The 72,089-nt window shown below is 38.0% G+C and overlaps 1 protein-coding gene across 6 annotated transcripts; it reads right to left on the bottom strand.

Moving 5' to 3' along the window:
* Window positions 1-20,429: 20,429 nt before the first annotated feature.
* On the bottom strand, window positions 20,430-37,880 carry LOC141442344 (uncharacterized). 6 transcript variants are annotated; one of them, XM_074107310.1, is made up of 2 exons: window positions 37,770-37,880; window positions 20,430-25,350 (listed from the first exon to the last, which is right to left on the bottom strand). In XM_074107310.1, exons 1-2 carry the CDS (start codon window positions 37,858-37,860, stop codon window positions 24,488-24,490), a joined length of 954 nt encoding a protein of 317 aa, XP_073963411.1. In that variant the 5' UTR covers window positions 37,861-37,880; the 3' UTR covers window positions 20,430-24,487. The 6 variants fall into 6 exon arrangements, with proteins under 6 accessions (XP_073963411.1, XP_073963447.1, XP_073963416.1 ...); XM_074107346.1 differs by having other exon boundaries at window positions 37,775-37,880; XM_074107315.1 differs by lacking the exon at window positions 37,770-37,880 and adding an exon at window positions 33,353-33,616.
* Window positions 37,881-72,089: the final 34,209 nt, after the last annotated feature.

Raw genomic sequence — 72,089 nt, 5'->3', positions numbered from 1 at the left:
TTCAAGTTTTGTTTCAATATCAACAACGAAGCAATTCTACAAAGCTATGAAGTCCCTAATCTGGGTTCCCTCGAGGACGATGGGGTAAGTAGTTGCTTTTATCATAAAAAAAGGCTTGTACCAGTATTAAATCGTATGTTTCGCATACATAATACTTACCTATACAACGTCTTACGTACTAAAATACTCCAAAATATAAAATCTTCACCAAAACCAATAATAGGGTCAACTCTAGTAGGTCGTCGTGTCAGTCAACGTAAATTAGCAAAGACTATATTTTAACAGACGATTCGAGTTGTAGAGTTGTTTAGTTCTATGATTACTGCCATTGGTCCATCCGGAAATACTTATTTATTAGGTAAGAATGTTACAGCCTTTCTGAATTATTTTCGAAGTCATATAGTCATATTATAGTTCCGCGGTCAGATAACCGAATAGTTAGAGAACCTGACTACAAAGCGTAAGGTCCCGGGTTCGATTACTGGTCAGGGCAGACATTTGTATGAACATTACAAAATGTTTGTTCTCGAGTCGTATGTGATTAAAAATGTATATGTGTGTATATAAGTAGGGTCTGTCTTTGTACATGTCGTTACCCTTTGCCTACTACGCATATTAAGACCCTTGCCTACTTTGGTACTTGGTTACCTCGTGATTTTTTTTTTGTATATATTAAGTTTCATTTGTCAATGGCATATTTATGTAAAAGGTACATTTAACCCCTTTCTGTCTTAGACTAGCGCCCTCTATTATGGTATTAAATCTTAAGTACCTAACTGATAGACATTTTAAACTTAATACACAATTAACGCGTAGGTAATAATTTACACCGATTGATCGAGTCCTAAAGTAAGCAAAGTTTGTGCTATAGATTGAAGACAATGAAAATCCATATCAATACATACATACATTACATATAAAATGAATTTATTTGTATACAAATATCATCTTCAACTATTCGTAGAGGTAATTTATGACATAAAACATTTAAACGTCGAATTTCTATGTCATTTGTGTGAACTAATAAGCTACCCGGGCAGTCAGAATAATAGATACAATTACATTGTACAGGTTGATTAACTATAGCGTGACAGAAGCGTGACGACTTTTTACAATCGGGTCAGTTAATTTAAAGAAAGTGGACTCACCCACAGCACCTTGCGCCGGCGCCGGGACGCGCGCTCGCCGCCACAAAAAAGCGCCAACTGCCGCTCGCCCGCGACCCACAGTTTTTAACCCGCGCGTGCCCTCGCGCTCCCGCCGGCTAAACAACCCTTGCGTATTCATAAACCATCCCTCATACGCGACGCTTGAGATACGCAGAAGTATGACACGATATCACAATTAAAAATTTCTCCAACATTATAGGTAGATGAATTGAAATTAAGTCAAGGAAAAGTTTTTTGTTTCAGTTCTAAAAACGTTAATAAAATTTTAATTGACGCGCTCAGGTATGAAGAAACGTTTTCAAGTAAATTAAGGAATCTTTTCATCTCCAGCAAGTTAAAATTTCGCGAACTGAAAAATTCTAATTAATTACTCAGCAGACCCATTTTAAATTCTTAATTAAGCAATCCGTACTTTCTCCCGCCTATAAATTAGATCGAGCCGTTTCCATAGAGACTACTCATCCTTTAAAGCGGGTCGAGGGGGAAGGGGGGTTCTACAAAAAATATAACTTAGGGTGAGTAAAAAACCGTGGGGTGACTCAGCCGGCCGGTGCACCCCACGACGAGAAATCTACGATCAATATTAACTCTTTTTTTCAACGGGGAATTTGTGAATTTTTAACTCGTTTCGGGCCAGGCTGAGCGGAGTGATGATGCGTTAAAGAAACACGAGAGCGCGCGCCGTGTTCTACACGTTGCTGCATCCTGGCTGCGCCACTCACTTCACTAGCTGGCACCACAGTACTCACTAGACACTTAAGTACTCTTGGCCAACATCGCAAACTATAAATCACATCGGGGATCCGCATTCGCGATTCCGGCCGCGTGCATTTGTCAAGGTCGCCACATATGTAGGTGACGTGAATTGGGTTTGACTTGATGTTAGTTTTGCGTTTGTTGTTTTTCAATGCACCGGGGAGAATCGTGTTATTCGCGTATTGGCATAATGTGAAACGGATGTCTTGGTCTGATTTATTGTTTTATGTAAGAGATTAATAAGTTATTTGATTAAAAAAAGTATTGGTATTGGGTGGCTTTTGCTCATGATAAGTACCTATCTGCCCCAATATGAGTTGAATGAAAGAACTATGTAATCAACATGAATCAAAATAGGTATGGTTTATATCAATCCAATTTATGAAAAGTGTAAACAAAGACGCCATTTACCCGACCATAGACATTTAATGATGTGGAAACCTAGAACCTAGAGCAAAATCATTAATCTGTTCAGTAAATTTATTAGTTGAATAGATCAAAGTAAATATTATTTTATTATTTACAATACTTGATTTAATTCAAAAGACTGTTTATTCAATTAAAAAAGCAGTAACTATTTTTTAATTTTAACGTAAGTAAATCGAAATCGCGATTTTTAAAATGACAAATTTTCCACCATCTCTACGCTAGTCTATTCTACTACAGACTATACCCATGTTTCATTCAAGAAATAACGTCAGATTTTAACGAAGATTTTTCAAATGAAAATTAAATATTGAAATCAAGTCAGTTTTGGTGAAAAAAGTGATTATACGTCTCGTTAAAAGATACAAATTATAGATGAATGTGTTATTGATGCGATTCACGGGGTGTTTATACAAGAATTTTGATAAAATCTGTTTGTTTACACTATATATTAATTGGATTGATACGAGTATAAACCATAGGTACCTACTTAATAGTCACCACGGCTACCATATTGAGTATAGGTCTTAAAATGTCTTATACTCGTAAAATATGTGTACCTATTATGTGTGTGTATGGTATATAATCTACCTGCTATGCAATTTCTATTATATATTATGTTATATTTAAATTTTTAGGATTCTGTTCCCAAAGAGTGAGAACGAGGCCCCATTTAAAAGCTCCGTTGTCCGTTCGTTCATCCATCTGTCTGTCAATGCACTGTATTTGACGATTTGTGGCTGTCATTTTGAACCATAATATAATAGACAGTCACTTGTAGAATATGTAAGATATCAAGTGTACGGCCACTATCTATCTAATCAAAGCTCTCCCCACGCGTCAAAAGGTGACTGGCTCTTTTTATAAACCATTTTTTTTAATATCACAAAGCTAAAAAAGGGATATGCATACATAATTCGAAACAGTGCATTAATAAAAAGCTCAGAGCCCGGTGTACACGCGTGCTCTAAAAACATTCATTAAAAAAAAGCTATTTATGACAGAGGCCATTATCGTCTAATAAATCAGCTGCCCGCTCTTCTGTTTTCGATAATGATTCTATTATTATGGAAAAGCGTTATGTAACTGTAACGTTTTTTTCTTGACTTGGTTGTGAATGTGGAGACGGCTTTCGTAGAGCGCCATAGTTTAAGTATTTTTTATTGTTACATTTGGATTTATTATGTGAACCGGATATAAAGATATTGTGTCATGTATTTTACATCTTTGAGCTGCCATATTCATAGGAACATCAAAAAAGTATAAAATTAATAAAAAAAAGAGAAAACTCGATTGCCCTAAAAAACTTTACATAAAAACTAAAAAGGAAAAACAAGTCTAGTAATCTAGCAACTTTAATAGTCGGCGGATCCATTAGGTACTAGGAAGTTTTGATCTGATCACAGTTTTGGATGTCCGTCTCTCGGTCCGCAGACGCCATTTGAGAATTTTCTGACACCATCCGCCATGAGTCCTACGAGCAATGTACCCCGCCCACTGCCACTTCAGTTTTGGAATTCTTTGGGCTATGTCGGTAACCTGAAACCCCGAGCATAGCCTTCTCCATAGCCCTCTGAGTGACTTTGAGCTTCCTCATGAGGCCCATCGTTAGCGCCCACGTCTCAGACCCGTATGTCATCACTGGCAACGTATGTTGACCAGTGTATACTGGTCAAAAACTTTTGACTTCAAATACTGCGGTAATTTGGACGAAAACACACTGCGAGCTGTTGGTAGGCCTCCAACAAGATGGAGCGACGACCTGGTTAAGATCGCGAGATTGCGGTGGATGCGGAAAGCACAAGACCGGTCTGAGTGGAGAGCCTTGGGGGAGGCCTATGTCCAGCAGTGGACGTCTTTTCGCTGACATGATGATGAATTTTGGATGGGTTCCAACTGATGAAGTTCAAGATACTTAATTATGATCAATATGCACTCGTATGTATGTAAAGTCAAGTGTAAAAATATGTGCTTATTCAAAGTTTCAAAAATATGTACCACAGACTCTTATTACGACGCAATAAGGCCGTAGTAACATCTTTTTGAGTGGTTCGAATAGATACTTATTTTGCACTTGACTACATAAAACTTGAAAAATGTGAATTCAATAGCTGGGACTTATTTAAAATTGTAACCAGTTGGATAATTCCCAGGACGTTAGGTAATGGGCTCCAACTGTTTGAACTTACTATATTCCGCATTAGGATTTATTATTGGTTTTATGTATATATCGATCATGAGAACAATAGTGTATTTACATATTAATTTATTACTTAACAGAGTTCAAGACTGCTAGTCATTGTTTTTTGTCTTTATTATTTTCATGGTTTTCTACACACTTGAGTTTTTGATTATATTTGTATTCAACTGCTTGCCCTTTTTTCCGCTCAACCAAAAATATATCACTTATTTAAATTCAATATACTTACATAATATTATATTAATGTAAAAAAAAAACAAATTCTAATAGTGAAAAAGGTGGAAGCTTTTTCCATAGAAGCGTGCCCTCGGGTGTGTGGGTGCCGGCGAGCGATGCGTGCCGTCCGCGGCGCGGCCCACTGCACGGGTTACAAATTGTGGGGTGAAAGGGGTAGTTTTTTCTAATCGACTTTCCTAACAGTAATAAACGATATTTATCTTTCTTAATTATAGTTTCACTCCACTGTTTGGTAGCTTTGTTCGTGTTTTTGCTACAACTGTTTGTGTTATTATCGAATTACGTGCGTTTGTCGTTAATGTTAAATTTGTCCTTATTATAGCCTCGAGAAATTACTTGAGAAGGTGCGCCCTATTTCTTGTTGCCTTTTATAGCGATTTTCATATAAATGAATATTAATGACGTCTGGTATCCTCGTTGTATTCGAGAATAACAGGGGAAGGAATCGTTTTTTTACTACTTACACTTAATTGTCCGAATACTAGGTATTCAAATCGGCTTTTTACAGGCTTTCCTTATTCTTATTACTGTTTATTTAGGGACTTTAAGTACATATTCGATTGTTTGTTTTGATTGGTCTAGTGGACTTTCATTCCTGCTCAAGTTCGGTTTATCAACAAAATCCTTACTAATGATGCAATGATATACATAATCAGATTACAATTACAAATAATTTAAAGGTAGATTTTGTGACTATGTGGGTATATAAGTGTTAGGTATTTCGGTAATTATTTATGTGAATTGTCTTGATTTGTTACTATTTTTATGACAGCATTCTAAAGTCGTGTTGTCAAACGTCTTCAAATCCTGCTCTAAACACATTCGTCCAAACAAAATCAATATCTCGTTACAAAAACTGCCTATTATTAGTTTAAAATAATTACAAAGCGATCGATTTTAAAAACCCATTGTAAAAAACTGGCTACAAGGGCAGTGATCCTCTGGGACGCATGCGTTATATCAACCCTTTTTCACCCTTTCGCCTCCCCGGGTGTTTTTTGTAAGCGTTTTTAAAGGGTTGCGAGGGGTACCTGCCACGCGATGCAGCGAAAGGGTTGGGTTTTTTCTCTATGGAGCTCGCTTTTTTATACTGATGCATTTTTTATGGGCACGCGCGCTGAGAACAATAAAAAGTGCATTGAACTCTTTAATAAGAGATCAGCTGATCAGGCTCATAATAGTGCACTTGTGGTAGTGTGTGCTATTGATTTTCGTCGTTCAAGGTCGCTCTATCGACTGCAGCATTGGGGGTCATTGCCATTGACAAACTTAGATGTCATTGTGGTGTGAATTGTAAGAGTCAAAAGTACCATTAGAGCTTAGTTAACCACAACCATTTATTTATTTAAAAGAATACAAATTGTTGGAAGGATATAAATTAAAGATTTGTAAGTGTAACTTTCGATTTTATCGAAGCTCTATTGGCTAGTTTTTTAATTAATTAACAACTCCTAAGACAGTAACAGAGATCATTTAGAAAATATTACCATCATAATGTGTTTCCTCGTCAACGTCAACGTACAGTCAGTAACGGCAAATATTTTATGTGATTAAGAATAAAATGAAGTCAAATCCGAGTTAATAAGTTAAAATGCCACATTTCTCACTGTTTTTTTTACTTGTCTTGGAGTTAATAAGCATACCTAAATAGTAACATAGTATGAAGTTACACCACGTACAGTCACCAGCATTAATATCTGCCACAGCGGAGCATGCAAAAATATCTAACACGTCCTTCCGGCCCTAGAAATAGAGTCGTATCAGATATTTATGCACGCTTGTTGTGTCAGATATTGGTGCTGGTGACTGTACATACTTACTAGTGGCGAAGCCTATTCCCACCGGCTTGCCCAATATTTAAAAATAGGACAACGGGACATTCAGTATCTATGAAAAATGTAAGCGATCTTTGCTTCAGCTTTACCACGGAAATATCTGACGCTACGCCACTGATACCTACTACAATACTTCATGAGCTTTGGGCAGCTTTAGATCCTTTTATTTTATTTTATGTTATTATTAGTTTTAGCTGGAAACGAAACAACACTTCTATGTGAGCGCTTGACCTAATTTACTATATTTACTTGTCTTCAGAAAAAAAAACCGCCGAATCTCCTTTTTTGAAGTAGTCTAAAAAATAAACAGCAAGCTCTTAAAAAATGTTTCAAATCTTTGGGTTCTCTAATTTAACTGTTAAAACGTAGCTACGGATGGTGTCGTTTTACACCGACGCAGCCGTTCGTTTTTGGCAAACGGCGTAAAAACCTTTTACTGCCATTTTTTCAGCATATACTTACCGGTGCCTGATTCAACTAGTAACCCACATTGATCAAGGTGTTAAGGGTTATCGGGTTGCAAACCCGTTACGTAGCGTTCTATTTAAGAAATATCCACAAAAACGCGTAAAAAGTGCCTTTATCTGTTCGACAACGGGTGCAAATCGATTATGGTGTGATTGAAGATGCTGTGTAAAATTTCAAAAACCTACTACAATAATTGTAGTACAAATTATTTGTATGGTTAATTCTTTACGATCGTCTTTTATGATCAAAGTTAGTACCTAATTTAAAGTTTTTTCTAGTCAACGCCTACTTATTAAAATGCAAAAATATTTTGGGTTGTACTTATCCAGTTAGAGAATGCTTTTGTCGCCGAGTATCGGTTTTCCAATTTTTTGGCGATGAAACCCTTTATGAAAGCTAAATTATTACCGGAGTCCTAACAGGCGAAATCAATTAAATGAATGGTAGACGGAACCTCCGCAGAAACTTCACAAAGTCCCGAAGCTCCGGAACACACTTTATCACAGTATGGCCCATCTATATAGTGAGAATTAAAAAATTTAAGTATTTACTCAAGTGCGACTTAATGAAAAAAATCGCATTTTTCAATTAATCACAGCGTGGGCCGCTGCAGTGCTGAACGTCATGTTTGTAACCGATGTAGAGGCAGCCATATACTGAACACTTGGCATTTGCGAGTCTAAAATTAGTGGCAGCTGTTAGATCGAACCGCCTCCGCTTACCTACCATACTTTTTACTAAGAACAAGAAAAAACTTGGAGCTTTTTGTACGTGATCCGAGAGTGGGCAGGCCGGGATCTGATTTCGCAAAGATAGAGTTTCATCAGTCGATGTTTCTACGAGTTCTTTTTAATTATATTAGGTTTTATCAAAACAAGCGACGGCTCAAATGGCTTATTTGTTTTCCGAAAGTAAAGCGCTCACAAATGATGAAAATAAAGACCACCAGAGTGATATTCAATTGTATGGTCTGATTTTTTAATCATTATATATTTAGTTACTACATATTTCCCAAGTTTTGTACCGTACGTAACCAATGCTTTTATTTAACATTTAGTACATTTTCATGTTGTCTTTTTAAACGTAGGTAGATACCTGCTCCAAAAATACTCGCTATTATGTTTATATCCAAAAGTAACCATTTCAATAGGAATAAATTTGACTTAATTGAAGACCTTTAGCAAGAAAGCGAACTTTATTTGTATAGATAGTGTGAACAGACGCTTTGTCCGTATTCTGTAAACATGGGAGGAGGACATTACAAACGGATTAAACATAAACACCACACGGCAGCCGCGCCGACTAATGGAGCCGCGTCCACAAACAACTGATGCAAAACGGACACAAACAAACTCTTTTGTGAGGTTTCTTTTCGTAGCGGCGAGTCCAAACACGAAATAAAGGGGATAAGTATACTATTTCAGTGACAATTAAGCATTGTCATAGGCTAAAACGCTGTGCGGCAGAACGGTAGCGATACTTGGAGGATTAAAGGATTATACGTAGTGTAGTAAACAACTTTGCGCGAAACTCCTTTTCTTACCTTTGTATGGATGGAGATTACAGCGACCATCCGACTGAGACGCTTATGCCGCAACTCGCATTCGAGGAATCCCTAAAAAGATCTACAGTGCTAGGAATTTCAAGTAACGAGTTACAAACGACTATCGTCTCCCGTGTTCCATGCTCTCCATAGAGTAAGAACGTTAAAAAATTGCAATGATTCCTAACAAAGCTAGCATGACTTGCTATTCGATAGAACTATTTAGCTGCATAAGTGTTTGCCTAGGTAGGATTTATCCGAAAATAATAATATGTGGCGTCTATATGAATCGCGACAAGTTCCATACATACGGGTTATTAATGACATTGTGCATCATCCTTTTGTATGGCATTAAATACATCAAAAATGTTAAAGGAAATCATAATTTTGCTGAATAGAATTTTAGAAAAAAGAATATTTGGCGTAAAAATCAATAATCAAACGTCGCGGGGACAATAGGTGGCGGGTAACCGAATTCACTATCAAAATAAAGGCTTCTGCGTGACGAAGCGCGGGTGGAGTTTTTATTGCGTTAGTGCAAACTGAAGTGGCGGGCGGAATCGCGGCCGATAACACTCGAGGGACGTCCAATAATGGCCGCCATTAATGAGGCGCACTACAAGCAATCATTACCTGGTGTATGTTGTTCTAAGTAACTGGTTATTGAATAAATTATCGAAGTGGTCATTGAGAACATGGACTAAAAAAGTTGAAGCATAAATACCTACGATGTTTTAAATTGGTGGCAAAAAAAGCAAAACTTATCTTCTCCGTACTGGAACTTTCCAGAGAGCAAAATCTTGACTTTAGCAGTAACAATGTTATAGTTTTTTTAAACGTCTTTAAGACTGTTTTAATGGCACTCTAGGAACGTGCTACAACCCTACCTCATGTAAGGATATGAGTTATCTTTTAGACAGTAATCTATAATATAACCATAGTCACATATTGCTTTCTTAATAGATAATTATAATGTTAGAAATCATCACTTCAATACCTTTTGAACAATCTTAACAAAACAAATAATTTTAACAATATACGCACTGAGCATCCTGCATTGCAAAAAATCTCATGGATATGTCTTAAGAAAGTGATTCTCTAAAAAAATCTATAGGTACGTAGATGATTTGATTCATGGCGACAAAAGTTAACCTTCTGGCCGAGTCGGCCACACGTGCACCGCGGCCGTCACAATGTCACAATGCGCGATGCATTCACTCTCCTCGTATTTGCTTACCTACCCGATCCTCAGCCATTCACTGCTCCGTATCAACCTTTGCGCTATTTACGATCCATCTATAAAGCTTTTGTGCCACTTCTATTATTCAACTGACACAAATATATTTTTTATCAATAACCACGTTAGAAAAATTCGAATTATAATTTCGCACTCGAAGAGATTGCAAATAGCGATCGTAATGACTATCTCTTCGCTTTATGCCAGTAATTTGGCTCAATATAGATCTACGCTTTGCAGACAAAATAATAGCTACCTATCGCAGTTTTACCGGTGTATAATATTGCAATAGAAAAAAGCAAAGAAGAGTTGGTAAATTACAGTCATCTAAAATACTTGGAAAAATTAACAATTTCGAGTAATGGAGAAATGATGATACCGCTCTGGCGGTGGCTGCGGCGGTTGGAGTCGGCAAATGTTGCAGCAGAATGTGGGCAAAAACCGGCGTTTCGACCGTTTTAGATGAATACACTCATTTCCTGGTGCGCCTTCCGGCAAACTGTGTTTTTATACCCGTAAAATATTTAAATGAAAAAGAGTTCTACTTTGTTTTCTAAGACCAAAAATAAAAATTAATTTATATTAGACTTGCAGCGCTGATATGATAAGTCTATTCGTTAGGTATGCAGGTTTATCAAGTTTTACCAAGACTTTACTTTAAACAACAAGAAACCTACTACTAACTTAGCTAGCCGCAAGCTCTATCTCTTGTTTGTATCTGTGACTGCATAGCAGTTGATTGTAGGTTTGAGTTTGACATTAGAAATTTGCGCTTTTGATTTACAAAATCCTATGTTATACTCTAGTAGATTCCTCTATCTAACTTAGAAATTTTATTGTCCGATTTTTGTGTTTATTTTTACACCCCAGTTCTTTTCTGTTTATTTTCAATGTATTCTAGTTATAGAACAATTAAGCTAAATATTTTTAAACGCTTGTTAACACAGGTAGAGGCAATACATATTTCGAAGTAAGAGCGGTTATACCTGTTATTTCACCAATAATTGTGAAATGGCTATCATTACGCGGCAACTGTTCATTCTGCGCGAGCGACTTTAACGTTAATGCAGAAACAAAGCGCGACACCTGTCATTCGAGCCGTAATCAATAGACCCACTTCGCTTCCTTCCGCCGCATATAAAAACAAATGAATGATAACTTACAACAAAAAAACAACAAAGCCGAAAGTGTTCCTCGCAGTAGATTATGAGCACGTTCAGTTATTAATTTATACGAAGCATCGCGGTAAAAAACTCAACCCCCACTTAGATAAAGAAAAAAAACGTAGCGCGCGTCGCGTAAAAGGGAAAGGGTGTCTCGCCCGACTCGCGTGCTGCGTTCTGTTTTTTAACCGTATTCTGCGGTTTGTTTTTTCGGGCGCGTTCCTGTTTTTTAACAACACAATACCGTTGTTAAGAACTGTTTTTTAAGAACGTCATATTGTAGGAGCCGCGAGCACCGCGAGGTGCGATCGCTAGTGTTTTTGTAAAGAATCTTATTTTTAAATCGCGCTTCGGGAGATGGAAGTTTTTAGGTGTTTAGTCACGGATTGGTAAAGGGGGAAGATCGTTGTTTTTTACTTGTGATTCGTGTATATTTATATCTTGGTTGTGCGGGTGAGGCGGAGCACGAGCGGAGGCGACATATGGTTCGTTAGACAAAGACTGGATGTTTTTCAAGGGGCAGGTGTCGGTGATTGCAAGATGCTGAGCATTATGCGTCTGTCAGCGCAAGCAAGTGCACTCCGCCCGACGCAACACATTACCCCGCTTAGATAATTATAATGACCTAATTACTCATTGTTGTTAAAAGATTAACTAAGCTACTTCTTGTTGTTGTAATGTTATAAATAGAAATTATAAACGTTTAAAGTACACTCTTATATACAGAATATCTTTATATTATTCCGGAATATTTCAGCAGGTTACCTATATGATTAATTTGACTGAATACCGATACAAAGGTTATTCGACAAAATTTGATTTAAAATATAGTGACTTCTATGACGCGGTACACTGTACACATCAAACATCAATAAATATACGGAAATATTTCTCAACCACAATAAAAAAACCTGAAAATATTTACAGGGATTTTCAGTAACCAACCATCTGCCGAAATAATCAGGAAAATTTTGAAGACGCCTGGTATACAATGAATTTGGCTTTTACTATGTTATTGTAATACATATACATATTTATATACGCATATCTTTCTAGATCTCAATGATCTCTCTACATTTCGATTAAATTTGCTATAGGTATGTACGGTACAGCTAAGATAGGTTGTTGGGGACAAAAAATCGACCTAGCTAGCCTGGTCCCAACTCTGGGAAAACACTTTTTCAGGTTTTCATGCTTGCTTATGGTCACCCAGGTACTAAAGGATACAAATAAGAAAAGAGAAAGTATACACGTACAAAGGCGAACTTATTTATTTAAAGGATCTCCACCAGTCAACCGTTGAGTGGATGAGAGAAACATTAAGTTAGTAAGTAACGTTAAGTCATCCCGATTCAATAAAATGTCGTACCTAATGCAATCATTTTCAATTAAATTGGTATTAAATCAAGGATTCTTGACTTTCAGTCGAAATATGTAGAGATACATATTTCTAGTATACCCTTTGAATGAAATATATTTGTAACATAGGCTGGCCACAAGCCTCCTATCACAGTGAGAGGGATTCGGCTGTAGTTAGGGCAAGTCACCAGCAGAGGCAGCAGATACAATAAGTGGGAAAATGAGTGCATAAAAACGCATAAAAAATAAACATGAATTGAATGATGAAACTAGTTTAATTCAAGATTGTTCATAAAAGGCAGATAGTGGGCACGGCCGACGTGCAATTACAGAGCAGGCAAACAACGTCGCGATAAAACAACGTCAATAATGTCGGGAATCCGTAAGTGCGCTATAAAATATGCGCCATGAAAACGCCATTAAATATTAAAAGTGGAGAAACGGAGAGCTTAACAAGAATTAAAACATCGTTATAAGAGGCTATGAGAAGCGAGTCGCCCCCGGCCGGGCATTGCAGCTATCGGCGCGTCGGTTAATGCCTACTTATACCTTATTATATAGCGGAGTTTGCGTTGAGGAACAAAATTAATTGGTTAAAACTCCTCTCGGTATCCAGGGCGGCTCCCCGGCTCCCTCTTAATTCCCTCCCCGCCCGCGCCCCGCCAGCTCCTTTGAACGCAACCTACCTAGAGAAAAAACAGAAAGTATAAAGTTCACGCAACAACGGTTGCAGCTTAATTAGTTTGATTTTTATATGTGGTTTATTTTTTATTGTTGCTATCGGTATTACTAGAAAAAGTTAATCAGTATATTGCTTAAAAAAATGTATAACAAAAAATAGAACCGACGACAAAAAACCATGAAAATAATTTTCTGCCAGTCTGAAGTCGGTGCCTTAGCACGAGCCAGCAGGAGTCGACTACTTCACCTACATACGAGTACTTATATTATTAGGCTTCAATCACTCCTGCTGGTTCGTGCTGAGGCACCGTCTTCAGTCTGGTAGAAAATTATTTTCATGGTTTTTGTAGTCGGTTCTATTTCTCGTTATAATAAAAAAACACGCTTTTTAGTGTAAATAATCTAAGACAACAGTTTAATGTCAACTGCTCGATACTTTTTACGAAAGATTGCTTTTTCCGATACAGATACGTTCATTATTGCGGAGTCCTGGTGCTTCACCACCCCTTCCTTTTCACCATATACATTACGACGAGCATAAATTGCTTAAAAACTGTGTTAAAGTAATTGAAATTCAACCCGTGAAGTACTTGTTATTGAGTAGTAGCTTTGTTGGTCAAATATGTGGTCTTCATCATCAGTTCCACTCGACCAAATGATGATTTTCAAGAGCAAATGCACGAGTTACTAATAAATTTATCCAAATTACCATATTTGAAGAGTTCCCTCGATTTTCTTAGGATCCAATCATCAGATCCTGATTTGGTGCTTATGGGACCTAATTAAAGGCATTCCTAGACAAACGGATCAAATCGGTTCGTAAATGACGGAGTTCTGAGGTAACAAACATAAAAAAATACAACCGAATTGATAACCTCCTCCTTTTTTTGAAGTCGGTTAAAAAGGTAAGTTTATGGTGGGAAATAGAGCCAAATTAGGAACTGGCTAGTACAAGAATGTTTCTACTCTGTTGAAGAATATTTTGATTATACCTACACTGAACTTGACATTTTATCATGTAATTAGCTTTATTGGATCTGTATTGTAATCATGACATAAGAATTGGTAATATTATTTTATTGTAATTATGACATGTTAGTTATCACTATTAAACTTAAGTAGGTACTCTAAATGATTGTCAAGGCATGTTTCTTTATATTAAGCATCAACTTTTGTTACGGTCTCTGCTGTGCTCATTTTGCATGCCAGTTTCTGGTGAAATGTGTGAGACCATAAAATGTAATACCAGTTTTTGTACCAAATTTTTACGCAAAATAAAGATATTTGTATTTGTGAAGTCATTTAGAGATGAGACCCTGTGCCCAGCAGTGGGACGTATATAGGTTGGGATAATCATGATGATGATAGTAATAATAATCATTTAGAAGCGATTGGTGTTACAAAAATTGTTACACAAACATGAAAGAACCGCCGCAGAAAAGAGAAAAATCTAAATAACTGGAAAAATAGGATAAAGGTATGACTAAGAGTAAAAGTAAGGATTAGTTATCTCTCAACATTTAATTTCCATACAATTTTAATAACCAATCGAATGTGTGTCGGCCCACGCGTAGTGTAGGGTAGTAGGTAATATGTGGCAAACATTTTAGTTTTCAGCTATTCGTTAACTTTAAAGCCTTGTTTTTTTAAATCAAGTGATTTTTTTCTTTGAATACTTAAAAAAAAATGAGGCAACGATTTAGCTCCTGAGAAGGGGAGGGACACTTGCCTCTAACAAAAATTAACAACACAAAGCGTAATATTTTACAAACGGGCAGGATGAAATCAAAAAATAGTAGCAAACTTAATACTGCTGTTAAAAAAACCTATTCCACGATACCCCACACCACACTATGGCTTTAGTAGAGGAAAAATAATTTATTGATTCTGACGTTACCTACTTTCTGTTTTACTCCGTAACCATTATGTGCAAGGCAGCTACATCTGTGCAATTTACAATAATTATGTGTTTTCCTCTCCTACCTCTAGGTAGGTACATACCTACATTTTAATGAACTATAATATAAACCATAATGACTGCTCACCCGTGAGTTTACGAAAGCTAGGTTTATGCAATAAATGTGTGTTCATGCAGCACCTCCACCTCCGCGTTGTAATAACACACACACAAATCCAGCATTCACCACCACTACATAACACCGATGCGTTTCGAACAGAACCAGAGTTCATCTTCAGAGCAACACAACTATTCGTCATGCTACATGAAAACACATATGTGACACAGACGTTGCTATCTTGGATATATGGCTGTGAAGTAGAATTCACTAACTACCCTTAAAGTTTGAGGTTGTATCAAAAATACACGTTGTATACTTGGTTACAGGATCTCATACACTACAAAAACAAATTACTTTGCTAGTCCGCTATACCACACCACACTATGCGCATTATTTTCTTCAAAAAAAACCTAAACAAAAATTAATCGAATAAATTTCCGAGTTACAACGCAAGGCGAGTCAGCCCGTAACGAAGGGCGAAAGCAAAGGGTAGGCCGGGGGCGGCGCGGGGCGCGGGGACTCTTTGCCACTTCTCCAAATAAATTATAATTCGCCCGCGCTTCCCGCTCGAACCCGGCCTCGCTTGAATTTGCTACTCTTAATCTATTCCACATTTCCACATCTATTTATCTTTCTAGTCTACTGGCTGTTTAATGAATGTTCTCGAATTTTCTAAATTTCCATGTAATGGACCTGTGTCCTAAAAAAATCTAATCAGTTAGATTATTCCGACAATGAGGGTTTTTCGACAAGCCAAATTGCACTAGATGGCGTTAGTATCGTGCGTGAGTTCCGTTTGTCGTTTCAGGCTTGCTTGCGATTGGCTCATTTAGTTATTTAACCAATCAGAACCATGACCCAAATGTCAAACGGACCTCACGACACTAACGCCATCTAGCGATATTTCGCCTGTCGGAAAACCCTCATTGGATACGTATTTTTCATCCCAGCCTATACGTCCCAGTGCTGGGAACAGGCCTCCTCTCAGAACAAGAGGGCTTGGGCCATAGTTCCCACGCGGGCCCAGTGCGGATTGGGAACTTCGCACGCACCATTGAATCGCTTCGCAGGTTTGTGCAGGTTTCCTCACGATGTTTTCCTTCACCGCAAAGCTCGTGGTAAATTTCAAATGTAATTCCGCACATGAATTTCGAAAAACTCAGAGGTGCGAGCCGGGGTTCGAACCCACGACCCTCTGCTTGAGAGGCGATAGGTCAAACCACTAGGCCACCACGGCTTCCGATACGTATTTTTAGTTTTGTCAATTTATCAAAAAATATATAGATAGCCAGTTCAAGCTCCTCGTGGCGTCACGTGCGACACTTTATAGCACGGCGTGACGTCACGGGCCCCCCACTCCCGAAATTTGACGTACGCCATCTTTGCCATTTTTTTATTTGATTGAATAGAAAGAAAAATAGAATAGAATAGTGATAAAAAAATTCTAATTATCTAACTGACAGACTACCTACTAAATACAGGATGAGGCGTGAATATTGCACCATAAAAAAACCTAATTTCATTTTTTTATCCTTGAGTCTACATTGTCTTTGGTTATGTCATTTTACGCGGGAACTCATATTTTTTCAATATGAATCGCATTAGTGAATAAATTAAAATTAAAATAGTGCAATTATACCATAAGCTGAAATCGATCATTTTAGTTCAAAGAGCGTAATAAATTGTTTATGAAGCTCATTTTGACTTCAATGGTCATGCAAACGAACAAAATTGTCGCATATGGGCTGAGCATAACCCAGAAAACATTAACGAAATGGATCTTCATCCACTGAACGTGTCACGGTGTGGTGTGCGATTTCGTCTTCCTATGTTGTCAGCCCATACTTCTTTGAGGAAAACGGTAGTACGGTGACGTTACCGGTACGCGCTGTTTGGAAATGTTGAACAACTATTTTTTCCAAAATGTCGCCAAAAACGCATATCTTTAAGTTCAGTATGGTTTCAACAAGATGGTGCGACCGATCTCATTGCAAGACCACTCATGGCAAAGCTCCGCGATAAATTTGAATATAAACTCATTTCAAGAAGCGCTACACACTGTTGGCCTCCAAGGTCGCCGGATCGTACTGTTCCCGACTTCTTTTCATGGGGATATTGTAAGCAAGAAGTCTACAATACTCTACCGCGCAACAGGAACGAATTGAAAGCAGTAATTACACAAGTAATTCAAGTCATCTCTCGAACTACTTTGCAGGCTACGATGCGTAGCGTACTGGACCGGTGCATGGTCTGCGTTAACTAGGCTAGGATGGAGGCCATTTAAACCAATTAATGTTTAAGAAATGAGTTACTGAAAATAACTTTTGATTGTACTTCATCTATTAAAGATTACATGTACCCATATAATAATATTAACCATAAAACTAACACTTACATTTTTACTTACACTAAAACACTTTCATTATGTAGCAATATTCACGCCTCACCCTGTTTAACTCAGGAAACTACCCAATTATAATAAGTTTATTTATTTACCAAACAGGATTACATTCTTCTGTGGTTACATTTTTTACTTAAATGTTTGACAGAACTAGGCTCGAGTGTCACTACTAGGTCTGTGCTACTAGGTCAGAGCTGGCCCTATACCTACACTACGAAGTGCAAAATTCGAACTTCATATCTTGTCCCGCTGACGCTAACATTATTTAATACGAGGATGAGAGGGACGGTACGATAAGAACTTCGATTTTCGAATTTCGTAGTAGCCCCCCCCCCCTGTGTCGTGGCCGTGGTGAGGACCAGAATAGCGGTAGGTAACAGATAGTGTTAACATTTATTCGGCAATACTTACGTCAATAGATAACATTATTAAACTGGTTGTGAATGTGAGTGAGAAAAGTGTATGCGTGTCTAAAATTGTTGATTATCGCACAGGCTTGAGTAGATCCTGAGTGAAGAACCATTATTTTAATTTGTCTAGCATTTGTTTCACATTTACGTTGTTTGAACACCGGTACAAAATGATGTCTCTCTGTAGATATACTACTTAAGTGGTTGAGGCTTAATTAAGTATTCAAAACTGAATTCGTACATCTCGATTCCGTGGAGATGTACAAAATTAAAGTGTGTTATTCCCAACAGAGTGGGTCGAGCTGTCTACACACAAAATTTCATACAAATCCATCCAGTCTTTTAGCGTGAAAGAGTAACACACAAATACTTTCTCTTTCATAATAGGTGATAATAGTATTTTTTTATTGTGAGATGGAGGAAAATGAGTAAGCGGGTCATGTGATGGGAAATTATTACCACCGCCCATGAGTAGGTACCAACTACTCAACTGCTGCAACTGCTGGCGAACACCCTTACCTTTTTCTCTTTCAATGTCGTCCCTATAGTTTGGCATTTGCTTTAGTTGACGATGCCGTCCAGCTATTTTGTCGTGAAAAAATAATAAATATCCTTGAAAACTTTTGTATACTACACAAACACACACTACTACTATATTACTAGCTTTTACCCGCAGCTTCACTCTCGTAAATGTTTAAATCGGGTAGTTGAAATTCGGGGATTTTACCATTCCCATACCATCTACATATTAAATTTAGCATTCAGCAGGATAGGGAATTTGCATGGAACACAAATTTTCCCTTAAATAACGTGACACTGACATAGAAAATAAAACGATTGAGGTATGAATTATCTATATCTGTTGAAACACAAGAAAGTTGCGAGAAAATCTTGAGCAAATAGTTTGCATTCCATCCCTTTCCAGAAAAAAATTAGGAATTTCTATCGCCATCGTGTCATTCGAGTATAACTCATACCCAAGTAACAAGTACACACGTCAGATCTATTTGTCTAATTGACTTAAAAAGTCCATAACCTTAGATAACCTTCGTATTTTGTGAAGATATTTACAGGATTCGCGAATGTCATTGTCATTGTTCATCCTCCATTACCGCTCATAATTCGTTTTCTAGATTTTTTTTACCGTGCAACGGCTAAACTCACTAGACACAGGCAAAATTGTCCTCCAATGGACAGAACCATATTTCTTTAAAACACTAACTACTTAAGATTAAACAGACTAACAAGATGTCTGCCGTCACCTGAATGCCCGAGCAATCAACGAAATCCAAGTTCTATAGATGAGACGATTAAACTATACATTCCAGGGAGGGGGGTGGTAAATTGGGAGGGCGATTAATTTAATAAATACCAACCGGATTCCGGTGCGTTTGTCTCCGAGCTATGCGGCGTGCCGCGGGTCCTGAGTTACTGCCGACCTCGCTACACAGCACACTACCTATGTACTAGGTGGGGGTGCGTTTCCATCAGACCTTTTGTCGCGTATGTACCCGTTGACAATTCGTCCCGCTAGCAAATCATCCCGCATTCTCATATCTTCCCTTGGACGATTCGTCCGGATCGCAACTCGTCCTGTTCGAATATGGACCCGTTCACAATTTGTCTCGTTAGCAAATCATCTCGCGTTCTCATATCGTCCCTTTGGCGACTCCTTCTTTTCGCAATTCATATTTAGCAAGCAGGACGATTCGCTAACGGGACTAATTACAAAAGGGTCCATATGCAAAAAGGACGATTTGCGATTGAGACGAGTCGCGAAAGGATGAGGTGAGAATGCGGGATAATTTGCTAACGAGACGAAAACTTAGATATTTTACTAAGTCAAAATTATTATTTTTAACCGCCTATGTTCGACTGTATTTTTTTTTATGTATGTTCATCGATTACAAAAGATTCTAAAAGAGTATACTTTCGAGGTGGTCCCATTGGCACCAAGTCAAGATCTGATGATGGGATCCTATACTCTATTTATTAAACCAAGATACTAAAATGAAGTTTCATGTGTTACTTGTTTTCTACATCTCATAAATAGTGGTGTGCCGCAACAGGTAATCACCGAAGTTTCCGTATAAGTACCCATGTTATACGTATAAAAAGCTAAGATATGAACGGATCTGTGACGTACGAACACACGTAGGGCACTTAGAGATTCTAAAAAAGGTAAAATGGCTCTAATGAAAATGCTACCGTTTAGGAGATATATCGACTTTTTGTAGATGTAGATGTTTAAGTTTCATTTTGATTCTAAGCGAGTCCTGCCTTAAAGCTCAATGAATAAGTAGAATATTGAATACTTTAATTTTATTTTCGTTGCCATGTTATTTTATCGATTATTTGCAATAATGTCGAAAACCGAATCAGAGAGCAGCACTATTTGTACTATATGCTGGTCACATTATTTTTACATTTGACATTTAATACTGTCACTTTAGTATCTTGGTTTAATAAACAGAGTATTATATGGAGTAAAAGAAGTGAATCGGGAAAATATAAATAATTAAATAATTAAATAACAAACATCTCTTTATTATAATAATTATGTTGGTACTGGACATTGATAAAGAATTAAATGTACCTATAATCATTGTACCACAATTATGATTTGATTATACACGTATTTAACTTATCAAGTATTTAATTTGTTTACTTACACATAATTCAGTTTCGTTATTATTTAAAATTAAATTTTCTCTGTTCCAAGTATGAGGTAGATTAGGTATGCGGTAGGTAGTTTCACCGAATTACAGAAACTAACGATCTAAACTTTCATAAATTTATATTATTCAACTTCTTAATTTACACGTGACATAGTTTGGTGTGTAGGTAGGTATTAATGGCACCGAAAGCCAGTGCATTGACTATCTAACAAACAGGTACATAAGTAAACAAGTATAAGCAAAACAATAAAGTTTACAAACGATTACTTTAAAAAATAGGAACTTAAGATGATTGCAAATGAAGGTTGTACTACGAACACATCTGTCCCGCATCGTACTCGTACCACACGCTTCTTGTACATTATAATCGTAGAATGACAAACACTTCAGTACATTCGAAGAAACTAAGTGGCGTACCAAGTGGAACCTTTTCGTTGCAAATGTCATGTTGACATTCCATGCATATGTCAAAGAAATCATTGTAAAATTGATTATGAAAGGTTTACCCTGGTACACGATTCAATTTCTTTGACTGTGAATGAATTTAGGTTAACAAAATTTGGCAGCATTTTTTACAAGTGTATCGTGAGCTATCTGACATGTATACGTGGCTCTACTTGGTGCTTTGGAGTCGGATTTACACGGAAGCTACGGCTGAGATGTGGATATCTGTGTTTCACTTTAGCATTATGGCTATATCCTAGGTGGTTAATGACGTCTATCAAGCACATAGAGTTTACATTATGTGAAGTAAAAGTAAGCCGTTGACAGGCGCTACAGAAACTGAACTAGTCTGTAGTATTTCAGTCCAAAGCTTAAGGTGAATCCATTTGAGTTAATATTTATACAGTCACGAGGACTTGCAAATATCACGATGTTTTTCATTTTCATATAATATATTAGAAAAATATAAATTATATACGCACACCTCTCAAATTAAAAACGGAACCCTTATCGTTTCGCCATGGCTGTCTGTCTGTCTGTCTGTCCGTCCGTCCGTCCGCGGCTTTGCTCATGGTCTATCAATGCTGGAAAGCTGTAATTTTGCACAAACATATATGTAAACTATGCCGACAAAATGGTACAATAAAAAAAATCAAAAATATTGATTTAGAGTACCTCCCTCCCATAGACGTAAAGTGGGGGTGATTTTTTTTCTCATCCAATCTTGTAGTGTGGGGTATCGTTGGATAGGGCTTTTAAAACCATTAGGGGGTTGCTAAAACGATTTTTCGATTTAGTGATTTGTTTCCAAATATTCAACTTTAAAGTGCAATTTTTCATTAAAATCGAGCGTCCGCCCCCTCTAAAATCTAAACCAGTGGGTGGAAAAATTTCAAAAAATTCAGGATGGCAGCAAGTATATCAAACTTACAAGGAAAACTATAACGGTTAATTTTTCTTGAGAATTATTAGTAGTTTATGAGTAAATAGCAGTAATATATAAAATATACCAAAACTTGGAATATTCCGTACAAAATACGAAATCCTTAGAAAAATATTATTTAATTTTTTCGTAATGGTGGAACGGAACCCTATTTCGGGCGTGTCCGACACGCTCTTGGCCGGTTTTTTGTTATTAATTTAATTACATTAGTCTTATAGTTTTACTTGTTAGTGTATTTCCCCAACCATGATCAATGCTGTTGCATGCCTGTTATTGGTGCATGAGCGGGGGCTATAACTTATAATTTATATTAATTTAAATGTCTTGTTCATGTACTGTTGGCATGTCTAATAAATAAATAAATAATATTATGTAAAACTTAACAAGATTCACTTACTTAACAGATTCGGGCAATGAAAGGAAGTTAATAGATGTGTTAAGGAATGAGATAATTTTTAGATGCTGTCTAAAAATGGTTCACATCTCGAGGTGGATAAATATAACGTCAAATGGATTCTACTAAATTCCGCAACTTTGACCATGTTATTTTTCTATCTTACAAAGTGAACAAAAAACAACGTTTCACGATTGATCAATACAATTAAAAACTTCAAAGTATTATGTTATTAACTAAAAATCAGTCTCAAATGGGTCCGTGCGCACACGCGGCGGGAGTGATGCGTGTGCATCTCGGCGAGATATTGTAAGTAGACAATATAAAATACATATTCCCAGAACTTTGGCTCTTTACCCTGGAGCGGTATTATCATATGAGGTAGATAATGGCACCATAGTAATAACATCATTACCATATTTTACACTAAAACATGAAGTTAATTTTTACTCCTAATCGAAAGTATTATTTAATTTGTACACATTATTTTTTGTACCAATAATTTCTTTGGAAAAACTCTTTTATTATACATCGTCTTGATCTACACTAAGACCCTACACTCCGTGATTCTTACCCTACGAGAAAAAATAAAATAATAATAATCAACAATTAGCACTGTTAAATAGTTACATACTCGTACATTTTATCATGTGCGCTAAAACATTCAGAACATTACTCTGCGTTGCTAAATTAGATCAAAAACGAATACAGTAAACACACTACACCTAATAGGAAACTAATACCCGTAGAACAAATTGCAAATATTCTCGCACCGACGACTCTACCTACTGCGCTAGCGCATGGCCACGCGCAGGCAGCACCGGCTACGTGCTCCAGCGACATCAATACCAAATATATACAACTCCACATTAAATATTTAGATTGTCTTAAAAACTATGCGACAACATCTTCTATTCAACATATATCAATACAATACTTCCTGCACATGGCCCTCATTTTTACGATCCATATCAAAATACTTACACTTTAAAATTTGTAAAGTACTTCATTAACATTTTATTTGGATCCATTGCAACGCGCATCTATTTATTGGTAATCGAATAGCTTAACGTATTCCAATATTTATTCTGATCGCTAACATGGACTTCATCTGCTACTAATACATATTTACAAAACCGTTTTTCTGTTCCCATTTTCGCGCTACATTCGAAATCGTTCTGAGAATATTTAAAAATACCTATGAACTAATTGATAATTTGATAAATAATAAATAATTTGTTTAGGGACAGCGTTATGTACATAAGCATGCGCTCGCCACGCCGCCACCCGCCGCCAGTTCTAAGCAACGTTTATACGTTACAGCTTCAACAAACAAACAAACAACCCCTATAATTTTATTGAAGCGAAGAATGAGTATCGGTTACGAATTGCTGGTCAGAAAACTTAAATTAATGCTTGAAAAAGTACAAAACGGGGCTGAGGCTATTGATTAAAAACTGGGAATTGTGTACAAAAGAGGGTGATACTAAACCGGTTGTCGCAAGGCGCGGATCTGGGCGAGCACAATGACGGCCGCTTTGTTCGCTTTGAGGAATTCCCTTCGAATCAATACTTAATAATCAGCGATTGTGAACTAGCCTTTGTCGCGGAAAATAATAAGTCAATGTCGCGGCCTTCTCCGGCGAGCGGATTCCGGTCTCGGAGCGGCCGCTCTGCCGACCGTGACGCTAACATTTTTTGTATTAACATGGAAACAATAGTGAGCGACATAAATCAAAAAATTACTTTTGTGCAATAGTATGATCTTTTCTTGGGTTTGCGAATTCCGAAACAAAGGAACAAAACGGTTGCGTTTTTGTTCGCCTTTACCTTGCGTTTATGCAAATTCTAGTTACAATTAACTGTAACGTTAATAAAAAAGTGCCATTATGGCAGACATTGCAAATGCCAGATCATAAAAACTGAATGGCCGACTACCTAACGAGACCGAGTCGGTAGTTCTCGACGTGAATTCCAGCAAACAATTGAATATTTCACTCTTAAAAAATATGTCTACGTGAGATGTTTGATGGTCGGGCGGCGACGGCACGTGTGCTAGGCGTGAGCGCGGGGTCTACGCGGGAGGAACTCGTATACCGGCTCGGCGGCGCGGGGGGCGCGCGGACTACGCGGAGTGCACGCGCAGGTCGGTGGGCGAGTCCGGCGTGACCGGCCTCCGCGGCAGCGACAGGTCCTCGGGCTCCGTTTGCTCGGGCCATTTGTCCCAGCGCCAGTCGGGCGCGCCAGCGGCGGCGGCGGGTGGGCTGGGCGTGGCGGGCTCGCAGCTGGGCGCCAGCGCGCAGCGGTGAAGCGCGGCCGCCTGCCGCCGGCGGAAGCGCGCGCCGCAGCGGCAGGCGAAGGGCGCGTCGCCCTCGTGCACCAGCGCGTGCGCCTTCAGCTGGTTGGAGTCGGAGAAGCGCGCCGGGCAGCGCGCGCAGGCGTAGGGCCGCTCGCCCGTGTGCACGCGCAGGTGCCGGCGCAGGTTGGCCACCTGCACGAAGTGGCGCGGGCAGTGCGGGCAGCTGTACGGCTTCTCGCCGGTATGCAGCCGCAGGTGCGTCTTGAGGTGGTGGTCGCGCGTGAACCGCTTGTGGCACTCGCCGCACTCGAACGGCTTCTCGCCGGTGTGCGTGCGCTCGTGGTTCTGCAGCACATGCTTGTAGCCGAAGGAGCGAGAGCACACCTTGCAGGTGAACAGCTTATCGCGCGGCGGCTCGGCGCCTGGTGACGAGCCCGACGACGGCGGCGACAGCGGCGCCGGCGGCTCGTCCAGCTTGGGCGTGCGCCGCCGTTTGCGCGCGCGCTCCAGCTCGGGCGGCGGCAGCAGCGGCGCGGGTGGCGACGGCGGCCACGCACCCAGCAGCGCGCCCGAGTACAGCTCGGCCGGCAGCCCCGCCACCAGCGCCGCCGCGCGCGTCGCCAGCAGACGCTCCGCCAACATCGGTAATGACTCTTGACGCATACTCGAGAGAGGCCTTACCGATACACCTGTTGCAAAGACAAAAAGGGAGTTATTTTTTGCCGTATAGTTCCCAGTTACTTATAATTAATTATATACCCAAGCTTCAATGATAACCTTCATGGGTTCTAATTCAAATAATCCACACCATCATCGTCTCGTTTTTGACGTACACGTGTTCTAAGGTGTAAAATAAAAACAAAAATTGACATCGCCGGCATTACTTCCGTCACTCGTTAGTCTCGGCCTAAATAAACATGCGGTGGAACCTATCGATAGCGCACTTATCAGCAGGAGAGGACAAAAAACACGGCAAAAACCGTTTCCAGACGCTGCGGAGGAAACATTTGGTCGCAATCATGCCGCTGCAGGTCGCTTCCGCCCCGACCTGTTGCGCAAATTGCCGCGAACGAGTCTCGCTCGAAACCTAATTCTGAAGTCGTCTTTGCGTTTCTAAATATAAGTTCTGTTTAATTGAATTGAATTCGATTGTTCGTCGTCCTCTTTGCGTCTGCGGGAGCGTGGAAGGGGTGCGTCCGGCGCCCCCGCCCGAGCCGGCCGGGCAGCGGACCACTTATAATGGAATTAATTATTCCTTGAGCGGCAAACTCCGCCCGCCCGCTCCGCCCAAATTATATTCAAATATTAATTTCGTTGGAGAAAAGCCTTTTTGAGAGCACTTAATTAAAATTAGACAAAATCATAATTGAAAGTTCTCCTCGAGGCGTGAAGAGGCGGCGCGAGGAGGGAAGCTCCTTACATTATCTACTTAGCTGCGGAATTAATTCCGGGCCGAACTGTGGACTTAGCCGTGGCGCTTAATTGGAGGAGGCAAAATAGAATTACTGGACTCTCAGAGTGCCACGGGCTCTTTGCGCGGAAGAGTGCTCCGTTGTTTATTATAATTATAATTGACAAATCTCAGATTTCTTCTCGCAAAATATTGTTGCAAAGAATGTTCGGTGAAGCTAATTACGTATTCTACCATCGGATGATGTAAAAAGTAATGAGATAATTTTAAAGTTTGTGATTAGGCGGTGGCGGCGCGCGGCACGTACCGCCGGCTTATCCCATAACTTTTTAATAACATTACTCGCTGTTTCGAGGCCGGGCAGCAAACCGAACTCGTGATGTGCCCTGAATTGTAATACGAACAAAATGTAAAAGTTGACTCCACCAAGTAAATACAGATAGACGCTACAACGGCTAAGACAACCGGCCTATAGCACGGATACCTACATTTTTGCTCAACTTTGGGTTAGTTTAGAGTGGCGTGTGCTAACAGTAGAACTAGATTTAGGAACATTGTGTTTTTCACATTCTTAAATATTTACTTGATTTAATATGGATTAACACATAACAACCTAACCTATGTATGTGTTATGTTTAACCAATTGCAGACAGCATAAAAGGCGATTTTTATGAATTAATTTCTTCCGTAAAATTATCGTGCGGCTGAGAGACAATCATAATTTGACCCGTTCGCTCGCAAGTATTAGTCAGGTTTCTTGACGTTGGTCGTGAGTGTCGTGGCTCACGAGTCGTGACTTGACGTTGAAATTCACCAACATTATTTTACCTAATTTCTTATGCCTGCGAGCTAGCGGGTCAAGTTATGATGGTTTCCAAAGCTTATCGATGACATGCCTTCACGGACGAGGTTGTTTTAGAGAATCACACAACTGTTAGCTGACAAATTAATGACTAATTAAGTATTAGTAGAAATTAGTCGATAGATATAGGATTGTGAGCGACTCTCATTTGGGACTTGTTTGTTATTCAAATGTAGCGAACTACCTTAACATAGGTTATAGATCTCTTAAAATTGTAACGTGTATTTGAAAGTAGAAAATGTATTTAAAAAACCTGGAATTCTTTTAAACTCATTTTTCAATCTATTTTATTATACAACGTGACTATCATTAACATCTCATTAAATTATACTTACTCAGTGTCAGCTTGATAGTCATTTGTAGATTAAGTAAGTATAATATAATAATGATTTAGAATGAACTTTAGACAAGCACTTGATAATTAAGCATGCAGTTCTTTTTTATGAAAAGCTACTAAATTAATAATTGTTATATAAAATTTGCGTAAGCGTATTGGCCGTACCCTTTCTTTTTTTATTTAGGATAAAATATGGTTTTTCCTACTCAGAATCAAGAGCACAATCGATTCCGATCGTTTAAAAAATGACTCCATTTTTTCATACAAAATTTTATCAGTCATGCAATTTTGTCACGCCCATAATGAGTGTATGAAACAACTAGGTACACTACACTGAGTGTATGAAAAAAACGTCGCAAAACTGTCACTTTTTTGGGGACATTTTTTTAAACTATCGGAATCGATTGTGCTCTTGATTCCGAATAGGAAAAACAATATTTTTTCCAAAATAAAAATAAAAAGAATACCCATTTTTAAAAAACGCCCTTTTACACAATTATTTATTACTTACTTATTACCCTGTTAAGCTATCAAGCTTATGGGAAAGGTCAGCATCAGCTCATAGATTAAAGTATAATTAGTAAACCATACGTATGGCGACAGTGAATTTGTCTTAAAAGAGATTTACGAAATAAAAATGGTCAAAGAAAAAAGTTTAGGTTTACAACCCAACTAAGCTAATTTTGCACCTCGCGTCTTAACAAGAACAGTTCAAAAATTTAAAATTCAACAAATAGGAGACGAAATATCGGCGACAAAGATGCTAACCGTACCTACTGACGCGACAGGGCGATCGCGGGAAGGTGAATTTTTTTTTTAACTGTTCTTGTTATGTGCGAGGTGCAAACTTAGCTTGGTGGCCTAGTATGTAGGTATCTGTGACTTCAATGTGACCGCTATCAATTACTGAATTTGAAATTTGGTAATAATAATACCATTTGTTTTTATTAACAATACGCCTGCTCAACGAAATCTAAGACTTTTAAAAAGAAATATGAAAAAAAAATACTGTTATAAAGACGTGGTACATCGTTTTACGCCATTCCATCCCATCCAAGTAATTTGGAGCGTAGGAGTTGCGATAGATGGCGCCACACGCCAGTATCGGCATACGGTACCTATGCAAACGATTACGATTTTCCGCTGGTACGAGTAAGCCACAGAAAATGCACGGCCTTAACTCGCAGGTTCAAACTCTGTCCGGCAATACCTTTTCCCTGGAAACATTTTTCGTTTCTTATTCATTAAAAAAAATATTAATCATCGTTTAATATTGCTTGCTTCGACATTATTACACAACACGACAATATTAGCCGAGTTCAAAACGACAACGTAGGTATACAGTCAAGTGCAAAATTATCGATACGACCTAAGTTATAAAAATATGTAGGTATCACGACTTTATGCACTTAACATTAAGGTCGTGTATACACGACTGTTGTTACGAGTACGTAACCGTGTCGATATCTTTGCACTTGACTATAGTACCTAATTTTAGCAATAATAGTCGTGATTAAGTCCCAGGTGATATAAGTTATGAGTATGATAACTGCGAAAGTTTAAACATTACACGTTGAGTGTTATTGTAATGTAATATTAATAATTAATTAATAAGTAATTTCGTCTACAAAGAATTAGCTTATACCTCATGAGAACTATGCAGTTTTTCGATGAAGTCTTATAATATCCAAGTATGTAGATTATCTGTATACCGAACTAGTCAAGCCGTTGTAGCGTCAAAGAGTAACAAACATACACCATTAACCTTCGCATTTATGATATCAAAGTATGACGATCACTTTATGAGTAGGTACTGGTATTAGGTAATTATCTGGTATGAGTAAATTAGTAATAATTAATATGTATATTATTAGTATTACTAGATGTAGATAATGATACTCAGTCTAATAAGGGTTATAGATTGCCTATGTGTGGCCAACACCAGCGATCATTACAAGTGATATTAATTTTGAAATTTAACCAGACAGTGTGACGTTAGCTTTCGGGGATTAAGTATTCCCGCTGATTCATGACTTTTATTTCCTACATCGGTGGTCAGTGTGTAGCAGGTTTTAAGTCTGTGATATTTTAATAAAAGATAGGCAATAGATCAGCATTATGGCAGTGATTATTGGCCCGGGCGCGACGGGTGACAACGTCGGTGATAAATTTTTACAGCGCCGCACCCTTCCCGCTTTTTATGAACCAAAGAGTTGTAATTATCCCCTCTTTATACGCCATAAATATTTGTCAATAACCCGTACTCAATACTGTTATGGTGCGGCCTATAGCTGCTATACCATAACTCATTACTGCGTAAGGGCTCTCCGATAAACATCGTGTGAATGACATTATTATTGCGGGAGCTTCTGTTTTTGGAATACAAATAGATTTTTTATACTATGAACAAAGAAACAATAAATTTTCCTAGGATGAGTTAACTGTGACCTACTTTGTTCATATGTAGGCACATTAGTTGAAATAGCAATTCGATGTTTGTGAAATATTGCGATAACTATAATGATGTAAAGTTTGCCTAATCTAGACTTGAGAACGAAAAAAATAAATAAAAATCAACGCCCCCTATTTCTTTCACGCACTTATGATAGAAGTATTGGGTTTAACTCTGCTGAGGTATGTCGCTTTGATACACATCAACTGACTTCATCATCTTCATCAACTGATTTCATTAATAAACTGTAATCAGTACAATCACTGCCTCAACCGGTTTGATATGAATAAATGCGAACGTAGAACCTTCGTATAAAAATAAACTGGAATCATGTGAAAACAACTATTTTGTAAGCGTGTCATTTTTCGTAATTTTTTTAACACCTTTAGGAGCTTCACTTCTAATTAATTAAGTAGGTATGTCATTGATAGGTAACAATGTAGTCTGATTGACTCGAAATTTAAGTCATGTGTGTTAATTCTATGACAATATGCTTTAATAAATTGCGATAGACAAAAAGGGTATTAAAAAAAAATTATAAGTAGGTAAATAACAATGTGATCAGGTGAACTTTTACCTACTTTTCATGCTCGGATATATTCATACGTTAACAATGACAATGCAATAAAATGTACCTACTTACAGTAAAAACCGGCCAAGAGCGTGTCGGACACGCCCAAAATATAAAGTAATATTTTTCTAAGGATTTCGTATTTTGTACGGAATATTCCAAGTTTAGGTATATTTTATACCTTAGGCTGCTATTTACTCTTAAACTACTAATAATTCTCAAGAATACTTAACCGTTATAGTTTGATATACTTACTACCATCCTGAATTTTTTCAATTTTTTCCACCCACTGGTTTAGATTTTAGAGGGGGCGGACGCTCGATTTTAATGAAAATTTGCACTTTAAAGTTGAATATTTTGCAAACAAGTCACTGAATGGTCTAATCTAATGGTTTTAAAATACCTATCCAACGATACCTCACACTACAAGGTTGGATGAGAAAAAAAAACACCCCCACTTTACATCTCTGGGAGGTAGGTACTCTAAAAAAAAATATTTTTTAATTTTTTATTGTACCATTTTGTTGGCATAGCTTACATATATATTCGTGCAAAAAATTACAGCTTTCTAGCATTTATAGTCCCTGAGCAAAGCCGCGGACGGACAGATAGACAGACAGACAGACATGGCGAAATTATAAGGGTTCCGTTTCTGCCATATTGGTTACGGAACCCTATAAAAACTGTGTAGGTACTTAGTAAAAATTCAATCGTTATAAGTTCTTCTACCAAGAAGAGATATACGTAGTGCATTATTAGTACTTTAACCCGGTGATGGCGTTACTGTTGGTGAACATAGTAGTTTTTTTACCTAGTATAGAATTGATACCTATGGAACCGTCATTATTTTCAGTTTAGACTACCTAGGGTTAAATAAGTTCATCACGCTGTATGTATACACCATTTAAAGAAGACTTTGATTGTTACTGTGTGAAGATGATGAATCGACGGTCGGTATATCGATGCTTTTCAGAAACTAACTTAACTACCAAAGATTAAGTAGGCGGTGAATTTAACATGATTGGTTATTTGGGATATTAACCGTGCTGGCGTCCCGGGGACGTCCCTGGCCGTGGTCGCTGGCCCAATTCCGTTGGACACGTAATGGGATTAACCTGCTAAGTACGCGAGCACGCACTCGCACAGATTACGGCCTCGTATGGTTTCAGTACTTTAGGGTTAAGCGTAGCACGCGCCGAATTTTTCGGGCTTCGCGTCTCGGTTATATAATGTTTAGAAATGTGTTTTTCCGTTCTTGTAAAGTCTGTCGCTCTCGGACGAGTTGCTTCGGTGAAAGGAAAACGTTCGCCGAAACATTATTTTGACTCTCAAATATTAATGATTAATGAGTGTGCGACACCCGATGTGCTATTAGGATGTTATTGTTACTAATAGATGATCAATTTTCAAATATTTTCTAACAAACATATCTACTCTTATATGCACTGTTTCGAAAGAGTCAATCAGAAGTAACGACACGTATTTAAGCTTTTGTAAACAACATGGTTCTTTGAAAGATACTCAATGGAAAGAAAGAATTATTGATAACCACCTCATAATTTTGATTTAACTTGGAAATGTAAAGACGTCTCGTTATAACGATGGTAATAACAGGCTAAAAATGGATGTGATGATATTACGTACTGTAGCTAAAACTTTCAACTGGTCATTCTAGTTCACCCTTAAGTTCCCTGCTAGTTGTAATATCTTTGGCTGTTACGAGCGGTGCTATTTACTGACTATTAATAATAATAAACATGTTTAAATATCTTTGTTTACTTAATATTAATGATATTAATTAAATTAATAATTAAACCCGTTTCATTATTTTGTTACCATGCGTAGCTTGTTTGGCAGGCAAAGGAAATGTGATAATATGCATTGAAATGGTAATAATTTATGGTAATTAAGTAATAAAGGGGTGTACAGGAATACTATATAACGCATGAATGAAAAATATAATACAATGCAAATATTATTCATTTTGTAATACTACAAATCAGTGATAAAATAAAAATAAATAGGCAAGGTAGACAAGAGGCTACTTTAAAATAACGTAAAACAACATAAATAAAATGTTGGTGAAATAAATAAAATAACATGAGTAGGTAAGCATGAAAGTAATAATACCAATATTATGTTTAAATAACTAAATAATTATTTTAATTTTAATTTAATTACTGTCAAGTTACTCGAAATAAATGAATCTTACCATACTATTATTGTTTTTAGTTGTCAAGAATGTGAAACGATGTATCAAAATCATAATTATTCATTGTATTCATCATAATTGGATGTATATATGAACAGGAGCACCCCGATACTTAGTTAATCGAAGGAGGGTTCTGTACGATCCACACCATGAGTACGAGTATATTAGTTGTTTACCTAATCTAATCACCATAGAAATAGAAATAAGCTTTATACGCTATTACTTTAAAATAATGACAATGGATCCATTTTACATGTCATATTATATGTATGTTAAAAGTCAAAACGAACAGAAAATGACGCAGTATCTACTTTGCTCCACAAAATCATTTGTTAAACAAAGATTTAAAAGCAGATGATCAATTTATGCTCTCTGATAATATTTATCCGGTACTTACTTGGCAGTAACACGAAAGTTTTCTTTCAGACATCGGGGACTCCCAAAAACAAAGCATCGTTCATTTTCTGTTACGTTCAATCACATCACGAAGTTTCAAGTTGGAACTAACCGACCGAGTAACACAAACTAAACGTCAAAACAATCACAACATGCAAATAACTTACAATAAACGTTAATCGTAGCCTAGTGCTACGCGCTACGGACTTTCGTAGCGGTTTCGTAGCCCCCGCAACGCGCTCAGCGGCGAGTCGCCTACGGTTCACTGAATCTGCAAAGCTCGGCATGAATGCAAAACACACGTATGTGTGTGAAGGTGGCGCGCGGCGCGGCCAATCGCGGCGCGGGCCCCACGCACGCCCGCGCCGCTAACTTTCAAAACTTTTTCACGCACATGCACTTCCTCCAGATTCAGCGAACCGACAAACACAACATCAAATCTCCACGAACCTCTAGAATTCTGCGTCGACTGCAGCGACAAGGCCATTTCACATCAATTCAGATAGGATACATTTATTCGCACCTTCATAAAAGTTCGGTAATCTGATTACTTGACTAGGCTGGGTGCGATGTCTGTTTAGTTTACGTTCGTAGCGTCGTTCAAACACTTGCGTCCGGGAGCGGTGGCATGTTCGCTCGGCGCGGAGTCGCGATCGTGAATGAAGGCCGGGTGCGTGCGGGCACGCTCGCTGTGACCTACCACAACACTGGCCGGAGCCGGAGCTGGCGCCGGCCGCCCCTCTGGCCTGAACACACCCCACGCCCGCCCCGTGCGCCCCTCGCCCCGCGCGCGCCCCCCGCACCTCCTCCCCCGCAGACCCCGATGCACTCAGTGTGCACGCAATGCATTCACTTTTTATGGCCGCTACTACATTATGTTCCTTCCTGGACTTTTTTAGCCCTCCGCAGCGCCACATAAGCACTTTTTTATGTTTACGAGCTGCTTCTGTGCGGGGCGGTGCTTTCTTCGACTATGACTAATTGCATATGCACTTAAGTTCATCTGTTTCTCTGATATTCTCACTCATAATTGAAAGTTCAACCATTTATAGTTTTTGAACCTAACAACGCCGCTGATCTGGGCTAGTTTTTAAAGGAAAGTTCTCTTCTTTTGTAATTTTTTCTTTAATTGTATACTCTAGTTTTTAAGTATTTAATTTGTAATCATTTTATTTTGAAAAAATGACTTTCTGCCAAGTTTCTTGCGGCACATTCTTCTTGGCAATGATGGTCTTTCCGAAAGCGCTGGTAGTTTAAAAAATAACGTGTAAATGCCCATTGCGGCCTATTTACTGAATAAATTATTTGAATTTTGAATTTATAAAATAAGTTGAATCATGCAGTATGAACGCATGCAGCATGAATGCAGTCCTAAAAACATTTACGGACTGCAGTCAATTAGTTAAAAGATTCTTGTTTTTAAATTATGATTCTCTGATATTCTTAGTCATAAATGGCAGTTTAACCATTTATAAACTTTGAACGTAACGTAACCGCTGATACTGGGCTAATGGAAGAGCATTGCGTTATTAAATTAGTTGGGTCATTAAAGAGTTATTGAACAGAAATACCAATATTAACCGTTATCTCATTTGCCGCCTGTATATATAGGTACATTTGCTAATATGTTATCTACTTTGCACTTGCGTTATTAATTACTTATTTAATGAACTGGTAAATTCTTTGTAAGTAGGTAAGAAAGTAAACTACAGAGTACCTACTAATATTTTTTTTTAGCATATGTTCAATGGTAAGAATAAATAGACTTAAAGTTTAAGAGCATTTGACATAACAAAATTTAATAATCAAGTTATCAAGTTTTTTTTTTATTCGACTGGATGGCAAACAAGCAAGTGGGTCTCCTGATGGTAAGAGATCACCACCGCCCATAAACATCTGCAACACCAGGGGTATTGCAGATGCGTTGCCTACCTAGAGGCCTAAGATGGGATACCTCAAGTGCCAGTAATTTTACCGGCTGTCTTACTCTCCACGCCGAAACACAACAGTGCAAGCACTGCTGCTTCACGGCAGGATTAGCGAGCAAGATGGTGGTAGCAATCCGGGCGGACCTTGCACAAGGTCCTACCACCTGCAGTTATCAAGTACCGACACAAAAAGGGTAAATTTAATTTTATTTTTTACGTCAACTTATTCTACATTTCCTCGGGTTGTAATAAATCAGCCATACCAATCCAAAGCATTTAAACATTATTAATAGTTACTTTGTCACTGATTTATAATAGAAAAACCTGCCTGTTTGAGGTGCTGAGGTGAAATAGTACATTACTGCAGAAGCCATGAAGTAAGGGATTGATGGACGTGTTCGGGGTAGACGACTGGATAAAACGAGTCCAGCAATCCCTGTTCTGGCCGAGGTTTGTATAGTGCTTTTTTTAAACAATGTGAGGGAATATTTCATCTATCTCCATCCATCCGTCCGTCCATCCATCCGTCCGTCCATCCATCCATCCATCCATCCATCCATGCATCGCATATCGCATCGCATCGCAATATCGCAAATGCTTACTGAGTAGTGGTGGTTGGCTGTTTGTAATTTTTCATTTGTCAGTTTAATGTTTTAATGTTAGTAAGCAAATTTAAAAAGTTAGAGCAGCGGACAATAATAGATTTTCATACATACTTCATGGCCTAGGCCAAGAAGTTATGTAGGGAGCCATAAATGAGAAACTTCATGTCTCCATTTCGTGGCATTAACGCATACATTTCCGAGCATGTTTGAGATTTTTTTTATGCCAAGGACAGTGCTGGGTCTACTCACCGAATTCCAAATATTTGAACTGCACTTGGATCTGTCACTTTCACTTCAACACGAAAAAAAAGCGAGAGAGGATCCAATCGATACCTACCAAGTTCGATTTTCACTATAAAACTAGAAAGACAAATTATTTAACAAAACTAATGTTAATGAACGAAATTCCCGCTCAACTTTACTTTTTTCTAAGTTTTTTTTTTACTTTTTAATTATGCAAGAAGTATATCACAACACCAACCTAATAAAAAAATACGGTGTTGATTACAATCTTAAATTAAATTTATAGTATTAAAAATTTCTAATTATTTTATATATGACAGTGAAATATGTACAAAATGTAAAAAAACCGCTCTTTTAATAAAGTATCCAAGTATCCTCGTTGCACAAAAGCCGCTGCTCTTGTTTTTTTTTAGTATAATCTTTCCGTATACTGCCAAGTACCTACCTTTTAGTTGGATTGAATACCTATTTGTCAAATTGAATGAATTTGCAACCAATCTATTTATATTTACGTTTCAAACAATAGAAATCCTAATACTTAAAATCATAATTATTTAAAGGTTCATAAGTTTATTGTTCAACTTTTTCAATGACCCACGATGAGGTTTTTGCAGTATTAAAAAAATGCTATATTTTACAAGGAGTCCTAAGTTCAAACTAGGTACAATGCCTGTTATGAGTACGAGATTTTAATTTGTATTCGTATCTTCTGGACATTTTCGTTCCAAATTCAAAAGCACTCTACTTACCGGAGATTTTTGATCACTGTATGGCATTCTAAAGTTTCTGGTGACTTTTGAAGATGTAATGGCGCTGGACGTATCATTTTTTTAGTAAAGGTTTTAGTGTGATTATTATATTTGTTTCTTAATCGGATTATATTTTAAATTATTGTGTTTTTTTTGTAAATAGGTATTTGTGGATTAGAATAAAAATTCTAACCTTAAAATATGTTCTCGCTGCTGAGGTTAAAAGTTGTATGTGTCACACGAGACCAAAGTTTTTTTTTGCATCTCGTGTGTTTGAATCCCTCGCTGATCTCAGGATTCTAACCTAGACTAGAATCCTTCGCTTACTCGGGATTCTAAATCAACACTCGCAGCAAAAAACAACTTTGCTCTCTTGTTGCACAAACAACTATTTCTCCTGGTATGGTTTTTTAACGTCATGGAGTTAAAAACCTAATAATAACCTAAATAATTACTTTTTAGGAAATTAATTTACGTAGCTGGTACTTTGAGAACTAAGAGCTAAATGGGCATTTCTATCTATCGTTTTATCCTGAATTTATCTCTCCTATTTCAACAAAATTTGGGAGGTAGACTCAGTCCATGATTCCGAGTTGGAAAAACAGGGTCTCCAGATGTGTCCCCAAAATATTGTTTGGATGTGTCCGTTTTGTTACGAAAAATATTAAGAAAAATTCGTAAAAAAACGGACACATCCATACAATATTTTGGGGACACATCTGGAGACCCTGTTTTTCCAGCTCGGAATCATTGACTGAGTCTACCTACCAAATTTTGTTGAAATCGGAGAGATAAACTCAGGGTACAACGGTAGATAGAAATGCCCAAATACCATAACGTAAAAGAGTAGATACACACTCAAACTTGTACATTTAAATATAATATTTGAAGAGTTTGACTCTAAACAAAAAAAAAAGGTGAGGGACACAATTTTTAAAACACGTTGTCAGCTTAGTTGTAGATAAAGGGGTTTCTATATATATGCGACGTCTTGTACGAACTGCTCGTTTTAAAACAACAATGCCGTTATTTTTCACCCATTTCGTGAATCGACGTACGAGTAGCTAAGCTTTCTTGAACAAAAGTATTCATCATCAGCTGGAAGACGTCCACTGCTGAACAAAGGCCTCCCCTTAGAACGTCATAATGAACGACAACTCGCCACTTGCTTCCACCGGTAGCCCGCAACTCTCACGATGGCGTCACCAATAAAACAACAAACAGTAAAAAACAGCAAAACAACAACAAACAAAAGAACAAAAGTGTTTTTTTGCATTTGATTAATTTGATTAATTTTAAAAATACCAAAATTTAACAATAATTTGAAATGCTTCTTACTCACCCGACCATTTCATGTTATCACTATTCTGAGCATTTCTATCACAGATTTTGACGCTTTCGGTTTCAAATCGCAAAAGTATGAAGCGTTTCATCACAGAAACTTCACTGGGGACTTTAAGCGCCTAACCTAGTATTATACCTACCCTCCTCTTACCTCCTCGTTTGATATAATTATTAAATGACTGATAATTAACTAAGTTTGTACCTTCCTTAATAATGATACTTAAATCGTTACGAATTATTAATAGATTTTGTGTTTAACTCGAAAACCAGTTGTTTTTTAATGAAACAAATTATATTCATAGTAACGGTTTAAAAAATATTGAAAACTTACGAAGTTGGCTAAACCTGGAAGAATTTAATCATCACCGCGATCGTTATCATTAATATAGTGATACGAGTGCCGGTACTATTAGTGATCAAGTGCGGGTAGTTCGAAGGACTCGCGCTGCTAGGCAGACTCGATACGCCACACTTCAATCTACTCGTGACCACGGTTACTCATGTGTGTTAGCGTGATAAGTCCCGTTGGTGGTATTTTGACTATGAGTTTGTGTTTGTGTTTTTAAAACCCTTTTTATTGTGCCCAGTGTAAAAGTTATGTAAGCAACATGCGCCAATTATAAAATGTTTTAGCGAGATTGCATAGTATTTAGGTAATTTAATAGGTACGAGGGCGACACTGAAAGTTTTTAGAAGTGGCCACTTGTAAACAATATAATAAAAAAGTAAGTTTAAATTTTGAAAATGGAACTCATTGCCGATATTATTGAGTAAAATATGTATTTCATTCATTTGTCATTTGTTTTACGATTTGGCGGCTAATTGAAAATTGTCTGTGTCACGTCAACATGAATTTAACGCGAGAAAATTTTCGTGCAATGATTTTTTATGACTTTCGATGTAATTTAAGTCAACAAGAAAGCTATGATAGACTTCGTTTGGCCTTTCATGATGAAGCTCCATCTCGTGCGACCATTTACAATTGGTTTAATGAGTTTAAACGTGGTCGCACTAATCTCACCGATGATCTGCGTGTGGGACGGCCTTCTACGGCGACGACTGAAAATAACATCAGTGTTGTGCGGCGTATGATAGAGACTGACAAAAGAGTGACGTATCAGCAGATTCGGACAAGCTTAGGCATCGGTATGAGTCAAGTGCATAAAATCCTTCATGAACATTTGTCGGTCAGGAAGCTTTGTGCTAGGTGGATACCTCATAATTTGACCGAGGCCCAAAAACTCCGTCGGGTTGATTGGTGCCGTCAAATGATTCAAAGATTTAACGGAGGTGACTCAAATGCTGTTTTCGACATACTTAATAATCCAGAAACCAAGAGACAGTCTGCTCAATGGGTGTTTCCTTTCGAGGAGTTGCCAACTAAAGTGAAGAGAGGTCGAAGCGTGGGAAAAAAGATGGTGGCCTCGTTCTTCGGAAGGACGGGTCACTATGCGACAATTGTTTTAGAGGATCAAAAAACAGTTACTGTAGAGTGGTACACTAACAATTGTTTGCCACTTGTATCGGAAAAAGTTCGGGAGAAACGACCTCATAGTAGGATCCTTCTTCACCACGACAACGCCTCGTCGCACACCGCCAGGCGAACGATCGACTATTTAGTGACGTCAGACGTGGAATTACTGGGTCACCCGCCGTATAGCCCCAAACTCGCACCTTGCGATTTTTATTTATTCCCGAAAATAAAAGAAAAACTTCGAGGAAAACTTTTTATGAACACCGAGGAAGCAGTGGGTGCGTTTCAAAAGGCCGTCGAAGAGACCCCTAAGGACGAGTGGGCTAAGTGCTTCTCTCAGTGGTTCCATCGGATGCAGCGGTGTATTGATGTGAATGGACTCTATTTTGAAAAGATATAATAAAACTAATAACTTGCTAGTTTGCTCAGTTTTTGATTTTCTAAGAACTTTCAGTTTGACCCTCGTACCTACTGGCCGGATTGTTGTCAGTTTCATTTTGTTCTAAAAACGTCAAACACAAATATCAAATACAAATTATGGGTGTAGAGCTAGAAATCAAGTAGAATTACTAACTTAGTAAAACTCACAAATATTTCTTAAAATTTTGAAGGATTCGAAAATAAATGCAAATCAACTAACTTAAAATGAAAAAATATTTTGGGGGTGTCTGAGATTTTCAGTTGTTTAATTTAATTTTCAAGGTTCCCTTTATCTTGCATAATATCGATTCTCCGAATTACACTTCGCATAACAGGTATCTCATAATTTATTTTTAGCCGAATGATACTTTTGCATAATCATCACTTTGCATAATTATCACTTCGAATAATAGTCATTTCTCAGAATATTACATAGCAGAACACTCATTTCGCCGAATATACTTTTGCAAAATATTAAATAGCAGAACATTAATATCGCCGATTTTTATATGGCATAATGGCGAAGCAAAATACTAGTTTGGACTATTGTTTACTTTAACATGGCGTAATAACATAGTTGAAGGAACTAACAGCTACCATAAGAATGGGGTAAGATTAAAGTAAGGCCAGCAAAGTAAGCGTGCTGTAACAGCAGCAGGCAAAGCGTCAGAAAAGAACAGCAGCTATATAGTAGGTTGGGTTAGATTAGTTAGAACTGCTACCACGACAGCGCTCAAGCCGAGCGAAGCGAGCGTGCCGCGGCAGCGGCCGGCGAAGCGCCAGAATCTTACTGTTGCCAATAAAGGTTAAGTTAATATAGAACTACAATTAAAACAACGCTGGGGTGTTTCTAACGCTTCAGCATTATACTAAGCCAGTGTCAGATTCGCAACCGTAATGACACATAATAATATTAATATCTTGGCGACCACCAAACGTTTTCCCAGAGATAAGACCAAGCTACATCGATTTTTCATCCCTAAAAATTCCTACATACCCCTACATACATATTCCTATTTCATCGAAATCGTTGGAGCCGTTTCCGAGATCCCCAAAATATATATATTTATATATATACAAGAATTGCTTGTTTAAAAGGTATAAGATTGGGTCTTGTGATGTGAATAAATGTAATTTAATTGCAAGGAATGTTTAGTAAAATTTTATTCTGCTTTTTATTATCCTTATGCAAAGTAATATTATGAGATATATTGTCTTTCTGCGTAGCAACTATTGGGACATATAAATATTATTCTCATCGATATTATGTGATGTTAATATTCGGCTTTACGAAATTATGAGAAATAATAGTATGAGAAAAAATTTATGCGAAAAGTAATTCGGTGAATTATGAGAAACGAAATTATGAGTTTAGATTTTATGCAACATATTAGTAAACCATATCTTTGTTGCCAACTATGAATACGGCGTGGACGGCAAGAGGAAAACACCATTATTATTATTACTTTTCATTATTATTTGTAATAAAATTCAGTGCGATTCACTCAATCGATGATCAGGATGGCTTTATCAAGAGTAAAATTAACACCATGATTGGTTATTTGCAGTATTTTTTATTTCAACTCCAAATTTGTTACTTTTACGGTCATCCCGTAAAATCATATCGAAAATACAAAGTGAGACATGGATGCACCGAAAAACCAGAAAAAGAGACCAGAGCAAAATGCTGAGGACTTGGGATCGATTCCCAGCGCTGGTCTCTTATTCTGGTTTTTCTGTGCATCCATGTCTCAGTTTGTATTTTCGATATGGTTTTACGGGATGACCGTAAAAGTAACAAATTTGAAGTTGAAATAAAAAATACAAAAATACTCCAAATAAGCAATCATAATTTGATTTTGAGCGGGTTGTTCCGAAAGGGTGTTACGTCTCTCGATGAGAGCGAAACATAGATGTCGTTAGTGCTGCTGCTTAAGTAGCGTAGTAAAAAAAGGCAACCTGAGATATGTGTGCATAGGAAAAATTCGTGTCTGTACTCCTGTCCAGTGGTAGTGTAGGGGTATGGCACGCAGCACGGAATGCTGAGGACCTGGGTTCGATTCCTAGCTCTGGTCTCTTTTTCTGGTTTTTCTGTGCATCCATGTCTCAGTTTGTATTTTCGATACAATTAAAACCTTAAGAGGCCAAGGTCATCAGATCAACGCTGAAAACAAAAGCGGCACTAGAATGGGTATATTGTACGAACCATTTACCTTTTTTCTTTAATTTCCAATTCCAGAAACTTTCAATAGGGATGTCATAGGTAAAGTACACGAGTCTATATAAATTGTACTTTGATTATTATTTGTCAATTTACTTTGCTGTACATTGCGGGCAATTATCATTCTGTTAGAAAGTTAACAGTCTGAATTTAAGTTTATTACCTAATTAAATAAAGCTCATGGTAAAGTTATAGAAACACGTTACTTTAACCTTCCATAGAAAAAGGCTGGCTGCCGGTAATTGATTTCAGATAATGAAGTGGTCGTATAAAAGTTCCTCACTTACCATAAAAGAAAAAAGAAAATCCTTATAGAATCACTGGCGTATCTGTCTGTCCGTCCGTCTGTAAAGTCTGAAAGTACTGAACCGATTGAGTTGAAAATATCTACGCATATGTACATACGTCGATGACCCAAAGAAGATTTAGGGGATATATCGAAAAAAATAAACAACAGACATAGTCTCACGTTGTGTGTTATATAACAGACTGAGATAACTCTTAATTTCTCGCAAGAATTTGCAAACACAGCCAATTAATAAGGCTTTGCCAGTTAGACAGTGATGCATGTTCCACTCCACGCTAGTCGAAGCAATGCACCAATGTTAGATTACACACACATACAAACATCACGCCTGTATTCCCAAATGGGGTAGGCAGAGCACACGAAACGTTACCGCTTCGGAGCCACTTTTAGCAATTTTACGTTTTAAGCTTGACAAAAACGGTACAATAGTGACAGGTTGCTAGACTGTCGCCTACGGTATACCTTAACCTATATCCTTAGTCGCCTCTTACGACATCCACGGAAGAAATGGAGAGGTTTAATTCTAACCCGACACCACACGGGCCAATGTTAGATCCATCCTAGCCTCTGTACGTCCCACTGCTGGGCACAGGCCGCCTCTGAGAACAAGAGGGCTTGGGCCATAGTTCCCACGCGGGCCCAGTGCGGATTGGGAACTTCACACGCACCATTGAATTGCTTCGCAGGTTAGTGCAGGTAATAGACAATAATAAAAAAAAAGAAAACTATGACTATAGGGTATACCGTACATAATTAAGGAATCTCTTCTAACTAAACTCTAAATCATGGTGCAATTGACTCTATCTTAAAGCCCCCTTTAGACTATGCGAGTACTTGCATGCAAGTTTCACTACATTGCTGTATTTGTTTGATCAACTGAATTAATTGTCCCTCAATAGTCTGCGATGTAAATGCAACTTGTATGCAAGTTCTTGAATGTTCTAAATGGGGCTATATGCGAATAAAATGAAGGAAGGATATTAAATAACCATACTAACAAAATTTTAGTATCGCAATCTCCATCGAAAAATATAGATACATGATTAAACCTGTAAATGACCGGAAATTTTAAACATTACCGTATATTATGCAAAGCCAGCTAACAAATCAAGTTCAGCTCACTAGCGAATTCTAAGCTTGCATTCAAATCTATTCAAATACATAGTTTACTCTTCATTTGCGAATGCTTAGTTTTGATAGATTGTAACCAAATGCTTACTTATAATGACGATGCGTTGTTTGCTTATGATGTTGATGTTAATGATAAGACATAAACTAGTGTGTCAAGGTCTAAAGCGTAATACCTAAAGTGATTCGCAAGAAATCTTAGAAATACTGTAGCACAATAATCATTTGACTCGTACATACAAGCGTCATGTTCATGTGGGCTAATTCCGGCAAAACAGCACCCGCGCGGCAATTACTAGCTCAAAGACAACACACATAAAGAGTGTGAGTGTCGGAACACGGCAGCGGATCGCGTAAATTAAGCATTTTTATTGCGCCCTGCCCGGGTATGGCTATTTCTACCATTTTCACTATTTTTACCATTTGTAGACGCACGCGCCGCCCCAGCGCGCTTTTTATCCCGAACACACGCCGCACCCGCCTATCGCGCTATTATTAGAACTGAGATATGGTTTTTGTTTTAGAAAAAACTAACAATGTACTCCCGGATTCATGTCCTCATAAAACTGACTAGTTCCGGAATTAGACTTCATTTTATACGATAATCGCTTACCACATTCTATAAATCGTTCCTAACAAGGTAGGCAAGGTATTTCTGAACACGTTAAACGAGTCCTTCACTATCCACTGCTAATACTACATTTGTTATCTTTCAAAATAAATCAAAGAAAATTTTACAAAAGATAAAAAATAACACAGTTCTTTGCAGAATGCACAATAAAATAGGCTCTTGGTTTTTTAAAGACTGCTCCCACCTGCTAAAGTCGCGTGCCTCGATTAAGTAGTGCATTTGAAACTTTACGGCAACAACGCAAGACTCATTTTGGTTGTGAAAATACTAACGCATGGAAGTTTATTAAGATAAAAACTTTGTCTTGTCTCGTTCTTATGTACTGCACCGTCTCTGTCCAAGAGGATGTTTAGGCTTGTTATCTCGCACACGCCGCACCTTGCGCCGCGTCGGGAGCAGGCCGGCAGCTCCAGATATCTATAAATTAGGCGACAACAAGAGCTTTGTCCCGAAATATTTGCAGATAAACAATTAAGTTTGCCAACGAGGCAGGTGCTTCCACGGGGCCCTATCTTAAATCAACACAATCATTTTCGGTATCTTGTTAATTACGTTAAATATACATCGTCTGATCAGAGCAAAAACACAAAAGCTGGTGTTGGTAGCTGTAACTGTTTTAAAAATATTTTTTATTTTGTTTAGTATAAACAATGAAAACCACGTGTAAATGTACAATTGAAACTATACTTTAGCTCAGATTGCCTTTGTAAATAAATCGACTTCGTTCAATAGTGCAAAATTACACAATACGAAATCGCTTGAGTGAAAGCGAAAACCAGGCTAGGAGTAATTCTTTGTTTTGTGGAGGAGACCCCACCGCGGCCCCCGCCCTCATCAAAGGAGCCAACTCTTTGAAGACGTGAAACCACAATTAAGCCTTACCGAAGAGAATTCAAGGACGCATCACTCTGCTTCTAAATGAAAGGGATTTGTGAATTTCGCCTAACACTTTTACTTTCTTTTATTGCGCGAGTGTTATTTGCAAACGGGCTTTGTTTGAAAGAACCCTTTCAGACAGTTCACATTATTGTTGCTACGCATTATGCTCGCCGAATACACTTTTGCTTTCTTTATTTTTTGGTTTTTGATTTACGTCATTACATGGTTCACTAATTGTCCACCGGGCCAGCCAGAAACTCATTTAAAAAATATTTAGATAGTTTATATCTAAATATTAAAAAAAAGTGATCTCAGAAGTCAGAGGGAAGAAAAGGATAAGTTTCACATAGGTAAATAATAATTTTTGCTGAAATAATCAGGTTATGTTTTGCTCCAATTTTAACTAGACTTTTCTTGGGTTGCGAGTTCCTTTTTCAGAATTCAATAACTCTAACTACATACATACATATCTCCATATAAATGCCTTATACTATATTGCGACGTGTCATAGATGAACAAATAGATACTTATTCTTACAAAGTAACATGGCCGTCTAAATGTTAGCTCTATGTAGAGCCGTTGGATGGTATGGCTGGCAATGTTTTATTGAATTAAGTTGAGTTTGCAGACCACCAATGCTACTCTTTTATGATACTGCAGCTAGACGAAACATCAAGCCCTAAAAATTTAAAGTGAAAGTTACTAAAAGAGCCCGGCATGAAAGGGTACCGCCATGAAGCAGAAATATACGGGAAGCTACAATCGTTTTGTTATCTAAAACAAAGCTAATGGTACACCAGTTTCGCAAATTGGAGCGCAACCCAACCATTTTTTGCCAAACATTGAGACAGTGGTTCGACAAAGGAAATATATCTTCGCAAACTTTTTGCCACAACAACAACAATAGTCTCGAGGCAACACACAGTTCTAACTCACAATGAGAACTAGCATTGACTCGTTTACATTATTGTTTGTAAGTAACTGCAATAAAAACAAATGCTTACTGTGAAATAGGTTTGGCAAAATCAACTATGTATGTAAATTTAATTACGCAACTAGGAATTAAGAAACAAGTTTCTCCACCATAAAAGTAATTGTCCGGGAGCGATCCCTTCCGCGACAGATGTGCGCGCGCGGCGCTAAAATTACAAAAATTGTGAATATTTCGTTCACATGATCGCGCGCTCGGCCGTTACGAATCAATCGCACACAATGGACTCGAGTTTCAGCCAGTTTTTTTGTGTTTGCATGGGATTTTAATGTAAATTTTGGTGAGCTTTGCACAAAATCTGGTTTTGTATTATTACTGCGGAAGGGCGTTTGATCAAGAATCAATACCGATTCGTAACAATCTTGTGATTGATTGCAAACTAGTTTGCTTAGAATGACATCTCATTGTCGCGGTAAAAACGGCAGTTGCAATAATTACTAGCTTTTTAAATAAATGTTTGTTAGTATTTTAATTATTGGCGGTTAACATTTTTAACAAAACGCCACTAATTGTGTAGATACCAATAGAATTATACGTCTGTCAGGAATTAAAGTTGGCGTATTATTTGATATCGCGCGTCTATCACAGGGTGAATAATTTCCCTGAATGGGATATCGAAATCGAGAAAGGTGGATGTGATTTGATCGTTACATTTCTTATTCTTCCCGAGCAGATTTCTTTGGCACATATCGTTCCGCTACGCCGCGCAGGTGAGAGCAGGAGACGGTGACAATCGCACAGAATAAAGTATAAAATATCGCCTCCAAAGGATTCGTATTGAATATTTATCCCTCGCTGCGAGCCCTGTCCGAGCACCCTTTGTTCTCGGCGGCCGTTTAAACTTTTGATTCTGCAACTGGCAACAATCAACTGGACCCTCGATATCTGCCAAAAGATCGTATTGAGATGCCCGGTATTACAAATGTACACTCCGTGTGTCATAGTTAAGGCTGAAATTGAAATGTATCGCGGAAGGGTGGTTACGTGATCGTCCGTGGAGCAGATGGCTATTTCTATGCTTGCGTCACGGGCTCTCCCCTTCCGGGTGTGATGAATAATTCCCTTTTTCTCCGGGAGAGTATTGTCCTTGCCAACTATCCCGGCGACTCGATACGCGCCGTCGGCTGCTCCGCATAAATGTGAATTATATCCTGCACTATCCCACTTACAGAACTCCTCTTTTTATTTCAACGGTAAAACTGGATTTATGTTTTCTCCCAAGTGAACATTACGGCCAGTTAGACTTCCACATAGCCACGGTCACATAGGGTTACAGGGGAATAAATCATGTCTTTTACATTGCCTGTTTCCTATGTGTTGAAGATATGTATGTACGGGTTACATTTCAGATTGTGCCAAAATGCGCATAACGTTTGACATTTTATGATTCATCGTCATTTGAGTGTGTGTCATAAACATAGAAGACACGCAGAGTGCATGAAAGTTTCGCCGAGTCATTTTTAAACCTGAGTTGCGGATTCGATTTGTAGCATTCGAACATGGCGGATGTAGACGATATCTAATTTTGGTATTTCTGCTTCTTTGGCTAGTTGAAGTATAATTTTGATAGTGTTTTATGCGGCGATTAACCTTAACAGTGAAAAGTGATCACAAAATTCTATATTGCTCTCGTGTTTAATGCGCAAGTTGTCTCCGCGTGATTTCTGGAATTTTGCTACCAAGTTGCAAAAACTACAATCACCGTACAACGTGAAGAACAAGAATATATTTATCTTTAATTTAACTGACATTAGCCCAAGCCTTAAGGCCGCCATTGAGGGGAATAATAATAAAAACCTGAATTGCAGGTTAGGTACTAATTGATCTAATTATTAATTAGATACGTCACTATACCGCAGATTGATTAGCTAAGCGGGAAAATGAGCTAAAACATTTGTAAGGAGTGTTTAAAAAGTGTGTTGTTTTCCTTATCCTTAAACTTAAGTCATAGTTCCGTGTAAGTCAATTACACCTAGGTGTACTTATACTTCTGTTTTCGCGTAAGGTAAGGACACTAGAGCTATGGATCTGTCGCAACTATAGTCCGTCCACGTCGAAGGATTAATATCGTCGCGCGGGCGGAGGGGCCCGCTCGATCACTCCTTCTGCCCATTCATGACGTCCCGAATGTCTTTCAAACGTCGCGCCCTTTGTGTCACTCCTTGCCCGCTCGCCAAACTGTCACCTATTGTGACATGTGCCTATACGCGACTCGTCTTATCCGCTGTCAAACGCCTTGCACAAATTCAAAAATAACACAGATCTACATTTTTTCGAATAGTCCTGTACAAACGTTAGATAAGTTTAGCGCTGGACCCTTTGTTTGATGCAAACAAGGGATGTGTCTTGCTTATCTACCCGTTCAGATCATGCATGAATGAAATCATATTGGATGGTAGAGAGCCGCGGACAAGGAAAAAAAACGTAAATTACGTTATTCTTTTTCGGAGTTTCTTTTCAGTCTACTTTTATAAGGAGATTTATTTATTCCATCTACATAAAAACCACGTAACTATACAAACTTATTATTATCTGCATATTATTTTTTTCATTTTTTTTTCGGTACTATTAATTGACTTATTTGATGTGACCGTACTTTTAACACAAAATTGATACAATATTCCATTCAATATTAAACAAATCAACATTATCATCCTCAAAATCCCCACAAATATTTATCAAAATATACCTACAACGTCGCGTGGCAAAGATGTCGTGCCACACAATAGTCGACTTGACATCGTTTTGCAATTTTTAAAAAACTTAAACGCACGCGTCTTGTCCCATTGTAGTGCAGCGAGATGCATAATTCGTCGAGCACACGTCGTTTTTTTTATAAAAAACTTGGTAAAATAAAAAGTGACCTAGAGAGCTATTATGCCGACAGGAATCCGTTGGACGACATCGCCTATTGAATATTTTTTGACCCGCGGACCCCTGGCTACAAATCGCACGATGTCCAGGTGCAAAGTTACATAATAGACATTAAAAAATCAATCGTTATTAAAATTTCGTTTTTTTTCATCTTTTGAGAATACAATACGTATCGTAAGTTTCTTGTGGTACCAAAATTGTAGGTAGGTACACGCATGTAGGTACTGTGCCCTTTTCCAAAATAAATATCAATTCAGATTCCAATGTTACTTAAAAAAAACTTTCTACGAAACCTATTTATCCATGTGTTAATATGATTATTTACCTAGTTGTAGTAGACACCTCGAAAAAAAAATACACCAAATAATGGCGAATGAGAGACGCGAGTTGTGTATGTCTTCGGATCCACCACATCGCCGTTTGTGTATTATTTTCGTCGCCGTTTGTCCACCTTGCATGACAAAACAGGCGTCTCGAAAAGTTTTGAGTATGGCAAAAGTATCAGGACCATGCCACCGCTATATTATACATGAAATACCTACTTTTATACAAATGTAACCCTTAACCACTTATTATAGCTAGTTTACACCAGCGGCTTCGCCCCCATTGCGGAACTCATCATCTGGGTCTATATTAATTCGCATAAATTAATTGTCCTAATTGAAATTACCTACCATAACGTTATTTCGCATAATTATTAATTCGCATAATGTGGATTAGCATAACGATAAGTTGGCATAAATTGAATTACACATAAAATTACTTTACATAAGTATAAAAAAGTATAAACATAAAATGATTATTTTAATGAAATTGAAAATTTTATTTGTCAAACAATATACAAAGTTTTACATTAAGTGAAAAATTATTACTAAGAGTCAAATTATTATTGTTTTATTTACTCAATTCAATTAGATCTGAAAAGTGAACTACTATGTGAGAATATCTATTATTGGGCTATTAGAAAAATATACCTAACATCGAAGGCTAAGGCGGGAGCTACGCTACGCTTCGCTCGCTTCTGAATCTAACCTAACCGAGTCGTTTTTGCCCTGAACAAGCTAATCACTCGCTTGATAAAATTATGCGAATTCATTTTATAACAGTTTAAGTTATAGTTAATAATGTTATGCTTATTTCAATTATGCGGATTCATCATTATGCTAAATAAGTGTTATGCTTCTTAATAATTATGCAAGTTCGCTGTTATGCACAATTATTTTATGTAAAATTAGTTATGCGAATTCATATTAGGACAATTAATGTTATACGAAATAAGGGGCACCCTCATCATCTTCTTCTTAGTTACTAGACTCTCAACAGAGTCATCGTGGTAGTTATGTACGGTCTGGCGGAACCCATATCCCGTGTAAATTTTGCAAAATTCCCTGACATGACCCTTTATGTTTGCTCGTCAGTATACTAAGAATACCGCGGTCAGCCAAGCACGGCCAGGCAAGCAAATCATACCAGGCACATCTCCGCCGCTCTATTGTTTCATAGCTACTGGATTTAGATAGGTACTTCATGAAACAACTGTGTCGGCAAAGTCAGCTTAGTCATCTTAGACGGCCCTTTACCTTCATTCTGTTTAGTGTAATTCAAGGAATATTTATCAGAGGGGCTACTACGAAATTCGAAAATCGAAATTCGTATTGTATACCGTCCCTCTCACTTTTTAGGGTTCCGTAGTCGACTAGGAACCCTTATAGTTTCGCCATGTCTATCCGTCTGTCTGTCTGTCTGTCCGTCCGTCCGCGGCTAAGCTCAGAGGCCGTTATAGTATACTAGAAAGCTGTAATTTGGCATGAACATACAGCACGCCGACAGTGGTAAAATAATAAATAAAAGAACCGGCCAAGAGCGTGTCGGACACGCCCAAAATAGGGTTCCGTAGCCATTACGAAAAAATTAAGTAATATTTTTCTAGTAAACCCCTAATGGTTTTAAAAGACCTATCCAACGATACCCCACACTATAGGGCTGGATGAGAAAAAAAAAATTACCCCCACTACGTCTATGGGAGGTAGCCTAAAAATTTTTTTTTTTTACTTTTTTATTGTACCATTTTGTCGGCATAGTTTACGTATATATCCGTGCAAAAATTACAGCTTTCTAGCATTGATAATCCCTGAGCAAAGCCGCGGACGGACGGACAGACAGACAGACAGGCATGGCGAAACGTTCCGTTCCGTTTTTGCCATTTTGGCTCCGGAACCCTATTAAGGGTACCGCCTATAGACGTAGCGGGGTGATTTACTATGTGGGGTATCGTTGGATAGGTCTTTTTAAACCATTGGGGGGCTTGCCAGGACGATTCTTCGAGTCAGTGATCTGTTTGCGAAATATTCAACTTTAAAGTGCAAATTTTCATTTAAATCGAGCGTCCCCCCCCCTCTAAAATCTAAACTGTTGGGTAGAAAAAATTGACAAAATTAAGGATGGTAGTAAGTACATCAAATTTAGTACAAAACTGTAAAGTGTCAAACTAATACTACCCCTGACAAACACGTAAGTACGGTTTTATTTCCCCGCGGCCAAGAATCAGGAGCCCTAGAAGCAATTTACGCCCCGTGGCGATAAAGGCTCGGCTACGGCGCTACGAAAGTGACAAATTTTATTTGAGAACAGGATTAATCTATTTCAATAAGAAACTGATTTCTACGAAACATCTTTAGCATTTAACCTAGAATGTACGGCGTCAAAAGCAGCAACAGTCTTCTGTACCTTTTTGCGTAAAAGTATCACCCACGTAAGTAACGTCATTCAACATTGATAAACGTTTTAATTATCTCCGGTCTATATTTATCACACTGCTGGACACAGGCCTGCTCACAGAATGAAAAGGCTTGGGCTCCCACGTGGACCAAATACAAATTGGGAACTTTACACACACCATAGAATTGCTTGGCAGGTTGTCCTTCACTGAAAAGCCCATGGAAAAATTACAAAATATAACTTTACACATAAATTTTGAAAACACTCAGAGTCAGAGGTGTGAGCCCGGGCTCGAACCCACAATCTTTTACTTAAGAAGTCATCACCTACGTCAAACCAGCAGGTTAGGTTCTGCTTTTGCGAAACGAGTTAAGCAAAAGAAAAAAAATGCGCTACATTGAATTAAAGTAAATAAACAACCGACACAAAAGAGTAGGTACCGAATCGTTTCTCATCATTAAGTTTTATGTCAGCTAAAGAAGTTGTATTCGAATAAGTTATAGTGCTCAGTTAGTATTCAGTGGTAAAGGTAAGGCGGGTAGGTAGGTCGACACTGCCGGTGACGTTTCAGAGAAACCACTCTCAAACATTCCCGAACAAAACATTCGAACGTCGTTGATCGCGGACACGCGTCGGTCACCGGTCGCCGGCAGCGGGTGGTCAGACAAACCAGGGCCTGAGTAATTTTAAAAATAATCTTGAAACTTTGTTTACCTACTCAAGAATTACAATATTTTCTTCTCTCTAGTTCTTAACAGCACGTTTTAAATAAAATTTCGTCAGGATTTTATCAAGTATTTTTCCTCCTGCCATTATGATCGCAGCTTCACGTTCGGACATCAAAATCCTTTCCATCGTGTGGACGCAGCGCGAGGGCGCGCGGGCGGCGGCGCGCACCGACCTTTGTACACCTCGCTTTCTGCCTTTGACAACACCTTTGACGCAAACTGCGAAGCAGCCCTTGCGTAACCTCTTACGCCAACTAAAATCCTCTTTGAAGCCGAATTTCTCTCACAGAATAGAGTGTTATCAAATATATTCTATATCGGACAAGTTGGAATAACAGGGGTGAAGACGCTCCGAAAATATTGCGATTGAGCAATACTCGACACACGCGTTATTAACTTTGTAGGTAATATTGATTTTTACCCTTACTCTTATATTGCTGTTTATGTGTAGCTATGTATACATATATACAAATACTTGTGATTATTCTAGCAATCTAATCAAAAGCAGTTTAGACTATATCGTTTTATTTCATAATAAGCCATACGAATAAACAAATAAATAAACTATATCGTTTTTATCGAGATGGTTAAAATGGCATAGGCCTAACTTACCCGAGCATGGAGCCAGACATTCCCGGCTTGCATAAGTAAAAATCTGATTATTTTCGAAGATCTTGATTTTTTTACAGTCTTGTAAAAAGTTCGATTTGCGAACATGTCGGAAATAAAAAATATTGATCCGATTACGAAGCAGCGGGTAGTGCGGCCAGCTGCGGGACAGTGCGCGGACGCCGTTTTTTTCGCAACAATCTATTCACAGCGCAAATTGCACCATTCAACACGCACTCCATACTTCCGAAGTCCAATTTCAATTAAATTCGAACGTATCTAATTCAAATTCATTAATCTTCAGGCACAATAGCTACTTGTGCATGGTCAGTCGGTTGTTGACAGGAAATTGATTTTGATCTCTAGTTTTTTGTATTTTTGCAATAATTCATTAAAACTCTTGGTTAGATTTGTAGCTACCGCCAGCCTGCAAGCACATTAGTGGGAATTTAGTTATCAAAAAAGGATAGGTACCTACTGTTTTTTATATGATTATAACTGTGACTATGAGGCGGTAAGAAGGGAAATAGACAAATTCCACGAAAATCAATATTTTAAGTTCGGACTTTTGCAAAAATGTTCTCCGCTATCATGAACAATGATGAATCATGCTAGATCTCTTCTGACGGCCTCATAATATGTACTAGTATATATGTACGACAGTACAATATCTGATACTTTACACGAGCAATTCTTGTGTATTTATGTCTGAGATCTTGAAATCTACACTAACGATTTCGATGAAAGCTATGGGGATTTTTGGGAGAGAGCAACCGATTTAGCTTGGTCTTATTTTTGGAAAAATCAGCTCAGGTAAGTACTAACTATTATTACTTATTACGCCTAAAATTCGTTACGTATCTACTATCAGTATCAAATCAAATATAACTTTAATAGGTATGCTGTGTATGTGTGTGTGTAGAATTGCAAATCAAAGTCTATCAGTTTTCGATCCAAATTTCACGGATACACTCTATTATAAGACGTGTCATTTTCCTCCATCGGTGCGTTTTAAGGCCTGTCAAATATTTAATAACAGCGTATCCTGTCCTTACTTGGTTTTAAATCAGTTGTACAAAATTCCAAAAAAGAGCATTTAGTACAGATTTGCCATTGTGCGGGTGAACGTCAGTCAAAATTACGTCAATGCCAATCCTCGGCCCAAAAAGGACATTCAGGTGATAAATAAAAAATACTTCTATTGAACAATTTATACTGACTACAAAGATATCAAAGATATAACACATCCTTTCCTTAATCTGATTGAACGCTTTTTTCCACTACAAGTAGGTACTGATATATGTATGTAGGTATATTATATAAGTAGGTAGATAATTAAGTTTACACAAAGTCTAATGTAGATAAATAGCTGCCAATGGCGTAACAACTTAATTAATTCTCACCGGGTTGCCCATTTTTTTTACGTGATGAAAGTGGTGACACCTATGGCAAAGCTTGTGTAGGCACACACTGTGAAGTGTTGCGTCCGATGTTTTCTTGCACGGTTGCGGAACGAAAATGTTTACACCACATTACTGATACTTGGTGACACTTGTATTTTTATCGAGATTTTTTTCAGGCGTTACTTCGTGGAGGTCCATATCAATGAACTAAAAGAATTTCCTTGCTCACCCGCGACCTTACGATAGCAAGCTTATGCAAAATATAGCAGTTCCTCCACCTCCACACTGTATGTAAGAACACACACAAACCACACAAACCCATCTATCACCACCACCACACTACACTGACGGGTTTCGAACTCAACCAGAGCTCATCCTCAGAGTGACACAACCGTACACCATGCTACCAATTGTTAGACTAACGAACCAGAACCACCGTTTTAATTTGTCACTGTAACTCATCAAGTACACATGTACTGAAATAAGTAAACTATACCACAATTAAATACAAAACCCACAAATTATTAAATTTTTTTTACCGTTTTTTCCTACTAAGAATTTTTTTTGTTGGCTCCAACTACAAGCTGAAATTAGAAAAGTAGCAAGCACTAAAACTAGAATTTATAGCTCATTAATAATAGATCCCTATTCTAAAACGTATCGAACGAATGCATTAAAACATCGAACGAAACCCCTTACCGATGAGTTCCCATTTGAAATAAAGATATTTTAACTAAATGTGTGGCAGACTATAGGATGTCATTCCAGGGCCTTATATCCACTCTATCGAGCACACCGGTTATTTTATAAAATAAAACAAAACTAACCACAAATTATTAATAAATTTTTTTTAACCGTCCTTCAAAACTACCTTGATTTTTATTTTTTTTACTGTCAAGGCAGTTTTATTAACTACCATTGCTGAAATTAGATCCAAGCCGTAGCAAGGGAGATAACTAAAACTAAATTTACCTGCTCATTAATAATAGACCCTATAGTGTTGTATCTAATTATCTCCATGCATTCTAAAACATCGAGACGAAACCCCTTACCACAATAATGTAACACTTCATACCAATTTGAGTCCGATAAAGAATGATTTAATTCCAACAAATGTTTGGCAAAATTCGACTTATCAGGATGCTCATTCCTAATCCTTATGTTTTTATATTAGAATCGAGCACAAAACCGGTTTTCTAGCTTAGGAGATTTATTTGAATTGGAAAATCATAGAAATTATAGGCATACTTTTCTTCCTCGCTAAAAGCCTAACCACAATCGTCGAACATTGTTATTTTGTGTATCAAAGATCCTTCAACTAAGTATTACTCAATCGAAACTTTTTGCGATAGCCCAACATAATGCGAGGAATATTATATTTCTCGAAAGAAAATATCCCATTTCCGCATCTTCCCATAACAATGACCGCGCCATCTAACTATTCAAATAGTGGGTACCCACAGGCGCTGGCGAACCCGAGTGCTTTTTTGCACACAGCACGAATTAATGGATAACCAAAACCGATGCAAAATAAAAAAGCAGCTTATTAAATGTTGGTTTCACGTAATAACACGTTGGTGGTTTTTGCTTTGTTTCCACGAGCCGCGTCGAGATATCCGGTTACGGCCGTTAAATATTTTGCCTCTTGATGAAAGGGAAACTTTGCAGTTTTTGCGTAGAGATTTCGTTTTTGCTTCTCGAATGCGGAAGTGGTGTGCGACTATGCAAAAGCTGGAGTATTGGAATCGATTTCGCTTTTGAACACAATAACCGCGACTCGTAAATAACGTACAATTACATTTCAATTGTAAGCCGCGGTACGAACGTCTGCCATAATTACGGCTTTATTAACGTTCAGCGTCGAGTAATTTCTACTCCATAATTTTTTTTAATATTCTCAGATAATTTTAACGTATTAACTCAGAAATCTACATTATGCTGAATTCGACGAAATTTCGCAAGGAACATTTATCAAGTTCACAAAGAGAGTGAAACCTCTGTTAAAAGAGCCTGCTTCGGACAGATTTAATTTGTTGCGAAGGCCTTTATAATTGGAACATAAAGATTGCGAGTAATTAATTTTCGCAGCAAGTCAGGAGCAAGGAGCCGCGCATTGAGGCGGACGCGGGTGCGGGCGGCCCCGCACCGCGACTAATTAATATTAATGACCCCGGGAGATGCCACTAGCCGCCGTACTGATTCTTCTTTTATCTGACACCTACACTCCTGCGCTAATTTCCTTTGATTTTTACAGATGTCATAAATCGAGCGTTCATTTCAACGCGAACCTTCCACCGAGAACCTAACTTTCCAAGTGTACATTACTTTCACTGTGTGAGATAAGATCGATGTGTTACATAGGCGGTGAACGGACATAATGTGATATGGTAAGGAGGTGTATTTGCGCGGGATGGATGGGCGGGCGGCGGTGACCGATGGGACGCCGCTAAAAGCCGGACGGAAGCCGCAGCCGGGCTCCGGTTACCGACCGTGGGATCTTGTGCAAACCTGCCGCAGGGCTCGCACTTTACCATATTTTATGCTTGTAATACAAAAATATAATGGTGGAATCAACATGGATTTCAAATTTAATTCGAATAAAATATCTCGGTATTTCATAGTATTTTATAACAAGTGTTGTGCTCACCATCCTTTGGAAAGTGGTTAGGTCACCTTGTTGAAACATCAGCTTTTACCCGACTGCCCAAGGGAGGGTTATTAAATTAATGTACTATGTAATAATTGCAACAACAACGAATAAAATACATATCGTCAAAGCTTACCGAATTTCTCCACTGATACATCTAAAATTATTTTGGTAAAAATACATAGATACCTATTTGGTGTGACCATCTTGTTTCACCATGAGTAGGTACCTATGCAATCACAATCGTTTTAATTTTTCCAACTTACTAAGAGATGTTCTTTGTTACACTACGCTGCCTTGGGCTCAAAATATTGTAAATTTAGCAAATAAATGTATTCTTTCTTTCTTTAAATGAAATATATTGAGTGGCAAAAAATCTGGCCCTCAAATGTATGCAGTGATAGGCAATTTTGTATGTAGAATTTTGGCCGAATTTTGTGCCGAGTATAGTTTATATTTATTAACTTCGCACTTATCAACAGCGATCTGGAATAATCGTTCTTTATGAGTTTTCGCCATGCAAAATGATTATTTACAAGTAAGTATACTTAATTGATACTTAGATAAGTAATTTGTCGGGACAGCCCTGTTATTATTGCACAAAATGTAAGACAAAAAGTCTCGCGGGCTCTTCCTGTGGCCGCTCCATATGCGAGCCATCTCAGCTCGGGTTTCCAATCATAAACAAAAACCAACAAATACCAACATACCTACTTAACACCCGTCTTGACATTTTTTGCCACTCTACGCTGCCATTTTGTCTGAAGAGAATAAATATCTCTTTTTCTTTCCGCAGAGACTCATTTGATATTGGTCATCGGGGTTATTTGCGAAAGTGATGGGTGAGATAGTTCTGATATCACGGTGACCTGTCATTTCGTCGAGTTTAATTACGCAGATTTTCATTTCGCAGACAACTATTGGCAGATGTTTTTTTGGCCAAGCAACGTTTGGTATAATTTCGTTGTGCCTATTATTCGTTTTATCGAGTAGTCGGTAGGAAGAATAGCGATATGCAGATTTACGTTTAGTCGATTGTTTGTTTTGTAATTGTTTCAGTTAACCGAAAAACTGTTCACTGAAACACAATAAGCAGAGTTAAGTATCACATGGTATCAAGATGTAGTTAGGTGCGACGACGAGCGTTAGCGAGGAGTGTTAGGTAAAATTGCGACCAACAACAGAACCGAACTGCTGGCGTCGCGACTTAGTTTATTTTGACTTTAATATCACTTTAATATGAATTAAATATAAACGTGGTCTGCCAATCAATAATCTGCGTAAAAATTGCCGACGAATCATTAGGTAACCTGATATCATTTTGATCTTTACAATTTCGTGATATTTACATGTAATCTTTATAGTCAATGTTTTCCTATTTGGTGCTTGTCATTCTTAAAATTGTGTTTTAAAACCGTCTCATCAGTATTTATGTAACTTTAAGGTTAAGATGTAGAGTGTACTTATCTTCTTTCATTATTTTATTTTGCACAATAGGTCTAAACTTATGTATCTACAATTAAACAAGTTAATAATGTTGTTCGGAACTTGAAAACAAAGATCGATTATCTTTTTCTTTCTTATTTGCATCTTCATGAAAACGAAAAGAACCGATAAGTCCAGAGCGGCATTAATGTTCTGGCCGTACTGTAGGTACCTATATATCAACGAATTTTCTCTGGCACAAACAAGAATGATCATTCAAAAAGGTTAATAAACAACGTCAAAGGCGCTCTTCGATAATGTATCAAACACATGTACCCGTTCCGGCGGCTTCATTCGCACAAAAGAGCGAAGCAAATGTAGGTAAGAAGGTTATAATCGAAGCTAAAGTGGGTTAAGCAAAAAGCGGCATATGTTTTATTGTAAAAAATCCTTTGAGAGCGCAGTTTTGTGCACGTGTGCTGCATTGGAGTGCACGCGAGTGCGATTGCAGCGGCGACTCGCACCTCCTTCACTGGCGTATGGTCTCGATACTTGACATGGCGGATATACAAAGCGTGATCATTGGTTTTTATTTACAAGTACTTGTGAGTAAGGCCGGCCACCTACCGATTCTGTTTTGTTCTACTTGGAATAGAAAAGAAAGGAATGGAAAGTCGAGAATGGAGTGCAAAACAAAACGTACTTACCACTCGTCTGATATCTAGACTGCCCGGTTTGCAAGCAATCGACACCATCGCCTATCAGGACGTTCTGGCCGGCCAGCGTGTACGTGACGGTGAACCCTGGTGAACCCGAATTCTGTTCTACTCTTGTAGAACAGAACAGAATCTTTAGGTCTCTAGCAGGCCCAAAGAACTAAAGCGCGTAGGTATAACTTGATAGTGAAAATCTAATATATAAAATTCTCGTGTCACAGTGTTTATGACTAAACTCCTCCGAAACGGCTTGACCTATTTTTATGATTTTTACGTACGATTTTTTCATACTTCTACGCGAACGGAGTCGTGAGCAACAGCTAGTATTTATAATATAATTTTTTGCAATGACTTTCTGTCAAAAACTTGGATCAAATTGACTACGACAACTTATATTAGATTTTAGTGTTCTCCAAGTAGGTGTTTCAATTGCACTAAAGAATCGTGAATCTCTAGGACGTCCAAAATGAGCTTTTTAATGTATTTACATATAAAAATCGAGAAAACTGATTAATGCAAGGACGTAACTCGTTGTTCTACCAAAATAAATACAATAAATATCATGGGACAATTGTCACCCAAGACACGAGAACAAACATTCGTATTTTTCACACATATATTGTCTACCTCGAAAAGGCTCAGGGATCGGAACCGGGTTTAATCAGTTCAAGTTCTCTAACCACTCGACTATCCGGTCGTCAAGTTAGGAATGTAAGATGCCGAGTGAAAAATACAGCATTTGAATTGTTAAATGCTAGGTAGTAATTTCAATAAAATAGTGGTGATATCTGCTTTACAAATCATTGTTAAAATTACCTTTTGATCGCGAAGTTGCATGCACAAGTATTGTGAATCATTCCGTTTAATAATCATACGAGGTGCAATTTGGTGCGGTCTCGCGGCGCATCGGCGCATGCGCTGTGCTTGGATCGGAGTCACTCGCCTGTGTAATCACCCGTTCGCTTTGTGCGCTCGCGCACCGACAAATACTGGACCACCACACTAAGGGCAGACGATGGAGACGATGAAATGCACAATAAAAGCACGTTGAGTTTAACACGGTTACATTATGATTGTTCGATTATTTTAACCGGTCAAAATCATTTGAGTAAATACATTGTGTGTGTGTCAACGTCAAAGTCAAAATAAATGAGAAGAACCCGGTATGAAAATCAACGAGGTACTTATATAATTTTTTTAACTGATTTAAAATGTTATTTAATATAGTTTAATTTAATACGTTATTGTAATTTTCTAAAATAAGTGTTTCAAGCTCAGTTAATACCGGCCTATATTAGATAGGTAGGTAACACATTAACCCATTTGTTGAAATAAAATTTGCGATTTCCATAATAATTATTGATGAAATCAAGAAACTTAAAAGTAGTAAAAAGTCAAGAAATGTGCTGAAATTAAATCAAGTCAATTTTTTTAAGGTTTGATTTCGATTCGTTTGGTTTCGATGTCCACGATTGTATTGAAGATTAAACAAAGCGAAAGCGGAGCAACGACCAACATTATAATTATCAAATCCGTTCGCACGAGAGTATGGATGGCCACATACAAAAAACATGCCAGCCTGCAAATATGGACCTTGTAAATAATCCATAATTGTATATTTACCCACTCGAAACCAGACTTGAAAGAGCGTTTACTAAACAAGATTATTTTTAAGATCTTAGTAATTGACCGATGTTCAATGTACAGACCGCTGCCTCACAAGTAGCACGGAGATGGTTTAGCAAACATTGCCTTCTTAGATAATTGGATGTACTTATAAGCAAGCGACAGAGGTATGTAATGTGTAGTAATAGCCCTGTCAGCGCATGTAGCAACAGATTTTGCAATATATCCACGATAGATGTGGCTATCAAATTGTAAATAATAATCAACTATTTCTATTCTATGGACTACGAAACATAAAGTTAGTCTTGAATACTTTGCAATACCGGGAAATAGGTTAAATACAGCATTCACTCCTGAAACCAGAGTAGATGCAATTGGATCCCACAAAGGGCGATTGAAAGTGCAAGTGTTGCAATAATACTTCATTTCCAATCCCCGCATCGCATTCCGTCGTTTTTTCCTAACCGAGCGTTTTGTTTGCCCGCCCGACGCCGATTATAAATGATCGAAGTTGCGATATCGATTTTCTATAACATAGGTACGAGTATTTCGCGACGTAAGAAACTATCTACACACACTTAAAATCAAACACTATCACTGTGATATTATGTTCGAATTCCAACGGCAATGTTTCTTTGTTGCGGAATCGCAACAAAAAGTAAATCTCTACCTGAATAAAAGTGAGATTTACATGCAAAAACTATTTTCGTTTCAACAAAATTTTAACAATTCTTACAATTTGCTTAATGGCTCGGCTATTTCAAAAGGATTCTTAATTATTGTTACTATTGGTAGTTTTTAAGCTGAAAAATAATAAGTATGTCTGATTCGGAATTAATGAAGATATTTGCGGCGCTAATACATATCCGTGTTCATTTTAACGGTGTGTTTTATTCATTCTCTGTTACTGTAAATTTTATACTTTGTAATTTTCCTATTAAATCTAGTAAAATAATTCCAGTTGAGAGAGATCTATCCTATATAACAGCAGATGTGAAGCGCTACGGACGAGCTACGGATATGCTACTCGTAACCCGTACTCCAATCTATAAATATGAAGGTAAATATTACTACCCGATTTAAACACAGTAAAGATGGGATGTAAAAAAGTACTGTATAAAAATAGTACCTACTTACTTGCATAAAAATATCAGGTACCGTAAACTGCTTCAACTTTGCCCTCTGGCCCCAACATTGCCTGATTCGATTTAGAGTCGATAACTTAGCACCCTTTAGGTTTTAAAACTTTTAGCCCCCCGTAATAATAATTCCCGTGTAGATAAAAGTTTAAAACCTATATGAGTGCTAAGTTATCGACTCTTAATCAACTCGGGCAATGTTGGGGCCAGAGGGCAAAGTTGAAGCAGTTTACGGTAATGGTCAAATTTATATCATCATCATCATATCTGCCGTAGGACATACACTGCAGGACATAGGTGTGCCCCATATACCTCCAATGTCTTCGGTAGGATTGGAAGCGGCCTGGATCCACCATGAACCTGCGGCTTTCACCAAGTCATCCATCCTTCTCGAATTCATTCAATTAAGTTTATTTTAAATGAATTTAATAAATCCCAATTCCGATAAGTATGAACGTAACTTAAAAAGTATCCATAAAACTGCAAACACACTAAACATGAACATATTTGCCCCAAATATCACGTTGCTTACGCATACCCTATCTCTTAATGTGAAGTCTTGCTCTATAAAAAATCCATCCTTTCATGGAAGCAGTCCAAGGGCGAGTAATTAACCGTCTTTTTTGTGACTATCCCATATACATTTGATTTATTTTAAGGACCTTTCGTAAAAGAAGAATTTGCGAAATATTGAGCGCATTGGCGCAACTGCCAGCGGTTCCTAAACTGTATTTCGAATAGTAGAGTCAAAAACAAAAATATCAAACCTTAATCCACTTACTTCAGACTACTTAGTAATACACTAAAACTATGTAATTTTAAAGCTAGGTAAGTAATTTTTACGACATTACATCTTCGTCAATAGTTTCACATTGCATTAACATAATCTTTGCAACTTGGATATTTATAAGGAAGAACGCCTCTAGTGGCAAAGAAGAGGAAAATCTACACGCAAAGGATGATAAATCAGTAGGTACTAAGTAATAATATGTATTTTGTTATTATATAAATAAAAAATGAAACCCTAAAATTAGAAAAATCCCATTTACGTTTTTATTGATATTTTAATTTTGATGTTGTTTTTATTTTGCTCATATTTTTATTTTATTTTTGTGAATCCCTTATATTTTTGCCATGTATAATGTCACGTGCGATTTTCTATTTAAATAAATAAATCTATCTATCTATCTAAAGTGTAGAACAGTTTGAACAGCTCCGCGCGTTCGCTCTGCGCCGGCGATTCCTGGAACAGTCTAAAAAGCGCAGGTACGTCGAGAGTGAAAGGGTCGCGATGCAATCCGAGCCCGGCCCAGTTTCACCGACTCCCACTGACCTTCGTTTTTGTGCATCTAATGCGCCTGATTGCAACGTTGCAGCGAATTTTAAGTAGGAACACGTGAGAACTTGGCCCTTTCTTTTTTTCTTGATCATGTGATATTCCATTGTACTCGTATTACGTCCTTTCAGAAAGTTCTATGTAAATGTTCTGAATGGCCGTCGCAGTGCGCGCAGATTTAGCTGTAACGCAGCTTTTGTCTGATTAAGTCGTATTAAGTAACGTTATCTATTTACCTACGTGATTGCTTTTATAACGTGTAAGATATATCTTGTCCACAGGATAGGTAGAAGAATTCATAAAAGAATCTATATTTGATAAAGTCCGCTGGTAGTCCCTTCCTATTCATATCATTGTGGTTGTCATCAATTGCGCTCCTAACTGTTCTTAGCATAACTATTATAATCTTCTTGATATAATGTAGTCGTACATATAAATTGGACAGTCCTGACCGACTGACCGAGCCATCGACGACCAGCCCAAACCTTTGAATCTAAATAGCTGAGAGTATTCATATATGTTCTCTTTATACCTTGTGTAAACAAAAACAAATGAATAAGGAATGATTTTGCGAAATTGCTATGGGATGCCTGTATTAATTATATATAGGCAGGTATACGAGTACGTTAGGCATAATTACCTAACGTATCAATAGATAGCTATAAAAAAAAAATATGAAATAAGATAAAAAATCTAATTACAGTTCAATTTCACAGTCAAAGTCACAAAGTGTATTTATAACTCATTTATAATAAGACTTATTAATCAAAGACAAACAAAACACAAATTCGCAATTTGACACAACCGACTTATTACCTACACCGACCGATTAATCACAGTTAAATGGTCCAACGCCATCATGAATGGTGTATTTCTCATTAAGTATAATTTTCCTGAACAAAGATAATGTATCCCCTGTACCTAAGTGATGATTTCGTATTCGATTATCTCTTTTTCTATTATTATCTGTAAATTTCATGTGCTTTATGTAAGTACAATAAAGAGTGATACATACATAACATACATACAATGTATGTACAGTCAAGTGTAAAAATATGAACTTATTCAAAGTTTCAAAAATAAGTACCACAGACTCTTATTCCGACGCAATAAGGCCGTAGTAGTAACATATTTTTGAGTGGTTCGAATAGATAGGTACTTATTTTTGCACTTGACTGTACCTACACTGCACCGCACTAAGAATGAATTTAGGTATATCTATAGTAGGTAGGTAATCTTAAACTACCATCATCATTTTTATAATTATCATACATTATAGCAGGTTACCAATGATTATGAGCATTGAATCAATAAATTTGTAAAAAAATAAACACCTACCACCAAATATTATAACCATTCGCACATATTTTCCCACGCATCGCATTAAACATGGTAGTCAAATTATACCTTTTGGGTAAAATTCAAATGTTTGACAGCAATTTTATTTGCGCAAACTTTTTTCAACACACACGAGTTGCACTTTCTCGGGCAGCGTGGGAATGCAGGTGGGAAGGGTTCTGCCTACGCGAACCCTTTGTCATGCGACTTGCTCGCTTGCACAAAAGTTAACATTCGCCCATTGTGGCCATGTCAAGTGATGTTCGGCTAATAGATAATTTATGGAGCCGCCGCAAAATACGTCAGACGCAAGGAAACTTTAAAATATTAGGGTTGTTTGGGTATTCAATTATGTGTATAGATAGGTAGCTATGGAATCCATCGTATCTTTCATCTCTTACAAAGATTGGAAGAGATAATTGCGCCCAACGTTTCCTCGGTTGTGCCGTGCTTCCTTTTTGTGTAAATTACGAAATTATTCTCGATAATAATTCACAAAATGCAATAGTAGAAGACAACCGTAACTTAAATACAATAAGCGAATATGTTACCTAATAATACCTACTTATACAATAAACGTGTAACCCGAAGACAGCCACATGAGATGACAAGCTAAAGCTATAGCAGAGTATTTCAGCTATTCCGAAAATATTGTTGCGTTAGTAACGCAAGCTTAATCCGTTTGAATAGAGATGTGCAGATGAGGCGGCGCAGTAAACCGCGTTGACAGGCGTTTGAACCCGTAAATTTAACGAGCAAGGTGTCGTGCCCATAATCCCCGTGTAGTTGCGAAAGTCACGTCAGCTCTCCCGCACCGCTCTTTGCTTTATGACCAACACTCGTATAAACCTAAAGCAACAAAAGTTAATTTTAAATGTCACCAGCTTAACGCTAACGCTAACCCTCCAAAATCATCTAAACCGATCCGCAGAAATTCGCTACGCGCGTGAATATTACGATAGGATTGAGATATATCAGCATCCATTAATGCACTATCACTGTGTGCGAGAACTTATACGAGAGTGAGTTATACCTATACGTCATTTTCCAGCGGTTACATACGACCTTAACCCCAATTAAAAGGTCCCTTATATATCCGCGTACAATAATGACGGGTTCAACCCTTTCACTGACATTTTGCCCTCCCTCTTCGGAGCGTCGCGACAGATTTATTTATAACCCTTTCACCCAATCAAAATGCGAGAGCTGCGAGTAAAAAATACATAACCGGTGTTGGTAAAAAACGTAAAAGACGGCAGCGAGGCGGCGCGAGCGCGGCTCGTAGGGATCTAATAATAACCCTTTCGCGGTAGAAGGGTTAACCAACCAATCAAAACTCAAGGCGTGGCCTGTTCAAAGCTTTATTAAGTCGCAGGAAGCACGGTTCTAAATTACAAATTTTATCTGGTTGACTTGTTTTAATTTTCTCATGGCGGCCATCAGTCATGTAACAATGAGAAAAGATTGATACAGTCTTGGACAAAAGTATTGTACAAATTATATAAATGCAAAGTTTCGTTATTTTAAAACTCTCAGCGTATTTTATGAGTGTGAAAGGATATAAATAACATTATTGTGGATGCAAACGAGCGGTTGGGCCGACGACATAACGACGCGGGCGCACGCTGACAAAATGCTCCCGCATCACGTCGCCCACAAACGAATTAATGCGCTTACCCTCTACTTACTCAATTGAAGATAACTGGCTGTTTTCGTTAGTACAGTTGCATATATAAATGTTACAAATCAGGGATCACTTTAAGAAAATTGATTATTCCAAATCGTATGATCCTAATCCTAATACAATATAAAACCAACTACCCTAATATAAAAACAACAACCAACTTACTAGGTACACTATCAAGCTTTCGTGCTTCTCGTTTTTTATAACGTCAACAAAAACTTTTCGGTAAATAAACACCATCATTGTAATTATCAAAAAGTCATGATTCTTTTTACGGTTTTAGTATCGCGCAGTGATTTATAGGTGACTCCTAATGGTACTAGTGAGGGTTTCTGGGGGGTCATTCACGTATTACGTAAGCAGAATTTTAGTCATTTTTAAACCCCCCTCTCTCCCCTTAGTGAGTGACCCCCTCCAAAATTTCAGGCTGCGACCGCGCCTGAGTTCAGCCAACATTTTATCTTTCCTGATTTTTCAGTTAGAAACTTTGACTTAGAACCGTAGGTAGTTCGTGTTACGCAAGTCAACAATCTATTTAGAGGTTCCCAAATTTTAGGCAAAAGAACGTTAGACAAATAAATAAATATCATGGGACACTTGATACCAATTGACCACAGTGTAGATAATCTATGGTAACGAACAATTTGCCTTATATTTAGCAATTAAAATATAAATGTAGATTTTTATAAAATCATAATTTTGCATGTAATACGTGTATATGTACTCAATACAACATCAGATTAAGTAGATATACTTAGTTAACACTTGTATTCAGAACTGTACACCTACAATTTGTGAACGTATATTTACAAATTATCACTTTGTTCCAGACGCCGAGATGTATTTTATTATGATTTCGTTGATATTCCAGCAGAAATCAAGTTACCGGAAGTATCAGTGCATAGATACCTAGACAAAAAATAAAAACCATGTGACACTAACTACCTACAACATATGTAGCAACAGTATAGTTAGGTAGAATAATTTCCAAAATACCTCCATATGATTATATTTCCAAAGTTCTGACCATCAAAAATCAAATTGACGTCGAAAGGTAATAATCGGAGTATTATATCATAAAATGGTTTTAATTTGTTCCAAACTGGACTAAATTGGTCAAAGTAAAATTGTTACCCAAACGCCCGCCAACGTCAACTGCGATGAATTATGTACGAGCGTCACGAAACAACAATAACACATAGACTATGGGAAACGTAAAAATTGTCCCCTATGAGTGGACGAGAATGAATTTTCTTTGTAAGTAATGTGTAATGAGGAGCCTTTTAAAACTCCATAAAGTGTTGTACAAAAAGCGCGAGTTGTTCCGTGATAGGGGCGTATTCACACTGCGCGATGGGGGCGATTGTTTCACTTCTAATTGGTTAAGTAGCGCGACCTAATTGCCCGCGGACACGACACGCCGAGAGGATTAATGAGCCACCCGGGCGCATCCTTTACACTCTCAATTTATAACACTCTTTAAAACATTCCTATGCAAATCAGCGTCTAACTCAAACCACTGTCCACCACCTTTTGTGGTTTGGGTCAGATTCAATTTGCAGTCTGAACTCTAAATGCAGCACGTCATATAATAATAGGTAATTGCCTGTCCCTATTGTACTACTGGAGCGACTAAATACTACCTTATAATTTTAAGTCGCGTATATAGTATAGGAACCGTACTCTCAGGCAGACCCAAAAAAAAAATACCTAGGAACATCTGTAGCTTTTTAAGAGTTATATACGTACAAACAATTAATGAAAATGGTCGGCTAATTAAGGCCAAGTACACACAACTAGGTATTACAGGTATCAGTGCAATGATGGATAGGCCGGTGTCGCTGCCGTGTCGGCCCCGTATCGCCGGTTTACGCGGTGTAATCCGCACTACGGCCACATTAGTCAAATTAACACGGTATAAAGTTTGGCGCGGCCCTGATTAGTCGGGCGGACACCACGGGCGCGACTGCCTAATTGACCTAAAAGTGCTCAGCACGAATCGGTCGGAGTTATGCTTTACAAGCCGCAAGGGCTGCCGCTGCAGCTTTATGGTCGCTTTATGGCACTTTTCAATCCCATTTATACCTACATCAACTGCGAACCTAAGTTAATTAAAGGCATGACTTGACGTGTCATCATTTAGTGCAATGCTAGGTAGGTACTGACGTATCAGTAAACACCAGCACTACTGTCATATACCTAAAACAGCGTGCGTGACCTCTGTAAATAGCACAATTTCCTTTGTATTGTAAATATCTATCGCTTCATCTCTTACCAAGTACATAGTTAGGGTAATCTACAAAATAATCAGAAGTAAAGCCAATAATCTTATCTCTTACACTACTTTAATACCTTTTAACGGTCAAATCGCAGCGCATTAACACAGGGTAGCTACCTAGATGTCGCGCGAGTTGTTAACGGCGGACCGTTATCGCGCGACACGGCCCTGCGCGCGACATGGTAATGCGGCCGATTGATAGGCCCGCGCCCAGCAGTAACCCTAATCAAATTAATGGCGACTGAACCCTGATTAACGCCGGTCTGCAATACAATTCCATTTCCATAGCTCCGCGGCGCGGGCGCGTCTGATTTATCGCGCAGACGGCCCGCGCGCCACGCACAACTAGATACGATAACGTTTTACAAAATGATACTTAATTTAGATTAATTGTCACTTTCGTAGTGAAACTGTATTAAATAATTCTGTATTTTAGAATGTTGAAGGTACGCGCTTAACACTTGTAATAAGTACACGCTGTCAGTACAAACATAGCACAAAACATTGAAACAAGTTTTAATCTTTAGATACATAAATTACATACAAAGTGATAAAATAACTAGTAGGTACCTAGCTAGTTTGAAAGATAGATAGATACATAGATATAATCTTTAATCTTCAAAACAAAGACATGGCTTAGTAGCTAAAGAGTAATAAAACTAACAATTAAATAAAAACATAAATTAAATAACAATTAAACAGAGCAGACACATAAATGAGAAGCCATGTGATGCACTGAAGAACAGGCGCTGGCTCAGCATTGTGCTGCGGTAAGCCGCAGCGCTGGTATTCTGCCAGTACCCATACCGAGTAAGGACGCCGACCAACGTGATAAACTCAGCGCAATCTCGTCATCAAATGAGTTTTATTATTCAGTGGGATCCTAAAGTAGCAAAATTTATTTAAGTATTTATTATTATTATTTAAAATGTCAGAAAAAAATGTGAGGTGTGAGGTGTGAGGTGACGGGGTTCAGAAAAGTTCAAGATAAGTCTCTGGAGAGACAATAAGTGCGATCTGAGCTTAATACGAAAGTATGATTTTGACTCAATGTTTCGGAGTGGTGGGGTGATATTGTTCCAGCGTTTAGTGGATTGGTATCTGAAACACCCCCTGAAAGCGACAGTCTTGTGTCTGGGCACGCATATCACCGCCTTACGCGAATCACGGATTAAACGCCTGGAGGAGGACCAAACGAGTTTTTTATAATGTTTACAATTTTTCATAAATTATAAAACCTGCTACAACCTGCATCGCATTATCCAAGTTTCTTAACTCAGGTGCATTTAATAAAATACAACTTCCAACGTTCTTCCTTCAAACTTTAAAGCGATTTTGTATATGTACCTCTACCTACAAGTACGTAGCACGACTCCTGTTGATATCCGGGGATGCAATCAGTAGGTACCTACATATAGGGAGGCGCTTCGCAATCATTAAGAGATCTTGGCTAATTCAGCGTAAGTGTGAAGTTTGTTGGCGATCCCCGCTGCCGCTGCCGCCGGTAACGAGCACGGGCCGCGTGTAAATGAAGCGCGGCAGTCATTAGCGAGTTGTAACGAGCCGCGCTTGATGGATAGCCCGCGCCCCGCGCCGGCAGCATAGGTACCCGGCAAACTTCCACTTTGCCAACTTTGTTTGACGTAATTAAAATCCATCTCCCCTGAACGGCACGCTGGCACATCCGAAGTGTAATTTTCCTTTCAAAGAGAACTTCCGTTTTAGCCCCACCCCGCCCTAATGAAAGATTACTTTTCTGCGCCTAAAAAGGCTTTTAAGCAACGCCAGCGAAATGACCGAAGTTTTATACTTTAATGACTTAGTGCAAAATTTGCCGATTCTCGGAGAAATTTTTAAACTTAGATTAAGATTTCGATGTTCGAAACTGCGAGATGTTTTCGAGAGATTCTCTTTGACAGCGTATAAATTTTAAGCAATCGAGTCTAATTGCTTTTTAATTACTTTTGATGAAAGAGAAATTTCTCATGAATATAAGAAGGTTCTGAGACGTTTCGTATGTTTGTCAATTGGAGCGAAGTAATAAAAGCTGGAATTACGAGTGAGACGGTTTATACCGTATAATATTTACAGCGTAGGAAAACAAAAGCAATAAAAGCTTATCAAGTAAACAAGAAAAAGGAGTGTTCGGCGGGAGATAGCGGGCCGCGGCTCGCAGCAGGCCTGGGCGGCGGCACTGGCCGGCCGTCGCACACTTATTAATTGCCAGCTCCCTTCTCGTGTGGACTGCACGGACGGAGGGCGCAAAAACGCGTCCTCCCGAGCCCTGTCAGCGAGGGAAAAAATCAGTGAGCGATCGTCCCCTCGCGGGCGAGTCCATCATATTGATTGAGGGAGGGGCTGCCATTGGTCAGCGTCCCCCGCTCGCGTTCATTTATTATAGACACTGCGATGCTGCTACAATACCCTCATCTCTCAGTTTTGCTGAATCATACCATGCATTGCAACGTTCACGAAATTTAATGTCGGGGTCGAATCGGATCGGAGTCGTTACGATTTCTTATACAGGAACTTAAAACCTTATCCAGCATAACTCAGCTAGCATCCATGTCAGCCTATACTTCCCCACTATTGGGCACAGGCCTTTCCCAAATAACTGAACGGATACCTGGCTGGATTTTGGGAATAAGACCTAACAGGCTGCTTTTTATTCCATATTTGCCACAGGAACAGTATGCATGTAAATTCCCGAAATACTATAAAATAGTAGATTGTACAACAAGAGCATAACACGAACCATTTTACACGCGGCATTCATATACTCGTAACCACCCGAGCCGGTACGTCGAGAGGAAATGGATTTAATGCTCGAGTTTTACACTCCACTTTTCACTTCGATTGAGAGGAAATTAAAAAGCAACAGCGAAGAAGAAATTAAATTGCTATATAATAATAAATATTTAGTTTTATTGATTTATTTTGATTGATTTGATTGATTTAGAGTTTTACATAAAATTAAAATTATTAAAATATATATAATTATATCGGAACTTTTTTGTTTGTGGCTGTTGACACCTGATTACCTTGGTCTTAGACGAAGATTTGACTTTATGCACAGAGCATAAATAGAAGATTGTACAACAAGAACATAAAAAAGTCATTTTACCCAAGGCGTTCATATAGCCATAGTAGCCCTGCTTATTGCCTTGGTCTTAGACGAAGATTTTACTTTATGCACTAGAACATAAAAAAGTCTTTTTTATGTAGGCTAGATCCAGCATAAAAACGAACTTTACGAGCACGAGAAGTGAAAAATGTATTAAACTAAAAATCAATCAAAATAAATCAATAAAACTAAAAAAATATAATTATATACTAATGGATGAAAAATAAACGGTACATAGAAAGTGAACAATTGTTTCCACTGTTGCTATTTCATTTCCTCGCAATCTAAGTAAAAAGCAGAGTGTAAAACTCGACCCATTTCCCTTCGACGTGTCTATCCACCCTCGCCGTACCGGCTTGGTTGGCTATATGAACGTCTTGGGTAAAATGGCTCGTTTTATGCACTCGCTGTACAATCTACTATTACACGAGTACTCTTCATACAAGATACAGTCTCCAGTACCAATATGTACTTGTAACACAACAAAACGTGCATACAATATCTGATACGGCTCTATTTCTAGGGCCGGTGGTAGGATATGTCTTGCACGCGCCGCTGTGGCAGACATTAATGCAGGTGACTGTACTTAAATAAAGGCCACGAAGTAAATTTAAGGAATTCT

This window comes from Choristoneura fumiferana, chromosome 2 (genome assembly GCF_025370935.1).
Source record: "Choristoneura fumiferana chromosome 2, NRCan_CFum_1, whole genome shotgun sequence".
Lineage (NCBI taxonomy): Eukaryota > Metazoa > Arthropoda > Insecta > Lepidoptera > Tortricidae > Choristoneura > Choristoneura fumiferana.
The sequence above is the reverse complement of the archived record's forward strand: the minus strand, read 5'-3'. Positions and strand labels throughout refer to the sequence as shown.

Excerpts from the sequence above, each read along its gene's own strand:
- LOC141442344 (XM_074107310.1), bottom strand. The coding sequence starts at position 37,860 with ATGAAACGCTTCATACTTTTGCGATTTGAAACCGAAAGCGTCAAAATC. Across the intron at positions 25,351-37,769 it reads TGATAACATGAAATGGTCGG|GTGTATCGGTAAGGCCTCTC; the intron begins GTGAGTAAGAAG and ends TCTTTGCAACAG.